The following is a 62,674-nucleotide window of genomic DNA, read 5'->3' as shown; positions in this document are numbered from 1 at the left end:
TCTCAGTTAGGGGCTCAACCCTCTCAGTGCCTCCGCACTTTGCTCCTCGTGTCCCCTTAGCCTCACCCCCTCCTCGCTTTCACTTGATGACCAAGTCCTGTGTCCCTGCCTCTGAAATGCCTGATCAGAATAGATGCTCCTCTTCCTGTCCCCACTGCCACGCCCTGAGTTCAAGCCTCGTGGTCTGGGGCCAGTGCTATTACCTGAGACTCCCCACTGGCCAGGGCGCCCCTGTCTGTCCTCCACAGGGTCCGCCACACGCCACACCAAGGAACTGCACATGTGCCCTCATCAAGCCTGGACTGAAAACCTTGCCATGGCCTCTCCTGGTTAAGCCCAAACACCTGGGGGCCTTGGGATGGTCCTTCCAGCGACCCCAGCCTCCTCGCCCCCCACTCTGGGTCGCTGTGCCGCGGAGCCCCTGCACCCTGAGCGCTCCACCAGCACGGCCCCTTGGACGCCTATGGTTGCCAAGGCCTGGAAGGCCTGCCTCTTCCTGCTCTGGCAAACTCTTGTCCTCTTTTCAGACGCATCTTTAACCATCTCTTCTCTTCCCCGCCCCCAAGCATCAGGCACTCTGGTCTCCGGGCTCTGGCAGCACCCTGTACCTTCCCTCCTACCTTCCTTCACTGGGCTCTTATCTCCCAGGGTTGTAACTACTCACGGCTGAGAGCCGGGCCCGTCAGGGCTCAGATCCTTGAAGGCGAGGCCTGTGTCTGACTGTTTCTGTGAGCCGGGTGCCTGGGACACAGTAGTTGCTTAGTAAGTGTGGAATCAACAGAGGACTTCTTTCTCTTCCAGTGAGCTGCGCCGACTCTCTCTCGTTGCAGAAGCTCCGGGAAACAGGAATGCTGGCGATGAGGTGAGGGAGGGGCAGAGGGCGCCTTCATGGGATTTGGGCCTCAGGACTGCAGGCCCGGGGCCTTAATGATCACCAGTCCAGCTCCATCCATGCTGGCCTCCCGTGCTCAGCTCCTCACCCCAAGAATGGTTACCAGCTGCTGTCAAACACCTCTGAGCTGCCTCCTAGGGGTTTCAAGTCCCAAGGGAGGGCCCCCTGAATGGTGGGCTGTTGGTGTTTCCCTGCAGTCCTGTAGATTGAAGAACTAGAACTTGTGCAGTGAGCTAGAGACACACACTCCATGGCTGCTAGTGTGGGGCTGTCGTGATGGTATTACAGAAGGACTCTCTTCTCACCCATGTGTGTGCTGAGAACTGGTGCGCAGTCTCCCTCGGGGAGCGGACCGTAAAGGTGGGGAGTGTGGTGTGATGAGGGGGAAGGCCAAGGGTAGTGGCAGCAAGGCCAGTTCCCTTCTGGGTGGGTGGGCCCAGGAAGTGACCTGGCCATGTTGCAGGTGGGGCTGGGATGGTATTTGGCTGCCCCTGTCAAAGGGACCAAGTGGCAACTCAGTCTTGAGTTTTAGTTCAAATAAGAAGGTGGAGCCAAATCCTCAAAGGATCTGATTTCTGACCTGCAGGTGACATTCTCTTCAGCAGTTGCTTCCCATCCCCTCTCGCGGACATAGCGCTGGCAGGGCAGGCCTTCACTCCCTCCCTCTCTGGTCATCTCCCCAGGCAGGTGAGCCCTCACCTCTTAGACCCGGCCCACTCCCGCCTTCGACTGCTTGGCCCTCCACGGTGTCCTGGAGCCCCCACAGCTGTCAGCAGACATCGGGGCCTTCTCCGGGCCCCGTCTGCTCCCTCTGAGCCACTGTGCCTGGGCTGTTTCCCCTCCACCTATTACAACATCCGGCCTCCCGGGACAGGCTAGAGGCTGCTCCTCAAGCTCGGCTTCCCCCCCCACACACAACCCGTCTTCCATTTCAAAAGTCCTTGCCTATTCTGCCATTGTTCTTTCAGGGGGCTGTGCCCATGGACGTCGCCTCCTCTTCCGAGCCCCGGGCCCTTGCTGAGTCGGTCTCCCTTTCTTGGGCCCCGGACAGCAAGCCGCAGAGCACACTGTCCCCAGTGGCCATCTGAGCACCTGCCTTTGTAGGTTGCTGTCCCTCTCGTCCCCACCCTGCGTGCTGCTTTCACTCAGGCCCTGAGAGGATCCCAGTTGGCTCCTGCCACGGCTTTTGCGGCCCCACCAGGCTGGGACCTGCTTGGCCCAAATTCCTGGCTTCCCTCCTCTCCTCCTTGGGAGGCCCAGTTCTCCGCTCTGAGAACTGCATTTGGCCCTATTCAATTGAGCTGCTTGTCTTTTTTGTGCGGAGTAGTGGGGGCTCTTTGTGAAGCCTGGGTGCTAATCCCATCCTGATGGTTTGTGTTTCAGACTCCTCCTCCTCCTGGCCCTCAGAGGCTGGTTTCCTCCTCTTTGCAGGCCTGCTTTGGACTCAGTATTCGCCTGGAGTCGCCACACTGTAAGTGACCCCACAGGGACTGCCCCACGGCCCTTCCTTTGGAGGCTGCCCGCCCCCTAGGATGAGAGGTCCCTGAGGAGGAGGTGCCCTGGCGTCCAGCACTCTGCCCATGAGAAGTGGCTCCTTGTCTCTGTAATTCACTTGGTCACAGGTTGGCCTCAGTTCCAAGCCCCGGACTCATGGAGAAAAGCCCCAGGGAAGCTCTGCAGCTGTGAGAAGACAGCAGCCTTGTTTCTTCTTCCCAGCAGGCTCTCCCATTTCACCTCCCGAGCCTCCTCCGGCCTGCCTCCAAGATGCACGCTCCCCTGTCCCCTTCTCCTCTCTGTCCCCTGGGCAGCCCTGTTTGGCTGTGTCCTCTCAGCAGGGCCCAGGTCCAGTGGTCCAGCCTGAGAGCTCTACCTAATTCTGCTTCTGTCTTCCTGGCACTCTAAGGCCACAGGAAGAAGCTGCAGCCCAGCGAAGCTGCAGAAACACCTGCAGGTGACTTGGGTGCCCTGGTTAGGTGTGGGGCCCGCTGGCAGAACGTGACACAGCAGAGCTGGAACCTTGGGGCTTTCTGTGACTTCTGGCACCCCCCTACTTCCGCTGCTTGCATTCATATTACCAACCATTGTACCAACTTGAGTGGGGGCAGGCAGATGCTCATTTTCATGTTTTCATCATTCCTGCCTCTTCCCTCTACACATTCTTTTTTTTTTTTAAGCTGAGCCATCCTGCTACCTGGTGGCAGCTCAGCGGCTGCTCAGCTTGGGCTGGACTCGAACCGCTGTTGCTCAGAGCTCAAACTCTTGAGCGAGCTCTTAACCAACTGAGCCACTCGGCCGGCCCCTCTACACATTCTTTACTGTCCTCAGTGTCTGAGCACGTAGCCAGGACCCGCACTCCAGGCCCTGCCCAGCTCCTGAGTGGGCATCCACGCATCACAGTGCAGCCTAGTCAAGCCAACGTGTAGTCCGGCTGATTTGTTTACTGATTCGGTGGGCAGGGCCTAGAACACTTGTTGCCATCCCATCACCATGGTCACGGGGCTCTAATGGGCAGACAAATGAGCCCGGTACAGAAGATGCATTCAGCCCACTCTTGAGTATCTGCATACTCACTGTGGCCGCTTTGGAGAGGTCAGAAAGCACATGAAGAATCAGGAAAGGTTGCTCATAAGGCTTTACCTGGAGGCCAGAATGCTTCCAACTTGGGCACATCCTTCAGTTCTTTTGCCATGCGTTTTCTCTTGACTCAGTTGAGTTCATGCTGTGTTTGTCTTATATTTTTTTCATTTAATGTTAAGTATGATCCCATGTTCTGAAAGATTCCTCAGAAGACGTCTCACTAAGCTGAGAACGTCGTTCTGGACTGTATCGGATGCTGGGTTCTCCCTGCTGAAGACACCCGACAGACCCTCGGGACTGGCCTGAATACCTTGGACCCAGTGACATCCTGTGATCAGAAACTCTGGCACAGGGGGTCCTCCTGAAGCGGACATGGAGGCAGAGTATATGAGTCTCCCAGCTCAGTGTCAAGTTGGACACTGTGTCCAACAACCTCGAGGGGTCTGAGTGTGCCATTTCGCAGTGTTCAGTCACTCACCCCATAGCCAGAGGTCCCTTTGGGAGGGGCTGGGCAAGCATTCCAGTGTCGTCCTGCCATGGTGCTGCAGTGTGCTTTACTTTGGGGACCGGGCCAACTCCATAGTTTATGGTTCCAGGTCTGGAAACTGGCTCGGGCAGGACCTGGGCATGGCAGCATGACCTGTTTACCGGGATGGCTGCCCTCAGCCTCCTGCTGCCTGTTCTTGCTCTTTTGAGTATCCGTTTGAGGCCGTGCCTTGGTCAGTTGCCCATCCATTGTGGCACCTGGGCGGGGGGGGGCATGTGGTACTGACATCCTCCTCCACTCTGTGGGTCAGGCCTGCTGGTCGGTGGTGTCTCTCATCATGAGCCCCTGGCTTCGGGTCCTTCAGTGCTGCCACTAGAACTCTGCTGCCCTTCCGGGGGGTGTGGGGAGATGCAGTCCCTTTCTCCCCTTTCCAGGCCAGCATGCTGGGCCTGGGTTTGCTGTGACTTATCTCTGTTTGGGGTCCTGACACTCGGCTGCCACCTCTTCCTGGATTTCCCGTGACTCTCCCAGTTGTAGCACTGCTAGTCCCGCAGCAAATCGGGAGGGTTGGTACCCGACCTCCTGGGATGGAGGGCACCTGTGGGGAACGGCGTGTGTAATTATTTGCTCCCTCAGGGGTGAGGTGGGAGCACTAGCTGTTTATGGGAAGGGGTGGGCTGCTGCCGCAGGCTCACTAGTTTTAGAGACATTATCTGGGGTGTCCAGATCTTCCAGGGCCTTTGCCCAGAGGTTTCTGCTCCTTATATCAGGGGTGTAGGATTCCCCGAGTGGGCTTCTGATGTTGGCATGACAAACCTGCCTTGGTTGAACGTTCGGCCACCGTTGAAGTTCAGCCACTCCTGTGGAGTCCTGGGTTTGACCTTTGTCCACTGCCTGAGATGGGCCTCCTTTGTGGGCTATTGAGGACATCTGGGGCTCTCAGTTTTCACTTCTGTAGTCACCCGAAAGTTGTCATCCCCCAGTGAAAACACAAGTGTCACCTCCATTCTTACGCACACATTCTGTGCACACACATCCCGCACGCACACATCCCACACGCACACCTGATTCTTCTCACCTGCCAGGAAATTCCTCTCCACCTGTCACGTCAGTACAGCGAAAAGTCCTAATGTGCAAGTTCGAGCAGATGGGCTGTGGCTTTGTGCCTGGGCCTCTCACCATATTCTATTCGTAAGAAGCACAGCTTCTACCCACACCCAAAGAGACTGTATCAAGCAAGGGTGAGACTCATTTGGGGTCACCTTAAGGTGCATCTGCCACAGCTGTCAGTGAATACTAGCTGTCTACCTTTATTCAAATCTCAATTCGACCAGAAAGATACAGATGAGACTGCATGTCTGGTCTCTCATATCTCTCTTCATCAGCAAGTATTATAGATGCGAAGGAAAGAGGAAATAGATGAAGAATAATTTTCTAAACATCCACTGGAGTCCTTGTTGGCATTGGGCTCAACCTTTCTAGAAACACTAAGGCCATAATTTTGGGAGGGAAAGGGCAAGACCCTGAGCAGCCACGAACACGAGGGAAGTGTCAGGGTGAGATGGAGAGCTGAGTGGCCAGCTGAAGCAGGGGAGCTTGGGCCCGTGGCTGGGGCTGGCCCACCCTGAGGGGCTCATTGTGCTCTGGCCTGGGGAGAGCAGGCAGGGGCAGGTGCTTCCCAGGGGGATGCCAGCCAGGCTTCAGTGTGAGCAGGTACCCTGCTGGGGCCCCAAGAAACAGCAAAGCAGGCACAGCAGCAGTAGCAGCAGAGGATGACCATGCTCTGGGTCCCCTTTGAGGAGGCATGACTCTCCTGGAGAGATACCTTGCTCCTGTATTTGCTGTGTGTCCTTGGTCAAGTGAGTCAGCCTCTCTGAGTTTTAATGTCTGGATTTGTGAAATGGGAATGATAGTAGTATGGAGGTCACAGTGTTGCTGTGAGGACAAATTACTACACTGCCTGGGGCAGAGGAAGCCCCCAATAACAATAGTAATAGTCATGCAGAGAAGATCTCCCATCTGCCTGGCATGACTTTAGGTTATTTCACTGAGGGTAGGGGTGAGTCAGAGGGAAAACCTGGACTGTGACGTCCTTCCCAGCTTCAGCCCCGCACAGACAGTGAATGATCCTTGCCAGGAGTTATGACCTTCACTGCTCCCACCCACTGTTACCTGCCAGCCACACCTGGCCTCTGGGGTCCTCTAACATTCTCAAGCATGCTCAGCACAATGGCTGCCCCCCCTGCCTGGAGCACTCTTCCTGCAGACATCCTCTTGGCTTTCTCCTGCACCTCCTTCAAGTTTCTGTTCCAGTGTCACTTTAGTAGCCACCCCCATAGGAAGTAACCACTCCTCCGATGCATACCTTGCATGCCCACTGCCACTCTGTTTATTCGGTCATGTATTGTCTACAAACTCCGCAAGGGCAGGGACTTAGAATTCCGGACCCGCCAACAGTGCTTGGTAACCACATCTGCGGTACCTCGCCTTCATTGAACGAATGCATAGGAAAGGGGGTCCTTTTAGATGGACGAAGGCGGTTCTCAAAGGGCCTGGATGAAGGAGAATGGCATTTGGGCTTGTGTGCAAGGAAAGAGGATTTTTACGGAGAGATGAGGGAAGTGAAGGGCTCCAGGTGAAAAGCAAAGCACGACCCAGTGCAAAGAGGCAGGCAACTGCTGGCTAAAGACGGTGGTTGCATGTCAAATCCGTAGAGACCCCTGGAAAAGCTCCCTGCATTTGCTCCCTTGAGGAGGATCACGTGCAGGGGCCTCGCTGGGCGCCAGACTCCGCCCCGGAGGCGCAGTGCAGGGCGGGGCGGAAAGTGGGGGCCAAGACACGCAGGCGCAATCGTGCTCAGCGGCGTTCTGGCGTCCCAGCCTCCCTGTCGCGCAGTCTGTCGCTGCGGAGGCGGTGGCGCTTGCGGTTGGGCACTCGGTCCTCCGTGGCGGGTCACCATCGCACCCTTAGCCGCCGCACGGAGGCAGAAATGCCGCCGCTGCCGGGTCGGAGTCAGCTCTGGCTAGGCCTGGTCCTGGGCTCTGTGTGTGCCTCGCTAGGGTCTGCGGTGCCAACCAGCAACGCCCAAGGTGAAGCCTGCGCCCTGTCCCAGATTGTGGGGGCTCCTCCCACCCTCCCAGGTCCCCTGCATTCCTCCCTGTACGCATCCCTCCTTTCCTCCCTTGCTCCCTCTGTGATACTGTTACTTCTTCCTCCTTTCCTCCCTCCCTGCCTTCCTGCCTTCCTGCCTTCCTGCCTTCCTGCCTTCCTGCCTTCCTGCCTTCCTGCCTTCCTTCCTTCCTGCCTTCCTTCCTGCCTTCCTTCCTTCCTTCCTCCCTTCCTTCCTTCCTTCCTTCCTTCCTTCCTTCCTTCCTTCCCTCCCTCCTTCCTTCCCTCCCACCCACAGTACTTTCTTTCCTCTATCCATACTTCTTCCCTTAAATTCTTCTTTCCTTTCCTCTGTCCTCCTCTGCACTCGCCCCGCCTGCTTCTCCCTCTCTCTCCCTTGGTCTCTCCCTTGATCAATTCCTCTGTCCCTCCCTCATGCAGCCTTGAGGCCATGGTCAAACCTAAGCCTGCCACCCAGGACTGGGTTTTCCTCTGAGCACCCTCTCCCACCCTCCCTAGCTTGGCTAGCTGGGCTGTCAAGGTGCAGGGGCCATGCTTGGGCCTCTCAGTACCCTGGAACCTAGCATGGGTGGGGGTGCAGTGTCAGTGCCTGTGACCTCACCGAAGCCCCACCCTCCAGTGCAGATGCTCTGAATGTCCTCCTAATCATCGTGGATGACCTGCGCCCCTCCCTTGGCTGTTATGGGGACAAGCTCATAAGGTCCCCAAACATCGACCAACTGGCATCCCACAGTCTCCTCTTCCAGAATGCCTTTGCCCAGGTATGTCCGGGACCCTGGAGGTGTGGATGGGTGCCTTGTGAACTGAGGGTTGGGGGGGTGCCCTCAGCTGTTGTTCGATGGCACTGATTGTGCCCGGCATCTCTGTTAGAGGGAAGCATCATGTGGAAAACGGCAGTTGAGATAACCCGGTTTGTCCACTGACAAGGAAGTTTGTGCTTTCAAGGTGGCCGTCCTCCTTGGGTTCAGGGTGTGCCCTGCCCTCATGTGCTCAGGATGGTCCTTAGCAGCTTTCTTCCCTGAGGAGAGGGTTGTCTGGTGCTGAGAAGGAAGGGGTGCCGCAGAGTGCCACCCTCAGATCTGCAGACTGACCTAGGACGATCGCCAGGCAGCTTGCCATGGCGGCACCAGCTTCCTGAAGCCCCTCGCTGGGCCAGCCCCAGGACCTTTGCCTGGTCTGTGCCCCCGTGAGACAGTGAGACAGTTTCCTGTAGGAGGAGGACACAGTCTCCTGCTGCTTTGAGGGGCTGAGTCCTTCCCTCCCTCTCCCCTGGGAGACTTACTTGTGTGAGTAGGTGAGGCCCACGTCCCACTGGTTGGCTTGGAGAGCCACATGACTCAGCTGCCAAGCTGTTTGCCCAGGACTCCGGAGGTTGCCTGGTTACGTTCTAGCTCCCAGGCTGTTTTCCTCTGAGGGCATTTCCCTCTGCTTCTGCTCCCTGACAGCAAGCAGTGTGCGCCCCGAGCCGCGTGTCCTTCCTCACCGGGAGGAGACCCGACACCACACGCCTGTACGACTTCAACTCCTACTGGAGGGCCCACGCTGGAAACTTCTCCACCATCCCGCAGTACTTCAAGGAGAATGGCTACGTGACCATGTCGGTTGGAAAAGTCTTTCACCCTGGTACTGCTTGCTGTCCAAAGTCTGGGTTCTTTTTGGTTCTTGCCCGAGTGCGGGGATCTCCTGCTGGGGTTGGGCTGTCTTTGCAGAGGCGTCTTGGGGCTGAGTGGACACCTCGGTATTCACTGCTGCCTTTTACAAAATATTACTTCTCAACCTGGCTTCATGTCCTCGCCCAGAGTGGAAACGGGTAGAAGAAGTTTTTCTTTCTTTCGCCTATCCTCATGGTGCATTTCGGGTCCTTCTGCTCCTGGGGTGCGGGGAAGTGCCCTGGATGGGCAGGTGGCCATGATGGGGGTGAGCCCAGCGCTACTCCTGACCCTATGTACCCCAGGGTCCCTGTCAGTAAAGTTAGGGATTAAGGGTTAGAACTCGCATGTAACCAGCGCTGCTGGTCCTGTCTTGGTGTCCTGTGAGGGTGCTGCTGCCCACGGTCAGTGAACGAGGTCAGCCAAAGGAGTGTAAGCTGGTACCAGAGCCTGTAGGGTGCCGGGCCCCAGCAGTCCTGACCCTCAACACCACCTGAGGATTGGCTCTCCTGAATGCCAAACTGAGAATGCTGAAGCACAGGCAAACCTTAAGACCGTTCCTTGAACTTATGGAAGAATCACGTGATTATTTGACAAAATGTGGGCAGAAAAGGAAAGTATAAACTGAATGTAAATCCCGGGCAATCACGCCAGCCTGAGGAGAGCTGTGTTTTGATGGGCCCCTTGTTCTGGGCATGTAATTTTGCTGATAGCAGATCATTCTGTACATACAACTTTATATCGTGATGTTTTTTAAACAGTGTTTTCCACAGTTACAGTTCGTGCAAAGTCAATTTAGTGACAGCACAGAACGCTAACATTCAGAGGTACTGTGGTCTTTCATCCAAGCTGTTTTCAGGTCTTTGCTGTCACACATACCGTGGGACAAATGTCCCTGGAGGCAGAGGGAACTGACGGGCGGTGGCACCAGGAACCCCGGGCCCCTGGGTTCCAGTCCCAGCTCTGTAAATTCTTAGGTGTGCAGTTGACCTTGGGCAAATCCTTCACCCTCCTGGAGCCTCAGATTCCTTCTCTGGAAAGCTGCAGCCAAAGCTGCCTTGATTTTGCCCCGGGGGAGGGCGGCAGTGCAGGCCATTCAGGAGTGTGTTGAAAACCCGAGCTCCCTGTGGACTGCAGTGCTTATCAGTAGTTGCTGGGACTTGAAGGCTGTCAGTAGCTTTCCCTGTGCTCACTGCTTCCATCGGCAGGCTCAGCAGCCTTCTTCTGCAAGCCAGCGGACCTGTCCAGGTTGAGGGTAACCTAAGGTTGGGCTAAGCCAGGCCCAGTTTTGGAGTGGAATCTGCTGTGTAGGAATCGGGTTGTGCGGCCGAAAGCCCACCATCAGGGGCACTCTCTGCAGTCAGAGCTCCTATCAGGACGCCCCTTGTGTGAGTACAGCTGGAGGGAAGAGACGACCTGGGGGAGAGGAGGAAGTGCAGCGGAGGGGAGATCCTGCTTCAGGAAAGGAGGCCAAAGGAGGCCTGAGGGGTATGGCGTGTCCTCCTTCCTTCTGGTGGTTAGATGTTGGGGTCAGGCTGTAAGCACTGCGTGTTGGCCAGAGAATAGATGCTTTGCCTGCAGTCCTTGTGGAAATACATTTTCAACAGGGTCTCTGTTCTCAAGACCTTGTTCTGTCAGGGAAGCACCTGTAAAGGATGACAGCCACCGCCACTGACTGAGTGCTAGGTACCTGCCGGTCAGTGTGCCAGTGGCTCCTTTAATCCTCCCCTCAGCATCAAGCAAGGAGGGTTTCTATCATCGTCATCATTTCCTGAGGAGGAAATTGAGGCTCACGGAGGTCAAGTAGCTTGCCCAAGGTTGCACGGGTACTAAGGGGCAATGTCGGGGTTCGAACCCAGGTCTCTCAGTGTCCTCTGCTCTCTTGATTGCGCTTACTGTGCCGAAGAGCCCTCCACCGGACGTGTCATTGTGACCGTGATGCTCTTGGTCCTGTGGCTCTGCCTGTGCTACCCTCTCTGCTCCTCCTGGCTAATCCCCGTAGGTAGCACTCCTCTCAGACCCCACGCAGGCCTCGCTGACCCCTAGAAGCTCTGACTGCCGACCCTCAGCGGACACCCATCACCACTGTGTCTGGGGCCTCCCCCCACTTAACACAGCATTTCGACTCTCTAGAGGGCTGGCAGTCCCTCCCTCCTTGGTTTCACATGTACTTATTTTGCCTTCCCAACTAGGCTGTTAAGTGCTGAGCTAGGGGTGGGTTTCTGCTTCATGAATGAGCACTGAACCTGGAGTTCTGAGGCATGGGTTGGAACCCTGATTGTAGAGAAAGACACTGAGGCCCAAAGAGGGGAGATGATATTTCCCCAGTTGTTTACAAAGTGTTAATTAACTTTGGGTGGAAGGGCATGAAGGACCCTTCATGTTGAATGTCAACACTCTCTTTCTCCCCCTCAAGGAATATCTTCTAATCACAGCGATGATTCTCCATATAGCTGGTCTGTTCCACCTTACCATCCCTCCTCTGAAAAGTATGAAAACACCAAGGTAAGGAAGTGAAAGGGGCCCTGTTCTGAAGAGGAACCGCCTTTCCCCAGTTAGCAATTGAAAGTTAACTATTGGGTGGGGTGCACGTTCCTTCAAGCTGGCATCCAGTGAGGTTTGTGGGATCATGCCTTGGCAGAGACAAGTGTTGGGGTCTTTAGCATTAGGTCCAATGGGGTATGCCCAGTTCTAGAAGCTATGCTTAGTGGGTAAGACTCATTCAGTGGCTCCTTGGTGCTCATTCTGGTAAAGGCTGTGTGCTGAGGGTTGTAGGAGATGCTGAGACACGGAGGGAAGAAGTAAGATCTGTGCTGCAGGAGCCTTGACACAGATTGGGAGACAGGCATAGCATCCGTCTGTCTGTCTGTCTCGGGCTGACATGAATACGTTCAGGTGCTGTGACTTTTGAGAAGGGGCTCAACATTTCAGAGCATCATGGGAGAAAGGGAATGTAGGAAGAAACAATGTTGGTGCAGAGGACTGTCATGTATCAATGAAAGTCAAACCCACGTTGACGAAATTCAGAAAAGCAGCTGCAGGACAGACATGACCTGCTCCTAGGATGACTGTAGCGATGTCCTGTGGGGAAAGGTGCGTGTTTGGCAGAGGAGTATTCGGAATTCTTGACAGTGTTGCATTTCAGAATAGAGTGAAAGCTATGGGCTCTGGCCTTTGGCTTGTGGCTCGAGTAGTAACAGGGTGAGCCTGGAAGATGCCGTCTCAATACCGCCAACCCTGAAGCCATGTTGTTACTTTTCAGTGCCCTCATGTAGACATGCCGGGCCGCTGTCCACCCTCCCCACATTTGTCCTCGCAGAGATGGGACTTATGGTAGAAGTCCCCCACGAGTGCTGCAGGTGGGGTGAGCATAGAGGGATCAGGTGCTGGGCTCTTGTGCCCCATGGCGGGGTGGACAAGGCAGCCTGTGGAAAGACACTCTTCTTTGAGACGGAGCAGCACCCGCCTTGGCCCTGGGTCTATGTGATGTAGAAGTCATGGTCACACTGACTTTGGCCTTGTGGCCAGCATGGCCACTTTCGGAAATGACGCCGTAGGCTCCCTTCTGTGCATGGTGTGGCTGACAATGGGAAATGTCATTGGAGGGGCACCTCATCCAGCTGACTGGGGATCCTGTCACTTACAAGCCTTAGTCTGTCTTTGACATTCAAGACCGAATTTTTTTTCTTTTGTTAAACATTTTCCAGATCTATTTCATATGCCATAAAAGTCACCCTTTCAAAGTATACAATTCAGTGATTTTTCAAATATTCAGAGTTGTGCAACCACCCCCAAAACCAGCTTAAGACCGTCATGACCTCACATAATAGCCTTGTACCCGTTCTCATTCACACCCCATTTCCTGTCAACCCCCAGCCTGTGGCAACCACTGATCTGCTTTCTGTCTCTTTGGATTTGCCTATCCTGGACATTTCATATAAATGGAATCATACAGGATATGGCCTTTTGTGTCTGGCTCCTTTCACTTAGCTTACTGTCTTTGAGGCTCATCTATGTTGTAGCCTGTGTCAGAAGGCCATTACTTTAAATAGCCAAATGGTGGTGCACTGTACGTTTGAACACATTCTGTGTCTTCATTCATCAGTTGGTGGAGCTTTGGCTCCTTTCCAGCTTTTGACTCTATGAATGAAGCTGCTGTAAACATTCATATGCAGGGTTTTGTGTGGACTTGAGTTTTCAGTTTTCTTGGGTAGACTTGCTGGGTCAGGTGTTTGTGTGGACTTAGGTTTTTATGTGTTTTTGGTATGTACCCAGGAGTGGAACTGTTGGGTCATATAATAACTCTGTGTTGAACTGTCCGAGGAGCTGCTCGGGTGTTTTTCGAAGCAGCCGCATCATTTTACTTCCCATCAGCAATCGAAGAGGATTTCAGTTTCTCCACATCCTTGCCAGCACTTAGTTTCCATCTTTAAAATCTTAGGCATCCTACTGCATACTAGTGGGTATATCATTGTGGGTTTGATTTGCATTTCCATGGTGACCAAAGATGGTAAGCTTCTTCACGTGTGCTTATCGGCTGTTTGTATATCTTCCTTGGAGAAGTATCTGTTTCAGTCCTTTGCCCATTTTTTCTTTGGCTTATTGTTTTAGTCTTGAGTGGGATACAGATGTTTTTATTTTGATCATTCGTTTACTTGGGATTCCTTTCATTGCGACCTTGAGACAGAGGAATAAGAGCAGGGAGCTAAGTACTGGTGGGTTTCTGCTCCCTGCCTGGACAAAGAAGTAACACTTGTGTGTTTCAGTTCTCCTTCCTGTGTGTGTGTCCCCAATGACTGATACTTACCGGGCTGCCGATGTGCATGCGGAATCCACTGTGGGTGTCGCCTTGCTGATTTCTGTTTCCTGCATTTAAAACGCTGCCTTTCTGTGTTTTTGGTTTTGGAAGACCTGTAAGGGGCCAGACGGAGAACTCCATGCCAACCTGCTTTGCCCTGTGGATGTGGCAGGTGTACCCGAGGGCACGTTGCCTGACAAACAGAGCACCGAGCAAGCCATACGATTGTTGGAGAAGATGAAAACATCTGCCAGTCCTTTCTTCCTGGCCGTTGGGTATCACAAGCCTCACATCCCCTTCAGATACCCCCAGGTGAAGAGCTGGTTGAGGGCTGATCCAATACAGCCATGATGGCTGCGTCGGGTTGGTTGAAGGAGGGACTTGTGCAGTCTGGCATTTGGATATGTGCAGGCGGTGGGTGCCCAGGTGACCAGGCCCAGACAAACACTGGGTGCTGAGGCTTTAGAAGCTTCCCTGGTTTGGTAGCATTTCACCCATGCTGTCGCACAACCCATTGCTGCGGGCGTTAAGCACATGCGGTGTCACTTTGGTGGGACAGGACTGTGCAAGCCTGTGCCTGGTTTCCGCCAGACTTCATCCGTGGGAGTTCTCCGTTTACTGGACCTGTTCGGTCTCCTTTCTCTTTAAGCCCGGTCGGGAGCATGAGCGTGTGCTGAGACCTGTGAGCCCTTCCGGTGACGTGCCGAACGTGAGGGTGGTTTGGGGAAGTGCAGCACCTCCTCGCGCCTTTTCTAGTTGGAGGGAAGGTGGGGATAGGGTTAGGAGGGCATCGCTTTATATGAGGTCAGAGATCTGTCGCTGCTCGGTGCGTGGAAAACAAGCCGCCTGGTTCCACTACCCCTGGCATCTTGTGACAGTGACCTAAGGCCCGACTTGCCGGTGGGGGGAAAGACCTGGGGAGGGTCAGTGAGCCACCGTGCGAGTCCACGTCGCAGCCTTAGAGAAAAGGCCACGTGCCTTTGCCAAAGGACTGACCACCCGGTGGCTCTGTGTGCTTTTCCGTCAAGGAGTTTCAGAGGCTGTACCCCTTGGAGAACATCTCGCTGGCTCCTGATCCCCAAGTCCCTGCTGGCCTGCCTCCTGTGGCCTACAACCCCTGGATGGACATCAGGCAGCGGGAGGACGTCCAAGCTTTAAACCTCAGTGTGCCCTATGGCCCAATCCCTGTGGACTTTCAGGTACCGAGGACTTGTGTGAGTGGAAGGGCGGGGCGCTTACGGCATGGTGTCACTGGTGACGCCACCTTCCTCAGGACACGCTGCTCTGTCCATCATGTCTTATTAAGAACCTTCTCTGTGCAGAGCATACTGCGGAACCCTGGGGTTGGAGGTGGTCTGGTGACATTCGGGACATGGGAAGTGCTGGGGGGATACAGTCTCCCAGTCAGCGTCTCCATTTCCAGAGAACGGGCGAGAGTAATTTGGTGACGCACTGGATGTGGGGACTGGAGAGGGGAAGACCCTGGATGAGCATCACCACCGCACGGGGAAGGAGTTTATTCTAGGAGACGTTCGTTCTCCCGGTATGGGGTGGTGGGCCATTCCTGTGACGCCCAGAACTCTATGGTTGCTGGTCCTTGCAGGTCCCCTCTGTGGGAAGCCTACACTTGCAGCCATCGCTCTCAGGGGTGGCTGGCTGAGCAGGGTGTTGGTGCCGAGGGAGCTGGCGCACCGACCTGGTTCATGCCGTCCAGATGCAATGTCTGGTGTCCCTGTGCCATGCTCTGGGGTGGGCAGCCACGGAGTCGGAATCCTCACAGGGACTCATCAGCCACCCGCTCCCCGGACTGCAGACGACATGCTGACCAAGGCCATTTCCGGAACATTCCACAAGCCGTCCCGCCCTTCTGTGACCACGTGAATAGTCCAATCGGAAGTGTCCAGTGGAAGGATGAAGGCCGTGTTTTCAAAGTGTGCTTCCTGGACCCCCTGCCTCAGAATCGGCACGAGGGCTTGTTAGAAGTGCAGAGTCCTGAACCTATGCAGACTTCGGGAGCTGGAAGCTGGAGGTGGGGCCCGAGAACATGCATTTTAAATAACACACAGGTGACTCAGATGCACACAGGAGTTTGAGAACCCGTGCTATAGGGAACATGGGCAACAGAACATACTGTGCAGGTATCTCTTGCTTTCCAGCCCCTGAGTTCCGTGCACTGCGGGATGTCTGCTCAGCTCCCTCCAGCCCGCTTCAGCCCCTCTGCCTGCCTCTCACAGGGTGGCTCACTTCCTGCTTCAGACATGGAGGTCGTGGTCAGTCTGAGGGAGGGAGACACACGAGAGAGATGTGGGTACACCACCTGGCTGTGCCCCTTGCCAGCTGTGTGTCTGCAGGCACGTGAATCAACGTGTCTGAGCCTGGGAGTCCTCCTGTGTAGGAAGGGAATGGAAGGCTCACCGTAAGAGGTGGACAGGAGGATCAGATGGCACCCAGCAGGTATGTGGTAAATGGTGCCATTAATAATCTCCCTCCCTGGTAGCCGGAATCGTAGGAGCCTGTGTGCTGGGCTGGAGGCCTTGTCCCTAGTCTTGGGAGGAAAGCAGCTGGGACTCGGCCTGTGCCCCACCCCACGGCCCCTCCTTCGCATTTATACTGGTGAGCAAGGCTCCCAGTGCCTATGGACTTCTCTGCGGCCTCCAGAGGTGCCGGCAGGTATCCATTCCGTCTTCAGAAGCCCGCCCTCCCTCGTCCCTGCCTGTTTCTCTAGCCTTCCCCCTCTCTGGTTTGCCCTTCAAGGAGCAACGGGTGCAACGTGGTCTGTTCTGGCTGTGTCCGTGGCCTCACTCTCCATTTATTCTTCGCCCGCGTCTGTGCGCTCCTCTGCCTCCCCAACCCACTAAAAAAATGTCTCACCTGGGTCCGCACAGACCTTTTTGTCCAATGAAATCCATCCTGTGGGTGTGACCTTGCCTACTGCTCTGTCTGTTTGTTTGGTCAGTGTTGACAAGCGCCACCTCTCCTGGGCCCCCTCTACACTAGGCCCCATGGCAGGAACCCTCTCTGCATGTGCCACTTAGGATTGCTGCTCCCCAGAGTCACCCCAGGGCCCTCACTGTCTCCTGTGTGTTCCTCTTCCCCAGCTTGGCGCAGCTGAGCCCTGCTGCACTACCCCTTCAGCCCAGCTGCACCCCTCATTTTCAGACGTGTGTGTCACTTGGCTGCAAGAGCTATTCCCGGGCCATGTCCCGTGGTGACCACAGCCTGATGAGCCCCATGCGACCACAGCCCCACCCCTACTCTTCCTGGCCGCCTCCTTCCCCATCCTATTCTGCCCCTGTACACCATGCTCTGGACTCATGCCAGCAGCTGTAGGAGAACCTAGAGCCACGCTTGGAATCCTCATCTCCGTCCCCTGCCCATCGCCCGCACCCTCTTGCGCTCCTTGGTCGCACTGAATTCCTCTGAAATCCGCATTGGCCTTTTGTTCCTTCTTCACATCTTTCCCGACAAGTGCAGTGGGTGGGGGAGTGATTTGTTCATTCAACAAGTGTCTCTCGAGCCCCTGCCGTGTTCCCAGCGCTGCTCTGGTGGCATTTTGTCTCCAGTCCCTGGAATGTGCTCTGGGCTGTTGCCAGAGGACTCATCACGCTCACCTGCAGCCCCGAGCACATGGACTCGTCACCCTGCACAGCCTCAGTGCCTCCTGGGCGTCCAGCTTGGGGCATCCACTCCTTGGATGGACCCACCATGTCTGGATCATGTGGCCCTGACCTCCCTTTTCAGAATACTACCCCTGAGTTCTGTTGATTGGCGCTCCAGCCACAGCAGCCAGCTCACGGCCCCGAACACACCCTGCTATGGTGACTGCCTCGTGCCACCCACTGCAGCCCCTGCTTAGAGCATCTTACCGCGACTTGACTGACTGCCCACGCCTCTTCTCAAATGCTGACTCCTCTGTGAAGCCTGCCCTGATTTTGCCAGGCTGACTTGAGGGCTCAAGTCTTTCATGTCATCCCTGGGGCCCACCAGACACACGTGCACTTTCTCGTCTCTATGCCTGTGTCCTCACTGGGCGGGTGGCTTGATGAGGATGAGGGCCACATCTGCTTCCTGCTCTAACTGCGGGGGCCAGCATAGGAACAGGGGCATAGCCTTGAATAGGGCACTGCCATCCTGACAGGGGTCTTTGATCCCCAGGAAGACCACAGTTACAGACGGAAGGCTTTATCTAGTGGAAAGTAGAAGGAGGCTGGGGCTAGGCGTACTCCTCCTAGAAGGTTAGATGGATATCTGTCATGTTCACCTCATGGGGACGGTGGGTGGGTCTCATGATTGTCGTGGCCTGGCCATGACCTAAAGAAACCAGTGGGGCCAGCTGATAAGATGGCTGGGTACACGGTGGAAGCTAGGGCTATTCTGATCGTTCAGTGGCCCCCTTATTTCTCAGCCTTGGTGGAGGCGGTCGGGGTTCATTTTTCCTTAATATTTGTGAACAAGGCTGGGAGGGGAGCCACCCCAGAAAGGACTGTGGCTCTTTGACGTCAGCGCTTGGCCTGGCTGCTCCCAACATCTCTCTTGGGTTTAGGGGTCATGGAGGGTGTGCTGCTGTCTCGTCCCCCCACTCCTCTCGCGCCTGCTGGGAGTTTGCCAGAAATGAGCCTCACGTGACAGCCGCGGTCATGAGGTCAAGCAGTCGCCATCTTTTGCTGGGTTAGAAAGTGGGCAGAGGAAAGGCCCACCGACCGCTGTTCTCATGGGTTGGGTTTGTCCCTCAAAAGGATACGTTGATGTCCTGAGCCCCAGCACCTGAGAACGTGACCTCATTTGGAACTAGGGCCCTTGGAGATGTCACAAGTTAAGGTGTGGTCCTACCGGAGTAGGGTGTGCCCTGGCTCTGTCTGACCGGCGTCCTTCTGAGAAGAGGAGATGGAACATAGAGAAGAACTCTATGTGAAGATGGAGGCAGAGATTGAAGTGCCACAGCCACAAGGCAAGAAATGCCAAGGACTGCCGCCACCACCAGAAGCTGGAAGAGGACACACCCTCCCTTCGAACCTTCAGAGAGAGAATGGCCCTGCCGACACTCTGATTTTAGACGCCCGGCCTCCAGATGTGGGAGATGATACATTTCTATCGATTGAAGGTCCCCAGTCTGTCGTTCTCTGTTACAGCAGCCACAGGAAATGCATACAACTGTATGGTATCTTTGGCGTGACCCTCCGCAGAGTTTGGAGGGCCCGCGAGGTCAGTTCCTGGGTGCATGGTCCTCTCCTGGCACCCGTCGGTGTGTGTGGAGGAGACAGAAAGCAACAGTAAGTGGCTCATCCACCCGCTGTGGTCTCTGCCCTATGTGAAAGCTGAACCCATTCAGAAAAGCATCTTCCTTCTGGACCTGCAGATTTCGCTATGACTCTGGGGCGAGGGGATGCAGAAGGTAGGGAAACGAATGTCGAGTTTTGGCTGAGAACGTCAAGGGCATCAGCAGAGGGTGGCGTTCGGACGGGGAGTTCAGGGGAACGCTGTGTCTGTATGCCACGGCAAATTCAATCACTGAACTCTCGTTACCTTTTAAACCTTGCAGCGGAAAATCCGCCAGAGCTACTTTGCCTGTGTTTCGTACTTGGATTCGCAGGTTGGCCAACTTCTGAGTGCTTTGGAGGCTCTTCAGCTGGCCACCAGCACGATCATTGCGTTTACCTCAGATCACGGTAAGCATTTGGAAACACCCTGGGGAGTCGCTCAGAGTCTCTGAGCTTGCCTGTGAAATGCGGTTTTCTAGAGTGCCTTCCACATAGGCGTGCTCTCTTTTGGGAATCAGTGGTGCACTGGGTCTGGGGTTGGGGTGCTTTCATGACCACATTGTGATTCCTGGGACTTGACTCCATGGGTCAAAAGATCAAGTGGGGGGAACATTGTAGCACCCTTTTTTCTTGGTGAACTCAGCAGGAACCGTCCATTTGTGTGGGGAGCCCTGTTAGCCCCTGTGCCTAGCCTGGAGGGTTGGAGGACTTCTCGTTGGTCTTAGGAGGGTCCAGAGCAATCCTGGCCGAACCCAACAAGGCTCTCAGATCTGCCTCCTCCCCTCCACCCCTTCACCCCAGGCCTGCTGTCTGTCCTCTGCCAGGATCCTGGGATTCACAACTCTTACCTCCTCTCAGGGAGTTTCCCACTTTGCCGCAAAATGGAAACCTCTTTTTTTAAAAAAAAAATTATCGTTAATTTGAGAAACTGTAACTGCCAAGAGTAGAGGATACACCACAACGGCCTGGGCCCCATCTTCCTGCTCCCCACCCAGGTGTCTGCTGACGGCCATCTTGCTCTTTTCCTCGTCCCCCTTCACCCACCCCCTGAATTGTTTTGAAGCAAACCCGAGGTGCTTTAGTTTTCTGAATAGTGTCTCTCAAAACATTTGGTTCTTGGCAGGCTAACCCTACGACCTATGACCTTTCCTGTTTATCATACCTAGAACCAGGAAAACAATTCTTTAGTATCATCAAATAGAAAACACAACACTGTTAGGTCACCATGTGCTCATTGTAAAAAGAAAGAAAAGTGTATGGAGCATATCATCAAGGGCCAGGGCGCCCTTCCATTCTATCCCAGCTGCTCACGGCCAAGTGTGGCTGAGAGATGGGGGCTGTCGGCCAGCCTTTGGTTGTGCATATGCCTGTGGCTGTGTTATGTGTGGATGTATGTAACATATAGTCATGGAACAAGGCAGGGTTGACTGTGCTATGTGTGCACTTTTGTTCCCTGTCTTGTGTTTTAAGACTTAACAATGTCAGACAGTTTCTGTGTCACTTCTCACAGACCTATCTTATGCCTTGTAAAGGCCCGTAGTCACTGTACTCGTATTTGGAGGTGTCATGCTTTTCCCCTTTTTCCCTGATGCCCTGCCATCCACTTCCATGCCCACTGTCCTCTTGCACTGCTGACACAGCCGACTGCACCCCATGGGGGCAAGGTCTGCTGGGAAGCTCTCTGTGCCCTGAGGCAGCTGTACACAAAAGGTCCTCCTGAGAGGGCCCTCCCAGGACTTTGTGGATCCGAACTCCAAAAGCCTTTGGAATGCATACATGGCAGCTCTTTGTGGCGTTGGTTACTTAGCATCACAGAAACCTCAGTGTGCAATCTCTGTCCTTTATATATTTGATGCCAAAATAGTGCTTAAATTGAAAACGATTGGACGTTTCCAACTTGGAGCATTCCTGATATCTGTTGCAACAAGGGAGGTTAAGGGTTAAGGTTTAAAGTTCATCAAGGGTTCGGGTTTACTTTTCTTTCTTTTTTTTTTTTTTTTAAAGATTTTTATTGGGAAATTGGGGGGATGGGAACAGTGCTGGGGAATTGGGGGAAGGGGAACAGACAAGTTGCTGTCCTTTTGTTCTTCAGTCTAGTTGTGGAGGACGTTGCTTCACTGGCCCAAGTTGGCACCATCATTGCGCTCTTCCCGGGTGAGGGAGATCAGTTGCTGGCTTCTGGATGGCCGCTCACTGCGGCTGCTGGCCGCTCACGCTGGCTGTTGGCCACTCACGCTGGCTGCTGGCTACATACGGTAGCCCATGGCAACCCACTGCCACAGGGGCTGCAGCCTATGCCCGTCGCCGGCGACTCACGGCAGCCCAGCTCCAGGTTGAGCTGTTGTTCAGCATCTTAGCTGTGGAGGGCAGTCACTGGCCCTCATATGTGGGATCCGAACCGGGGCCCTCTGGCATCCCAAACCAGTTCTTAACCATCGCGCCACTCGGCCGGCCCATCGGGTTTACTTTTCATTAAGGTTCAGGATTTGGAATCAAAGTTATAGTTTTTGGTCTATGGTATGTGTTAAAAATTGGACAAGCTCTCTTTCTCTTTAAATTTGAGTGATTGCTCCACAGTTGCACAGCTCAGTTTTGGGTGGTAGACTGCCAAAAGTGAAACCCTGAGCTGTGAGACTTGAGTCCAGACAGGCGGGCACAGGACAAGGCAGTGCTATCCCTGTGGCTGTCGGGTTCCCTGCGTCGGTGGGCAAGGTGCGTCCGTGGAGATGGGGGGACCTGGTCCCTTGGAGCCCAACGTGGATACGTATTGCCAGTTGCTTGCTGAAAGGAGATATTTTATGTTGGGAATTGAACACGTTTTTCCTTCTAAAGGATTCCTCATTCAAGATACTCATAAATGTCTGACACAAACAAAGCAATCTCTGTGTGAAATCACCCTTTTCGTGGTAATTGTAGAGAAATTTCTTTCTTCTCGGTGATGAGTTTTTGCTTCCCCTGGTTTCTACAACGGGAAATGAAATGGTGTCAAAATGAACATGCTGCGATGTGGTTATTCATTTGGCGTGATTTTGTGCTTTTTCTGAACCAGGGTGGGCTCTAGGCGAACATGGAGAATGGGCTAAATACAGCAATTTTGACGTCACTACGCGCGTGCCCCTGATGTTCTACGTTCCAGGAAGGACGGCCCCGCTTCCCAAGGCAGGCGAGAAGCTTTTCCCTTACATCAACCCTTTGGATTCCGTCTCAGCGTTGACGGAGCCAGGTACACATGATGCTAGAGTGATACTGCTTCACAGTAATAGCTCCTTTCGTTTATAGAGAACCCCTTGTCTGATCACGGCCCGGGGACTGACCCAGTCCACCTTTCTGCCCAGTGTTGGCATTCCTGCCCACGTGTCCTGGGCACTTCCCACACTCTGGGTCACAGAGGAGGGGCAGGGCCAGAGCAGACAAGAGTGGCCCCTGTCCACGGGGAGCCGTGGAAGGCAGGGGGTGGGTGGGTGGGGGAGACAAAGGAGCAGGAGGCAACCCCAGGATGGGGAGGGCTATCATAGAGGTGACAGATGACGGCAGCCTACTCGGGAGGTCAGAGGAAGGGGGTGGCGGACTCGGCTGGAGCCCCCCGTCCCCAGATGAGCAGATCTCTGTTACCTACTCCCTTCTGGCAGGGACTCGTCCATCTGGGAGGAGACATTTGCCTTTTTGGCCGCTCATCGGTGTAGTGAGCCATAGATCTGTAGAATCGTCAGGTGGCCCTGCTTGTGCATTCCCTGACACTGAGGGGCAGGTTTACCTGGACTTCCCCGTGGCAGTCCTCTCAAGCTTTGGAACAGCATAGCGTCCTGTTCCTTAGGCCGAAGTCCCCAGTCCCTCAGCTGTTCCTCCCGAGATTGTGTTAGACCTGTGTTTGTCATGGTCTCTGTCTTCCAAAATACCCCAGTTTGAGAAAGCACTTTCCAGAAATGTCCCTTGGACAGGCCAACCTATCCTGCCTCCAAGGGCGACTTGGGTGTGCTTTTTTGAGTTGTCTCCAGACTGATAAGCACAGTGCAGAGAGCAGGTGTGCACTTCGGATGACATCGACTCATTGTGGAGTGCTTTTACAATGGGCTCTGCTAAAGCAGGGTGTCTGCTTTCTGGACTTGTGCCTTTAATCCATCTTAACATGTACATCCTGCACCTCACATTGATTTCGGTTGAAATTTTTGCTGGTTTTGGGCCATCGTCCTGGCCTTTCTGGATCTTGCCAAGTTTGCTTTCCACTGCCCCGATTGTATTTTCCGCACATTTGACTTTTGTGTGCTACATTCTCTGTCTTCTTTCATTTCGTTGACAAAAAAGTTACGCAGTTTGAAGTCCCAATTATAGCCCTTTCTTTACTTGGAGAATCTGACAGGTTGACAGTTGTTTTTGGAACTGCTGTTGCGAGGTATTTGGCAACGTATAAATTCATATATCTGCACTGGCCTCCAGTTTATTTCCAAATTTAATCTCTAGCATGTATTGCTTCCCTGAATGTTGGGGTTGGCTTTCCAACTGCCTCTCCCACCTGGCCAGTCTCACCTTCCAAAGCTGAACTCTTGACCGTAATTTACCTGAAGGCTTTCCTTTGATACTCGTCTTCATGTCAGGAAATGGCAAAGATTCTCAGGCCAAGACATCGTGGAGGCGTCTCAGCCTCTGTCTTTCTCTTGTATTCTGTATGTGGCATGCAGTGTGTCAGCAAGCCTGTCACTCTCCATTCAGAATGTATCCGTATCATTTCTCACCACTTCACTGCCAGTGCCGTGGACCACACGGCCGGCCACCATTTCTTGCTGGATTACTGCAACAACTTGCTAAGGTTTTCTGGCTGTGCCCTCGACCCCCTAGAGTTTTTCTTCCTCCCAGTAGCCAGTGTGATCCTGTGAAAACCCAAGTCAAGTTGTGTCATAGCCCTGCTCTGGAGCCTCTCATGCTGTCACGCCTCACTGAGCCAACGTCCTTGCAGGCCTGCTATCTTGCACCAAGACTGCATTTGTGTGATTGCTTCCTTGTGACTAGATTCAGGGCAAACATTTTTTTTCTGACACATGCACTACACGTGAGTTTGTGTGCTCCCCTTGTATCTCATCGTGTGTACTTCCTGGCGGCCTGTGCCATTACGAGTGATGCCAAGCTCAGTAGTCACCCAGTTAAGGTCACATCAGCCAGGTATCTTTTTTTAAACTTTCTTTTTAATTCTTATTTGGCTTAGAAATCAAGTGTGTAGTAGATGAAATTGGGAAGAATGGAGCAAACTCTCAGGGATCCAAAGGGGCTCGAATGGTGCTTCAAAGACAAGACACATTTGAACATAAGCCATATCACGTGCAGGATTTAGACTTCAAGGGTGGATCAAGCACGATGAGATATCATTTCACCGCCATTAGGGTGGATATTATCAAAATACACAGGAAACAGCAGCGCTGGTGAGGATATGGAGATGTTGGAAGCCTCAGACACTGTTGGTGGGAATGTAAACTGGTGCAGCCACTGTAGGAAAGGGTTTGGTGGTTCCTGAAAGAGTTAAATGTAGAATTACTGTGTATGTGGAAGTCAGCAGTTCCACTCCTAGGTTTATATCCCACAGAATTGAAACTAGGGATTCAAGCAAAACGTGTACACAGATGTTCAGAGCATTATTCACAGTAGCCAAAAAGGTAGAAGCGACCTAAGCGTCTATGGACAGATGAAGGGATAAACAAAATGTGATAGATACACACAGCGCAATGTTATGCTAAAAATAAATGAAAAGAAAAATAGAAGACAACCTCTGGAGCCCAGATGAGCTGCTTCACTCATGCCCCCGAGTTGGGGCTGGTTCCGTAATGTAACGCATTCTGCTGGGTCTCTTCCTCCTCCAGGTCGGCAAACCATGGACCTCGTGGAACTTGTCTCTCTCTTCCCCACGCTCGCTGGACTTGCGGGCCTGCACATTCCACCTCGTTGCCCCGTTCCCTCATTTCATGTGCAGCTGTGCCGAGAAGGCCAGAGCCTTCTGAAGCATTTTTGGTTCCATGACTCGGAAGAGGACCTGGCCCTCCGTGATAATCCCCGTGAGTCGATTGCCTATAGTCAGTACCCCCGACCTGCAGACTCGCCTCAGTGGAATTCTGACAAGCCGAGCTTAGAAGACATCCAGGTCATGGGCTATTCGATACGCACGATAGACTACAGGTATACCGTGTGGGTTGGCTTCAGTCCCCATGAATTCCTGGCTAACTTTTCTGATGTCCATGCAGGGGAACTCTATTTTGTAGATTCTGACCCTTTGCAGGATCACAACGTGTATAATGACACCCAAGGTGGAGACCTTCTCCGCTCATTGACACCTTGAGTTGTGCCAACCGCCGAGGGCATATATGTAATGCGCTCCCATCCAGCTGGTGAGAGAAGGGGTTAGAGCCGGTCATTTTGTGATTACCCATAATATTGGAAGCAGCCCGAAGGGCACACAACACAACATGCAGTGACGCTTTGGTCTAAGAATGTGTAACAGGCAGACCTTTGATTTGGTCTTTCTTAATTTCCAGTCGGTAATTGCACTGGTGCTGGGCTGAACCTTTCTTTCCTTTTTATCTTTGAATGGAGATATATATATATATTTTTTTTGGGGGGGGAATAGTGTGTTTTTCCAGGACCCATCAGCTCCAAGTCGAGTTGTTTCAATCTAGTTGTGGAGGGGACAGCTCAGCTTCCCATGTGGGGATCGAACTGGCAACCTTGGTGTTGTGAGCAGTGCATTCTAACAAGCTGAGTCAACCAGTTGCCCCTCAATGGTTATATTTTTGAACAGCTTCTCTATTGAATAAGTATAGCGTGCTCAAACTAAAATGGTCAATCCTTTAGATATCAAGACTGTAATATCCATACATAAGACTATACTCAAGAAATACCTTAATTATTTGTGGAGTTTAGTACACTTCAAAGAGTAAGCATAGATCCAATTAGGTCTGATACTGAGTTCCTGGTCCTTCCACTTATAATTTAATAATGTTTCTTAGTCAGCCCAGTGTATTAAAGTACTATGTCAACATGTAATCCAGGTTTCTTTTGAAAGATGTAAAGTTAAATAATAATGCTAGATGCCAAGGCCTTGAATATCTTGTCTTCAATTTTCATTTCTAAGATCAACACATTTCAAAATTCAAAGGTAAAATATACATGAAGTGATTAATGTGTAATTTCTACATCAAATCATAAGTCATGCTCAGTAAGCTAGACGCATGAGATATATGGGAAATTCAGTTCAAATTTTTAGAGATTTCCTGGCCCAAATATAATTTGTTAGTAAACAGTATGACCGTTGAACCCTAAGGCCATCTATTAAAAGGCATTGTTATTTGCAATAGAAAACATTTACAGGCCTACCTGTATCCATTAATTGATGCACTCACAACCTTATTAGTTTTCTCCTTCTTCAGGGCTGGTTGCTTGCCGACATCCATTTATGCAGGAGGCAGGAAATATTCTACCTTTAATTGCCGATTAAAGACAACATTAATTTTATTAAATTCTATGGTATTTTGAGGATTGTAAAAACTTTTCATTAGTATAATATTAGGTCATTTCGAATCCCTCAGAATGTAGTTTTCTATTCCTTAAAAATGAAAGTAACCAGAAAGGTTACTTTCTGACAAGCTTAGCCTATGTCATCTTAAAAAGGATAGAATATGCAGAACTCATATTTAGAACACGTTGAAGCTGATCAACCATCAGGAGTTATCAGAAAAGTCAACCGTTTTTTCAATAAACATCTCATATAGTCCTGTATCAAAGTGAGTATTTTTCAGTGATTCTCACTTTACAGTGATTCTCTCTTTACAAGTATTTCAATGTTTAAGGGGAAATATTTGTGAAACAAAATACAGCATAGTAGCTTAAGTTATTACAGCACATTTATTACATGGCAACCAAAAAGGGCAAGATCTTGTATAAAAAGATTACTTCAAATCAGTCAAATTTCAGAATGTGTTTTCTGTATTCACTAATTAGCCTACAATAGAGGTGTATATAGTAACACGAGGATCTTCTAAGTGATGAAGCGACTTAATATTCTGGCAACACCAGAGGCCCTACTCATATCTCCTGATTCTGAAGTTCGTCGCTCTTGTGGAAGCCTCAACTTTATGTGTGGCTTCCCCTCAGCCTTTTCTTTCTCCTTCTTTCTCCTTTTATGGCTCTTATCACTTCCACTAAGATTTTTACAATCCCATCTGTAAATTCCTCCTGACATATGTTCAGTGTATTTAGCTTTATCTCCTACTCCACAGGTACAGTACATTTTAACACAGGGGTTTATTTCACATTCACTCATTGCTCCTGTTGGGTACAGTACTCACCCTTGATCATTTTTCTGCACGTTATTTCTTGAAGCACAGTTTTAGTATCAAAAATCTTCAAATTCTGGTCTTGCTGAAGTCATATCTGAACTATGCTGGAAGACAGTCAAACGACATGCACTCAGGATGTGCAGCTCCCATTTTGGCAGTGATTCACCTGTGTGACCAAATCCACATCCAGATCTGTGTCTGCATGGCGTGCTTTTGCATGTGGGTCTGTCTCTGCTGGAAGTGCTTCTGGCTTATCTGTTCTATGCAAGGGAATGCTTCTGCTCTCCTACAGTTGTAGTTTTTCCTGTCCTCCCTTTACAAATCTATCGTTTTAGAAGCAAAGAAGGCTGCATTTCAAGTTCAGTGGTGTTCTCTTCCAAATCATCTTATGTTGCTTTTTGCGCTTTTTGACACTGAACCCAATTTGGAGCCGCTTCTTGTTTCCTTTTGCATGTCTCTGACACACACTGGGACAAACAGCCACTTTGTGGTCTTCAGATATCACAGCTGCCCATGTTCCTTATCTTGACTTGACCAAGAGAAAGCACACATGTGTTGCTTCCCATAACCTTTCTCCTAACCCATTGAGTCAGACATCTTTCATGAATGTTTTTCCAGTCCCTTGATTTGTAGTAAGCCCCATTCACTTCAGCAGTTCTTTTGTAAAGTTCATTTGAAACGTGTGACCCCAGCAATTTTGAATGGCCCTAATTCCATTCTCACAAACATGAGGGTGTGACAGAACCACCTGAGGGGCTTGTTGACTCCAGCGTGCTGGGTACTACCTACAGAGGATCTGATTCAGTGCATCTGGGGTGGGGTCTGAGAATTTGCATTTCTTCCAAATCACGCTGCTGCTCTAAAGACCACACTTTGAGAATCACTGCCCCAATGTGCATGCTGTCCAGTAGACACTAGGCATATGTGTCTATTTAACTTTACATTAGTTAATATGAAATATATATTTCAAAAGCAGAATCCCAGTTGCACTTGCTCAATATTTCAAGTGCTCAATAGCCACACATGGTTAGTGGCTACCATATTGAACAGCGCAGATCTAGAAGCTTTCTGTCATGCCAGAAAGTTGGATGGAGCTGCCCTAGGTTAACTCTGAATTTGAGCTGGATCCAGCTAGCTGTTGGCAGGTTCCACCTGTGGGCTGATTCTTTACCCTGTGTTTGCCCGCAGAGACGTGTCTGGAGGTGAGTGAAGTATGGTTGGCATAAGGGTAGCGTAGGGAGTTCACTCTGGCAATCAGCCTCTTCCTCTCCACTCCCATGGCCATGGCCCCAGCCTTTCCAAGTAGTTTACCTGGCCCTCCTTTGCCCTCCCTGGTCCCTCCAAAATCCATGTGTCTTCCTGAAATCCCTCTTTGATCCTGCCCTTTGAGAACACCAATAGTGCCTACGACTAGGTCTACACAGACCTTCACTGAGAAATCAGCGTCTTCCCTGACTCCACAAAGCCCCTTTCCTCGGTTGACCAGTTTCTGTACTGGTCCCAAACTCTCCTTTGCCAATCCCTGCCTGCCCGTCTGCCCCTAGGTTGTCCCCTCCTGCCTTCACCATCCATTCATGACCATTCTTCACAGCCTGCTCCCATGGCCCCACCTCAAGGAGGCTGAGGGTTTGTGACTCTCTAGACTGCATCGTGGGATGAAATGAACATTGCTCAAGACTCTTGCAGTCCCCTTACTTTAAAAAAGGCATTGTTTTCTGGTCACAAAATTGTGTGAATTGTAGAAAAATTGGGACACGGAAATGTACTTAGAGGTGAAGATGTGCCAGTATTTTACCCCAAGATAGTCACTTAATGTCTTGTCTTGTGGGGCGGGAAGTGGGGGTGGTGGTGGTGTGGTGAGTTTTTTATGCTGTTGTGATCATAGATTGTGCTTTCTCATGCAATTTTATATTGTTTTCTTTACTAAGTATTATATATGGTTATTGCAGATTTTTTGCAGAGTCACTTTATACTGGTGGTAGTGTTTTATTGTGTAGTGTTTATCATAATTTCCTTAATCTTCTTTCAATTACTGGGAATTTATGTGTTTTTCAAACGTTCGGTATTGTAAATAATGCTGTGATGAACAACTCTGTGAATAAAATGTTTTTATGTATTTCCAATTATTCCCCTAGGATAGCCTCTTAGTGCCCAATGGTCAAAAGCTTCTCTTTTGCTCCTCTTCCCACTCTGATGCTGCCTTAGGGTAATCACACTGAAAGTGAAGCAAAGAAGCATACAAATTAGAAATCCTAGCACCAAAAAGCAAACCAAACCAAACAAAAGACCACGCCCCTAAGGATAAGATAAGGTGAAAGTGGTATCCTCTTTAACCTTCTGATTCTTTGCTTATTGGTGACCTTGATCATGTTCTGTGGGTATGATTGTTGGGCATCTGTACTTCCAGTGTGTGAATTGCTGTTAAATTTTGGAATTGGGTTTCACTTTGTAAATAATCAAACAAATTGCTCTTTTCCTATGTGATTTTTTTCCCTGTCTTTTTCTCTTAAATATGGAGAGCCCTCCCAATCTGAAGATGGAATAAATTTTCATTTTCCTTTGCTTTTTGTGGTTTGGTTTTATTCTTGGTTTATGCTGTGTCTCTTTCCCATTACCAGAGTAACGTACGCTTGTTGTGGAAAATTTGGAAACTGGTGACGATGAAAAGTCCACCCTCCAGTATTGACATTTGCGCCTTTCTCTCTGCTCTTTTCCTGCCCACATACACATGTACAGATACGGAACATTTTAACCTTTTGTATGCATTCATTTAAACTGTGGTGAAATATATGTAACATAAAATTTATCATCTTAAACCTTAAGTGTGAAGTTCAATGGCATTAAGTACCTTCACAGTATTATACTGTTGTCACCAGTATCCACCCATCGAACTCTTTCCCTCTTGCAAAACTGAAACTCCATTCCCATTAAACACTCACTCCCTCCCCATTCATTCCCTGCCCCTATCGGCTGGTAACCTCCATTCCACTTTCTGTCCCTACGAATTTGATTCCCCTCAGTGCCTCACATAAGTGGAATTGCGCGGTATTTGTCTTTTTGTGTCTAGCTTATCTCACTTAGTATAATATTCTTAAGGTTGATGCATGTTGTAGCATATTGCAGAATTCCCTTCCTTTGAAAAGGCTCAGTCACATTCCACTATGGATAGACCCCACTTTGTTTATCCATTCATCCCTTGATGGACACTTAGGTTGTTTCTACGTTTTGGCTATTGCAGATAATGCGGCTATAGTCAGGGCTGCACAACTATCTGTCTGAGTCTCTGCTGTTCAGTCTTTGGGGTATATCCCCAGCCTACGTTCATGTTTAGTCTCTTAACAATGCTGGGGTGTGTGCTGAGAGATGAGCGAGGAGGCTCTGGAGGAGCCTCCCTCTGGCTACAGAGGGCAAGATTTGTCTGCAAATTGTGACAAGGGGCTGGCTCTTCCCCTCTTGGGCCAACGTCACTGATGCCTGTCAGGTTTCCAAGCCACCGTACGTCACCATGTGAGGGGCTTTGCGTATAAACTCTGAAATGGAGCGTAGTCCCTCCTCCTTGCTCAAGTACAGCCTGCAGGTTGTAGCTCCTTTGAGGAATCTCTTGAATTCGGGCCTGGGATCCAGGGTTGAACTAGAACCCAGCTGCCCCTTGGCCTCTATCCAGTCTGTCTTTTGGCCTTAGGTGTAGCCTGTTGGGCTGAGCCTGCTGTCAGCCTCACCCCTTCCTGCCCCGAAGCACTCGGTGTCCCCTTGGCTGTCCCAGGCATGCCATCCTCTGCACCCGAGAATTTGAAGCTGAGAGGGCTGTCACTAGTCGGTGCCCTCCGCTTGCCCATAGTGTTGCCATGATGGGTAAGAGCCCTCCCTGCTCTCGGGACTTGCCCTGTCCATGCTGCCGGGGCTCCTGCTGGCGTCCCTGTGCATTTGCCCACCTGGTGGGCCAGGGGCCCCTTTCCTCCTCAGTGTCTGCTGAACTACAGGCAGTCTGATGTGGTTGGTGGGGAGCCCTCCCCCAGGGCTTTTCCTTGGGACAGTTTCCTGTCTGTTGTTCCATGTCTCACCCAGGATCGCTGGCAGCCAATGGTGCTAGTCACCGAGAGATGTCCTTGTTTAGCTCTGGATTCCAGACGATGGCCCTTGGCCTCTGATGGGCGCAAGTCTGCACCAGAGAAATAGATGTGACTTGGGTTGGCTGGATGAGGTGCTTGGCCACCACCTGCAGGTGTCCCCACAGGATCCCGTGGCAAAGCCCAGGCAGGAGGGGATGAACCCCACTGCCAGCAGGGAACAAAGGCTCGAGGTCTTGTGTATTTGGCACCTGCTAGGAAGTCAGACTTTGGACATGGACACAGAGGGGCAAAGGCCAGGGGTTAAACACTTTTGCTCTTTCCTGTCTGTCAAAGTCAAGGACCTTGACTTATTGGGTAAGATCATTTGGAGAAGGACCAAGTCTGACATTTATGAAGCTGTTGCCCACATTTATCATTGCTTTGGATGTGTTTTGGAAGGCACTTTTTGCAGGTGATTGATATTTAAAAGCCATTCCTTGCTTAACAGGTTTTATGAATTCATCTCGTTCACAATATTGAAAACGGTACCCTTGTATTTGTGTTGTTTGATTAAATTGCATTAAATTTGTCATCATTGTGTGTGCAATTCTTGCTGCTGTTTCGAGACTGCTTCATGCTGCCTTAAAATAAATGAGGCCATTTAACAGATCTCAGTACTGCGGCACATGTTTGCACCTTTTTGGTACCCAACCTGTTCCCACCCGTGTGAGGAGAGGGCAGGTGTGGTGTGGGTCTTACAAAGCAGTTGAATTCTTGATGGTGGGAGGTGAGTTGCACTTGGGGGTAGAAGCGCTTTTCTGGGCAGTGATATTTCCCCCAGCTTGCCCTGTAGTTAGAGTCGCCCAGAAAGAAGGAAGTGTGGAGCTCAACTGGGTGGGCCTCTTCTGGAAGCCGGATATGCAATTGCAACCACTTCAAGGAAGGCTGACTCATCTTGAAGGAAATGGGTGAGTTCCTGGGGTCCCAACTGGAAAAGTCCCAACTTAGTGTCTTGAGGTCAACATGCTTTAAGGAATTTTGGCTTATCTTTTTCCACATTTCCTTCTGTATGGCTTTGAGTGAAGACATCATGACTTTCCAAAAAGGATTGGAACAGGCTAGGATTAGTTGAATCTAAGCAGGTAAAATATGTCAAATGTATTTATTTGCTGACTTGTTTATTGTGACAAGCACACAGTACGAAGTTTAAAAGGCACACACATATATACAATGAAGAGTCATTTCCTCCTATATCCCATCGCTAGCCACCCTGCTGCCCTTGGAGGCAAGCACTGTTACCAGTTTCTTGTGAATTGCTGAAGCTTGATAAGGATAAATGTAGTCCTAACAGGTGGGCCCTAGAACCAAGTTGCTAGTGAGGGGCGACCCAAGCGTGCAGTGTCAAACATGCAAGTCTTTAGCATTTTGGTCAACAGCTTAGTATAGGGACTTAATGTGACCTAGCAACAGAAAGTGAAAGGAAAATTGGGCTATATAAATGCATATTTGGGAGGAAGGAGGTGGTCACCTGTTCTTCCTACACAGTCAGCCAGCGCCTGGAGAATTGTGTTTAGCCAAGGACCCAGAGCTGTCACAGAAATGTGCACAAACAAACAGAAGACTCAACGTGGCATGTGAGGAACAGCTGAAGGAGGAATATTAAACTTGGGAGAGAAAAGACTTGGGAGCAGGTGTGTGTGTGTGTGTGTGTGTGTGTGTGTGTGGAGGGGGGAGGGCAAGGATGCTGCTATTTTGATATCTCTGCAGAACAATCATAGGCAACAGAGATTGGACATGCTCTCTAATGGCCCCAAGGAAAAAACCAGCACCCAGCAGCAGACACTGTAGGAGACAGATGGCTGGCTGCTCAGTGAAAGTTGGAACTTGAACAGTAGCTCATGGTTGGAAAAGCCTACTCATAGTTATGGTAAGCCCTCTTTCACCAGCAACAGGAAGGCTGGTGGTTCTCAACAGGGGTGGATCTGCCCTCAGGGTACATTTGGCAATGTCTGGAGACATTTCTGGTTGTCACAATTGGGGGCAGTGCTAATGGCATTAGGTAAGGAGAGGCCAGGTGTGAAAGGAAGCATGCACAGGACAGCCCCAAATAGCAATAGTACTGTGGTCAAGAAACCCTGACAGGCAATACTTTTCCAAAGCAGGAATAACTAATAAAACACTTCTGCCTCTGAGACTTTTATGATTTGGGGAATATACACTCAATTATAAAAATAATGTGCTGACTTTATAAAATGTGTGGCCCTTTGTATATAGCCTTGAAAAATACAGAGGGCAAGGAGCTTTCAAATAAAGATGAAGCTTTTAAAACAACAACAACAAAAAGTTTCTATCGTAGTAGTTTATTGGATTTTTCCTTTCTTCCTGTCAAGACAGATTCTCCCGTGTTAGGTACCTCTCTGATAGAAGAGGATTTATATATACTAGGTAATTTCTTTTAAAAAATAATATTGGATTTCTCCCTTATTGCAAAATATTTACATATTCATCACAGAAAAATTGGAAACATATACAAAAGCAAAGACGATAATCTAACACCACTGTTAACTTGGCATAGCCTTTCCTATGCGTAATATATTCAGCAATTGGACCCTATTCTACATTCTTTCTGTTTTCCTACATCCTATTTTACAACATGCTTTTCATGCTTCATGATTTCTAAGGGTTTTACCAACTCCATCTTTCTATGACATGCAAATCTGAAGCATTTGCTTGTGAGCATGTGATGCTATTTCCTGGAGGACCGAACTGGAAACCTCAGAGTTTCCTTCTTCTCCCACAACAGTTTATAAATGTGAATATTTTTACAAAAGTTAATACCAAGACTGCTGCTCTTCCCAGCCTTGACCTTCATGACTTTGCTGGCTGCGGGGCCTTGGAGAGCCCTGCAACTCCATAGGGTGAAGACATCCACCAAAAGACCATGTGGATTTCACCTCCTTCAGTATATCCTGAACCCATCCAGGCCTCTCTCTCTACCTGTACTGTTCCATGCCACCATCTCCTATCACTTGGACACCTGACCACTTCCTAAGTGGTTGCCTGTAGCCCAACTCAGAGTTCTGAAGATGATCTTTGCAAAATGCAAATCTGACCATGTCACTGCCCACCGCCACTCCCAAATATACCGGGGGTGCCAAAAAAAGTATACAAGTGGACACGTTGGTCAATGTTGCTCAATCAGTAGTTCACCGTCATCAGAAGTGTCTGGACGCTGACAGTAACCACTTTGAGCACCTCTTGTGATTGCAGAAGTCAGACGTGACTTGCATTGATGTTTTGTTATCAGTATATATTGAGCATTACAATTTTAATAGTTTTCCTTTTTTAAAATATGTATACGTATTTTGGCACCCTCTGTAGTGTTCAATGGTTTTCCATTGAAATGAGGACAAGCAGAAAACACTTTAACCTGGCCTTTGTGTAAACCCTTCATGAATTGGCCCCTACTGACCTGCCATACCACCTTGTCCTGATTCCTACTCTGTCTTCAGGGCCCACTTGAGCCTCCCGTCCCAAGGACATCATTCCCTAATGCCTTTGACTAGGTCAGGATGCAACATACCCCATTCACGCTCATGTATGTAATTACTTCATTTGTATGTGTCCCCCTCTCCCCCAGCTGTAAGCTCCATGGGGACATAGAGTGTCTGTTTTTGCACCATTTCTCCCAGTGCCTAGCACATGGTAACCCCCACAACAAATGTTAGTGAAATGAATGAGTACTTGTGTGAATATTAACATAACTCTAAAGGATTAAATTGTACAAGGGGAATTTCTAGGTCAAATATGTGTGTAGAGGACATCTGTTATGATTTTGCCCACCTGCATCATAAACGTCTTCCTCTGTTGGGGAAATTCCCCATGCTGTTATTTTGGGTGGGAGGCAGAGCCCACTTGCCATTGTAGATGCACAAAATGCCAGATGGCGATTTTTTCCTGTTGCTCCCTCGTGGCTAGAGACCAGGTATGTGACCTTGACTCAGCTAAGCAGACACCCTTCTTCCTAATTTGTGAAGCGGGAACCATGGTGACTCCATCTTTGCAGTAGGAAGGAATGGTGGTATGGCAGAGCATAAAGGCTCTGTAGCAACAGTGGATGAGTAGTGGCCACCAGTGTCCGGCAGTGGCAATGGCACTGTCAGTGCCAGACTGTTTTTGTGGTGTGATTTCAGCTGTGGTTGTGGCAGTTGCTTGGTGTCTCATGTTCCTACCTGGGTCTGAGTCTGCAGTCTTCCCTGGGACTTTGTGAGTTACTCAATAACCTTTAAAAAAAACAAACCTAAACCCTTTTCTGCTTAAGTTAACTAGAGTCAGTCAAGCAACGAGGGCTCCCGACTAATGTAGGGCATACATAGGACAATCTGGAAGCTGGTGCCAAACTGGCCTCCAAAGAGGCTGCACAAATTGACACTCTCATCAGCAGAGCACCCACCATTGGGCTTTATATCTCTCCTCTAGTACTTCTCTCGCTTTGCAATGACATAGTTCTAAGGAAGGGGAAATTCTTTATTCATTTCTCCATGCTAAGCCTCTCACCCAGGGCCTGGCACATTTTAGGTACTTACATATTTGTTAAATGAATGAAAATAATTTTTAAAAAAGATTTTGAGGAAGACCAAACTGGAATCAGAGGCTCAGAGTTGGGAGGATGCCCATGTCTTTCCTTATTCCCCAAGGGCAGCTGCAGCCCAGAGGAGGGAAGCTACTTAGCCAAGGGTTCACAACTAGCCAAGCAGAAGCAGGCCTCAGACCTAAGTCCTCCAAGTCGGTTCTCTGGCCACCTCCAAGCCCAATTCTCTGTGGTGGCTGCTGCAAAAGTTGCAGCTTGGACAACCTTCCTCTCCTTGGGTCTCCCCTCCCAGGAGGTAGGTTTCAGCTGAAATGATGAGCAAATGAGCCAACTAAAAGCTGTGGAGCTGCCAGAAATCAGCTTGTGAAAGAAAGGCTGGTGACCACCCGTTTGGAAAATTGCCTTTGTGTATGTGTGTGTGTGTGTGTGTGTGTGTGTGTGTGTGTGTGTGTGTGTGTGTGTGTGTGTGTGTGTGTGTGTGTGTGTGTGTGTGTCTAAGGATCAAGCGCTGGCCTCTCTATGGCCATATTTTTCATTTCCCTTTATTCTTGTATTGCTTTCAAATCAAAGGGAAGCTGTGGCAGACAACCTCTTGCCCCGAGCTACATATATGAAAATGAACAAGGTTATGGGAGTGGTGTGTTTTCAATAATGGATCCGTCCGGCCGCCCTTTGTTGAAATTGAAGCAAGAGGGCTGCTAGGTTGGAGAGAAGAGGCAGTGGGTGAGGGTGGGGGTCCTAATTCCGGTGGTTTTGCCTTTCCCACATCCCTCAACTATCCATTTAAGCATAACCAACTGGTAGAAGAATCAGTTCTGTGCCCAACCACCTCTCATTCTATTTAAAGGGTTTTATTTTTGACGTTCCCATCACCACAGCTTGATAGTTAAAGAAAAATAGTCACAAAGCCGAGTCCGTTTTGAAGAGAACATCTGTAAAATTGGGTCAGCAGATATGTTACACGTTGGCAGGCAAGATGAAATACAGCCTTAGTTTGGTCGGAGCTTCACAGCAGCAGGGAAGATCTTTGTTTCCACAAGGCGCACTTGGACTTGTGCGTTCGGGCGGCGATCCTTCCACACAGCCAGGCCCCAGGGCGGTGAGGGAAGCAGCGCTGCCGCATCGCGCTCGCCGGCTCTTCCCAGGTGCTGAGACAGCGTGCCGTTCCCCGGGAGGCCACTGGAGGCCGCTGTGGCACCAAGAACGCGCGGAAGGTGCCCAGCTGGCAGAGGGGGCGTCTCCTAGGAGTAATGACTGTCATACTCACACACCGACTGTTCTAGAATTCTAGTCCAGGATTTAAAAGACACTGTTATGAATTAACAAGAATGAAAGACTCGGCAGATGAAGCGCGGGTCTCAGATCCCCTGGGGTTGTTTTCTAACTGCTTTCGAACTTATTTCCCTCCCCACTCTGGGACTGGGTTTGATTTGCATCCTATGAGATGCAGGCTTTATACATGGTGAAAACGTCCTCCACATATGACACGAGAGGAACAAATGTCGCGGCTGCAGCCTGTAGTATTTATCCCCAAATACTTTAGCAAAACAGGATATTACAGTTTTTTCCATCAACCAGCCCTGGCAGCAGGTGCCAGGCACCAAGTGGGTTGCAGGAAGAGGGCTGCCAGATGAAATGCAGGACACCCAGTTAAATATGAACTTCAGATGAACGATGAATAATTGATTACTAGACGTACATCCCAAATATCTATCACATGGGTCATACTTAACTAAACAACATTTCATTGTTTACCGGAAATTCCAATTTAACTGGGCGTTTTGATTTGCAAACGCAGGCCACCCTACACAGGAGGGGTGACTTGGATCAGGTAGCCTTGAGCTGCCTGGAGGGAACTCGGAGACTCGGGGTGGTTCAGGGCTACAGCCAGTCACAAAGAGTTCTTATCCCAGGTGGGCGGTAATAAGTGCCACATGTTCAGACAGAGAACAAATGGGCTCTCAGACCTGCCTAGTCGTAAGGGGTCTCAGAGGAAGGGGTTTGCTCACTGAGAAGTGGCAACTGGAGGTAATGCTCTACTTTTCTCTTTTTGGTTACCACTCTAGCCCTAACACTTAGGCACACCAGCTTCAGGGGACTTGATTCCCAGCCCCACTGAGTTCACCCAGTGGTCACTGTGCTGGGAGGCCCTGTGCACCCACGCTGCAGAGATAGGCCCTGCCCCTGGCGTGGTCACCACACAGACCCTGTGGCAGGCCTGGGGCTGCAGGTGGGACCAGCAGTAGATTGAACTCTGGGCATCCAGACAAGGGGGTGAAGCCAGCAAGGGGCCTTTGCATTCCATTATAGGTGGTGCACTAGGCATTTTGAACATGAGGCTCCTGAAGTCCCTGCGGTCCCAACATGTTAATGTTCACCTCCTCTGACCTCACAAGGTTCTACCCTCTGGATGGAGGTGTCCAGGACTCAGTGGGGATGTGCAGCCCTGGAATTCCTGTTTTCTGCTTTGGCCAATCAACCAGATTTCCCAGGGAGCCCCCAATCTCTGGTCCCCTCTTTTCAGTCTATGTGGACCTTCAGGGGGCCAGGAAAAATCCCAGAGGGATCTGGAAGAGCCCACACAGACCTGGATTTATCTCATTCTGCCACCTGAGAGCATCTGCCTGTGTGTCTTCTCTTTTTCCAAACTCCATGAGGTTGGGGAGAAGGTGGAACCCTCTTGAAAATGATCCATCTGCACAGCCCAGGCCACCACTGCTGGAGTAGAAGCATTTAAGAGGGAAGAATAGGGATTCTTCTGGAAAAAGGCAGCTAGCTAATAGAATTATACTTTGCTAGTATCAAAGTCTATGGCACTTATTTGGACCATTCCTTCATTGTTTGCCTAGGGCAGTGAGCACCTGGAGATTAGGGATTGTGTTCCCATCTCTGCCCTCCCAGTACTGAGATTCAAGCCCTGACCCTGACCGTGACCCATGGGTCCTTGGTCTCCCCAGCGGACAGACTCTAGAGTCCTGTGAAAGGCCAGCTCTTTGCACGGGAGCTGTGGCCATTGTGAGTGGCAATACACAATCATGGATTTCTTTTTCTTCTTTCTAGTTCCTTCTGTTATAGAACTAGACTTGGGTGACTTTAACCTCAAACCAAACTCACACACTTACGTACATATTTCCTTAGTTCCTTGGGCCGACAGGGTCCCAGACAGGCACGGTACTGGGCCAGACTGTAGCTTAAGGGCCACTTCCAGGTTTCGGGGGGTTCAGTGCTGGGGGAGACTACCTGACAGAAGGGTGGGGATGAGGGTTTACCCTGCAGGTCATCACCTCCAGAGGGAAGACCCTGCTCGGGAACTCACACATGCCCAGTCTAGGGGAGTGTGATTTCCTCAAAGGGCCCTAGGCTGTAAAAATGTCACCTGCCTCATTTCCCTGCACACCCAGTCTTTAGACCCGCCACATCCCTCTCATATTGCCTGGCTTCATTTCCTTCACAGCATCTACCATTTTCTGAACTTGAGTTCTGCTCTTGGTTGCGTGTCATCATACATTCCCAAAGCCACAAGAATACTAGGTCCAGAGAGCAGGAACCTGGTGGTATCTTATTTACTGCTGTATTCTCACAATGTGGAACAGGGCATCACAGGTGTTCCCAAAGTATTTGTTGCAACACTTTTTAATCACTGTTTGGAGCTTGTAAGAGAAACCATGGCAGGTGAGAATGGGCCCTGATTTTGGAGTGTGAATTCTGACTCCACCCCAGACTATCTGTGTGGCCTTAGGCAAGTGCATTAACCTCTCTGAGCCTTAATCTGTCTCTTCATGTGTAAAGGGAATGATGCCTTCTGCCTATCTCACTGGGTTGTTTCTAGGATTTGATCAGACCCTGTGAACAGACTGTCTAAACGCAAAGCATCAGAGTGGTTATGCTACTGCAATATTGCCCAGCATTTGGACAGCACTTGACCTTGGGGGTCAGTGGGGATGCTGACATCAGGACCCTGATCTAATCTCTGGTCCAGATGGCTTTTGGTTCCCTATTCATGGCCTCATCAAAGTGACTTTGGCAGACTATGTACTCACATAGGAGAAACGCTCATCTCTTTTCCCACTGGGAGTTCATAGCCTTGGATTTGCTAGTTTCCAGCATCGTCACTTCCCCAGCTGGCCTGTGTGGCTCTTTTGACAGGACAGCAGGTCAAAGGTGGAGGTGAGGGCGCAGAGGTCCGACCTTGTTTGCTAAAGCATTTCCTCTGTGGAAGGCTCCGGCTGTCTGCCATGGTTTCCTATTCAACCTGCAGCCTAGAGCTCTTTCCTCTTCTTCCTTTTCTCTTGATGTGCTGCAGCTGTGTATGCTGCTGATTGCCCTCACTGCCAGGATGGGGGAGGGCCCAGTTTCTTCAATGGCTGAAAATATACCTTGGCCAGGGCTCATCTTCCAAGAGCTTCCCAGACCAATATCGACAGATTTGTCTCCTGAGGTAGCCGAAGGATTCCTGGCTGGGCCAGGGGTCCCTGCACCAGCTCCCTTTGCAGCTATTAACCTGCTAGGGTTTGCCATCTTGGCTGGGGTTTATCTTGCAAATCCACTTTCCCAAATCCATGGCCTTAGATTCCGTAACAAGAGAAGTTGCAGCATCTGTAAGTACTTTGGCAAATATTTGACGGAGCTCCAGGCTGGTGTGTGGGGATTCCAGAATAACAGGACCAGCTTTGTGACATTTTTTTTTGTTCTTTTCTTTGCTCCTCTAAACGCCACTGGGATGACAGACTTTGAAATAGCTCACTGTGTCTAGAGATGTTCATTCACTCATGTGTTCCTTTTCTCAGTCCATGAACACAGAGTATCATCTACCCTTGGCCAGGTCTATGCTAGACTCAGCCCTGGATGGGCCGTCCGATCTGGACTCTGGGGGTGACACTAAGTTTAAGCTCCAGTCCCTTGGGTGTGGGGCTTTTTTTGGGGGAGGGGTAGTCTTGCAGCCTCTGTCAGAAAACGGAGTAGGCATGAATCACCATTAAGTCTGTGGTGAGGGTAAGCAGGGTGGGGTGGGGCTGGAAGGTACAATTGACTCCAGCTTCAAGGATCTGGTAAGACAGCAGAGGTGGGAAAATGAGGCAGGCACTGCCAGCCTCTGCCAAAGTCATGGTGACGCCTTTCAGAAAGAGATGACAAACAGGTCTCTTCTTGCCTGTCAGGCCCCTTTGACTGCAAAAGGCTGCCTGGAGTGTGCCTTGAGGGAGTTTCTGAGGATGCGACAGGGGCCAGAGGAAAGGTAAGATCAACTCATGATGTCTGTCATGGACTCAGGAAGGGGAATGCTGCGCAAGTGTTTGCCAAATCTTCATAGGTGGACAATGTGCTAGTGAGGAGCTAGAGCTTCTAGTCTAAGCTCTACAGCTAAGTCGTTTTGTGACTTTAGCAAGTCACTTAGTGTATTTTGGGTTGTCAGAAAAGCCATGATGCATTTTTGCAACGAAAAACATAGAAAAAATACGTCATGACTTTTCCGACTATATATATATATATATATATATATAAAATATATATACATACAGTAATTTATATATATATATAATATATATATACAGTAAAACCTTGGATTGCGAGTAATGTGGTTTGCGAGTGTTCCACCAGATGAGCAAACCTTTCTAATACATTTTAACGTGGTAAATGAACGATGTCTTGCAATGCAAGCTGTTTGTTTCTGGAACGAATTATGCTTGCAAACCAAGGTATTACTATATATATATATATATATATATATATATATATATATATATATACATACCACTCACACGGTGGAAAGTTTGAGAACTTTATTGTTCACCCTCATGTGTGTGTATGTAACATATATTTGTATATGAATATATATGTGTGTGTGTATTTGTATGAAAGAGAGGGATTTGTGATTTAAAATTTTGGGGGTTTGCAAGTCTGAAATCTGCAGGGCAGGCTGTCAGGCTGGAGACCCAGGGAATAGTTGATATTTCAATTCAGCTCTGAAGAAGTCTGGATCAGAATCCCTTCCTCTTTGTGGGACCTCAGTCTTCTTCTCTTAGGGCCGTGAACTGATTGGGTAAGGCCCACCCACATAATGAGGGTAACCAAAGCTTACTGATTTAAGTGTTAACCACATCTAAAAAATATCTTTATAGAACATGTAGACTGTTGTTTAACCGAACACCTGGGCATTGTGGCCTAGGCAAGTGGACACATAACATTAACCATCACAGAGGTGGTCTCAGGAAACACCTATAGAGGAATGAAGAAACAATACAGGGAAGGAAAGCAGCCAATAAAGGTTGTGTTGTCCAAGTAAGTTACCACTGTGGACAACAGTAGCTTACTCCTCCTGGAGTTCTCTAGGTACCAAGGAGGACACATGCCTCCAAGTTGTCCTGCCCAAGGGGTGAGGGAGCTGGGTCATTCATACACTAACCCTCATCAATCATTGGTTCAGTGTTGCTTTCAGCATAGAATTAATTCCTTGTCTGTCCTTCAGGGCTGCCATGTGGGCTGGTGGAGCAGACACCAGTGGTCAGAGATAACACTCAGGCAAAGATACTCAGGTACTGGCAGTTGGAAATTGAGCCAGTGTGCATGGGAATGATAAGGGCTAAGGGACATGAGTGGGGCACAGAAAAAGTCTACAAAAACAGAGAGAATAATACAGTCTCCATCTCCCTCATTGAGAATGTGTAACAGTAAAATGAGAAAATAGATATGAGAGTACTAGAAATTTAGTCTTTATAAATGAGGTATAATTAATTATTTAATTAAAAATTTAGACCTTTGCATTAATGTAAATACTCTTTTTCTTGAATATTCCATTTAATCAAGATTGTACTGACAGATGTCATGTCAGGCTAATTTGTATATTTTCCAGTTTCAGTGAGAATGTTATATTTTCCAGGAGGCCTTCGCTGTCCCCTCTGGATAGGTGAGGTTCCATGTTATACACTCTCAAAAAACCCTATTCTTTTCCTTCAGAATATTTCCCAGCTCGCTGAAGGGAACCATACCTTTCTTGTTTACTACTGATGCCCCAACACCTAGCACAGTACCTGAAACGTAACAGGTGCTCAATAATATTTGAGCAAAAAAATGAAGGAGATGTGGCAGAAAACCTTTATTGGAATTTATTTTAAATTGATGAATGCTATAAAATGACTTTATACACTCAACTCATGATCAGAAAGTAGCTTTGGGAACCTGCTTTAACAAAGAGACAATAATGACATTTGTGAACATGGCAATTGTTGATAAATAAATGGGTGCTCTTAAAGTACTTGAGGAAAATTACTTTTTGAGCATTATGCAAAGCTGCTCTTGAAGCTTCTGCCAAAGAGTGACATGGTCATATATCTGATAAAGGGTTCATGTAGAAAAATTATGAAAAAGTAAACAAAAGACTACATCAAACTAAAAAGTTTTTGCACAGCAGAGGAAACCATCAACAAAACAAAAAGACATCCTACTGAATGGGAGAAGATATTTACCAATGATACATCTGATAAGGGGGGTTAATATCCAAAATCTATAAAAAACTCAACACCGAAAAAACAAAACAAAAAAACAATCCAATTAAAAATGAGCAGAGGGCCTGAATATACATTTTCCCAAAAAGGACATACAGATGGTCAATAGACATATGAAAAGATGCTCAACGTCACTAATCATCAGAGAAATGCAAATAAAAACCACAATGAGCTATCACCTCACACCTGTCAGAATGGCCATCACCAATGAATCAACAAACAACAAGTGTTGGCAAGGATGTGGAGAAAATGGAACCTTTGTGCGCTGTTGGTGGGATTGCAAATTAGTGCAGCCACTATGGAAAACAATATGGAGGTTCCTCAAAAAATTAAACATGAAACTACCTTATGAGCCAGCAATTTCACTCCTGGGTATTTATCCAAAGAAATACAAAACACTAATTTGAAAAGACACATGCACCCCTATGTTCAATGCAGCACTATTCACAATAGCTGTATATAATGGAATATTACTGAGCCATAAAAAAGAATAAAATCTTACCATTTGCAACAACATGGATGGACCTAGAGGGTATTTTGCTAAGTGAAATAAATCAGACTGAGAAAGACAAATACCATGATCCCACTTACACATTGAATCTAAAGAACAAAATAAACATACAAAAAACCCAGAAACGGACTCACAGATAACAGAGAACAAATATTTTGATGGTTGGCAGATGGGAGGCAGGTTGGGGGGCAGGGCGAAAAAGGTGAAGGGATGAAGAAGTACAAATTGGTAGTTACGAAAGAGTCATGGTGATGTAAAGTTCAGTATGGGAAATATAGTCAATAATATTGTAATAACTATATATAGTGCCAGGTGGGTACTAGACTAATAGGGTGGAATCACTTCATAATTTATGTAAATGTCTAACCACTGTGCTGTACACCTGAAACTAATGTAAAATAATATTGAATGTCAACTATAATTACAAAATAGTCATGGAGATATACAGTAAAGCATAGGGAATATAGTCAATAATATTGCAATAATTATGTACAGTGTCAGATGGGTAATAGGCTTATTGGGGTTATCACTTTGTGAGGTATATAAATGTCTAATCACTGTGTTGTTTTGTACACATGAAACTAATAAAAAAGAAAATATATGAATAATTCATACAACTCCATAGCAAAGCAACAAATAACCTGATTAAAAATGGGCAAAGGACCTGAACAGACATTTTACCAAAGACATACAAATGGCCAATAGACATATGTAAAGATGCTCAACATCACTAATCATCAGAGAAATGCAAATCAAAACCACAATGAGATACTGCCTCATTCCTGTTAGAATGACTATCATCAAAAAGATGAGATAATGAATGCTGGTGAAGCTATGAAGAAAAGGAAACCCTTTTATACTGCTGGTGGGCATGTAAATTGGTACAGCCACTACAGAAAACAGTATGGAATTTCCTCAAAAAATTAAAAATAGAATTACCATATGATCCAGCAATCCTACTTCTGACTATATGTCAGAAGGAAGTGAAATCACTACCTCAAAGAGATATCCACATTGTCATGTGCACTGCAGCATTTTTCACAATAGCCAAAGTATAAAAACAACCTAAGTGTTTGCCAATGGAGGAATGGATAAAGAAGAAGTAATATATAATATATTCGGTTGTTGGAAAAATCACGATGTATTTTTTCTGTTTTTTGTTGCAAAAATGTGTCATGACTCTTCCGACAACCCAATATATAATGTTATGTATATGAACAATTGAATATTACTCAGTCTTTAAAAAGAAGGAAATCCTATTATTTAGGACAACATGGGTGAATCTGGAGGGCATTATTATTATGCTAAGTGAAATAAGCCGGACAGAAAAAGACAAATACTGCATGATCTCACTTATATGTAGAAGTAAAAAAAAAAAAAAGAAAAGGCCGAACTCATAATAACGGAATGAAATGGTGGTTACTAGAGGCTAGAGCATGGGGGAAAAGGGAAGAGTGAAAAAAAAGAAAAAAGAAAGTAAAATGGTTTTTCCAGGAGCTGAGGGGCAGCGTCATGGGGAGCTATTATTTAATAGGTACAGAGTTTCAGTTTTGCAATATGAAAAGTGTTCTGGAGATGAATATGGTGATGATGGTTGCACAATAATATGAATGTACTTAATATTACTGAATGGTACATTTAAAAATAGTTAAGATAAGTTTTATATTATATGTATTTTACCACAATAAAAAATGGAATAAATAAATAATAAATAAATAAATAAACAAATAAATAAATAAATAAATAAATAAATAAGGCTCCCCAGGGGGAAATGTTTATTTTAAAATTGAAAAAAAATATATACTTTTTTTATTATGAAAATGGAACCAAGGATGGGAAAAATAAGATGAGTTGCACAAAGTTATGTGAATCCATTTTTGAAAACTTGGTTCCAATTAGAACAATAGATGCTGCCTTAGGTTACAACTGCAAATGATGTTAAAATGTTGGAAAACAAAAACAAATGAGACCCTCTTGTTTTTGTCAGTTAAGGTCCAAAGAAGTTCCCAAATTGAAATGTCTTCTTGTAAGTGAAGTCCAAAGCTTAGAATTCTTAACTCCAAAGAAATTGAATTCCAAAATTTATTTTAATTTTGTATTCTGCTCAGTCTCAGCCATCGGTGACCTCGATGTCTGAGTAGAGTGGGGCTTTCTTCAGCAGATGCTGCCTGGACTGCCTTCCCCTGGAATGAGTACTACAACTTTGAAGTTGTATTAGCCTTTCTTGTGCCCTGCTTTTTAAGAGTCCCATGGTGGTGGCCATGTTGGTCTACTATTTTTCCACTGCTCAGGCTCAGCGCACATCTTTAATCTGCCACACTATGGAAAGGAGTTTGGTCTTTATCCCTAGTGCAATAGCTTCAAAGAGATGTTTTAAAAAGAAGGGTGACATGATGACTAGATACGAATTTTAAATAGATCCCATTGACTGCAGAGTGAAGCATAGCTGATGGGGAGTTGAGATAGGTGGAAGTTAGGAGACTCTGAATAGACTAGGCTAGAGTTGGTGACAGGATGGTGGCAGTGGTGACAGAGAGAAGTGGAGGGAAGGCTTTAAAGATGTTAGGAGGTAAAATCAGCAGTATTGATTTGATGTGAAGGATGAGAGAAAGTTCTTTTTTTATTCATGCAATACCTATGCAGTGCTTTTCCTTTCTCTCTCCTTCTCCCCCTCCCTTCTCTCTCTCTCTCTCTCTCTCTCTCTCTCTCTCTCTATCTTTCTAATACTGTTCTTATATCATGGGAAATGCCAAGAGGTGTCTGCTCTCAGGGAACTCATACCAGTGATAGAACTTGTGCACAGTTTCAAATAACTATGTGATAATATTAATAACAGTGTCTTCCATGTGTTGACTCGTCCTTGCTCTGCCAGACACTTTACACATGTAGTCCTTTTGTCTTTGCATGCATATTCATTATATATTTCAGTGATCATCCCACACCATGTAGCCATTTATAACTCCGATGGAGGCCCTGGAAAGTTGGCATGTGGGAAGGAGTCTAGCCCAGCACCCAGAATCTGCAATCATCCATGGTTTTACACTTTTCTATCCATCAGTGCCCACAGAAAAGCTCTAATTAAGGGTCTGGAAGTGCCCATTAAACTTCCCGGTGATATTTCTTTCTGTGAGGGATCTGTGTTAGAGTTCTCTGAACTCGAATTCTATGGTTACAAGTAGTTTATAGGTGTCCATCATCACCTCCAACTTTCCACTCTTCCCAAGTGAGAGACCAGGGCCCTGAAAAAGCCCTTATACAGGGCATGACTGTGATTCACTGGGCAGTAGGAGAGGGCTCCATTTCCCTTCTTTATCCCAAGAACATCCTGCAGATATTTCAGTGCTTGAAAAAAGAATGAGGGTTCATTCCCACAAAGTCTTTGTGGATTTGAGACCATTGTTCTGGGCCTCCTAGCAATAATGGACTCCTTCTATGGGGTCTGGACCCCAAGGGGCCCAGCTGCTGAGAGCTCTGGTCATCCCGTCTTTCCCCCAGCCTCCTCTCAACGCCACTTTCTCCCCTCTTCTCTCAATGCCCTGAAACTTTGATATTTAGAAAGTAAGTCTTTGAAATGAGGTTTGGTAACAAGCAGCCTGAGGTAGAATCAACCCAGTGACCTCAAGGGGAAAGAATTTTTCCTAAATGGCTTTTTTTTCTTGTAGGTTTTCAAAGGAACCGGTACTGTACTTTTCATTTCACACATCACAAATTTACATCTTCAAAAGCTGGAAAGCGTCAACACCTCCAGAAAACACAGTGTAAAATATGTGGACACCTGCTCACCTGGAGCAGTAATCACAGAGAGAATTGTAATCTCCTGGGTTAGGCTATCATTAGGCTTTAGTGCCTACGGCCTGACTTCAGGCCACCTTCAACCTTCTTAGCGTCATATAACATAAAGGCCCAGCCAGCACGTTCCCTGAATTAGGCTGCTAGTAAAATCAGAAACTTGTTTCCACAGAGAGTCAACAATGAAGCCATTGTGTTTCACTGGAGTGAGACAGGCTCGCAGCAGCTCTGCTTCCCACTGTGGTGCAACACCTTCAATGGAGCCGTCCTCTCCAGCCCGGGCCCACTGAGATGGGAGTCAGCATTCCGCAGGTATTTCCTGAGGGCCCCTCTCATAGTTCCCTCTCAACGTGTGCATTCATGGCCAGGTCATTTATCCTGCCTGCCATCTTGGGCTGATGAAAATGTTACTTTGACTTATGGCTTGAGCACTTCCTCAGAAAGTTGGGGACCCCAAGTGAGTCCCACTCCTAACTTTCTTCATGGAAAGGTTTTCATTGTTTATCGTCTGTGAAATTTGGATAGCAGCCAATGCTGAAGCCGAGAGGAAGCCTTTCTCTGTGGGATTTTGCCTGCATCTGCCACCATGATAAATACGTGATGTTATTATCAGTATATTTGACTTTATATAAATGCTTTCTTTGTCTGAGAGGACATCTGTGTAGTTTGCAAGCTCGTACATTGTCCTTTGCTGTTAATTGGCAATCATGTTTTCATTTAATTATTATGAGATTAATATAACCTATTTTTGAACCCTAATACATCACAGGGTAAAGAAAACCCAGACATGTTTGGATTGAGAAAAACTAGCCTTCCACCAGGCCTCACTTCTAATTTCTAGAAGATAAGCCAGTTATACTAAAACTTAGCAATACAGAAAAGACAACCTTATCTGTGGGGTGAGGAATTGGTAGCAAATAATAGGAGAATTATTTTACTTTGAGGGCAGCTGCCTTTTTGGATTGTAACTGAGAGAAGAGGTAAAATCCTTCCTGAGAATCTTTAGGAATAATAGAAATGGTCAGGCTTTGTATGGTTTAGGCATTGCAACTTAGGGGATGCAATGATGCTGTCTGGGTACCTAGCTGCCATCTAGGGGTGATGGTTAGTGATGGGCAGGGTTCCTCAAGAAGAGCTCCTTGGTTGGGTCACCACATTCTAGATAAGTGTTTGTTTTTGGTTTTTTTTAAACTTACTATTGCTGATAGATTGAAAAGGATGCAACCCAGAAACAGCCAAATGGAAGTGATGTACAGGGAGAGGTATTGTGTGGGGATGGAGCAGCACGGAGCTGCCATGCCCGCTCCAGGCACACCACTCTCCCAGCACCTCCATGTGTTCACCAACCATGAAACTACTGAAATGAGTTTTTTTTTTGGTGTTTTTAAAAAGATTTTATTGGGGAAGGGAACAGTGTTGAGGAATTGGGGAAGGGGAACATTGTGTTTTTCCAGGACCCATCAGCTCCAAGTCAAGTTGTTGTCCTTCAATCTTAGTTGCAGTGGGGTGCAGCCCACCATGCCATGCAGAAGTCGAACCAGCAACCCTAATGCTCAGAGTTTGCACTCTAACCAACTGAGCCACCCAGCCGGCCCCAGAAATGGTTTTTAACCTTTTTTGATTCATGGACTGCTTTGGGAATCTGAAAGAACCTGTGGTTTACTTCATAACCCTACATGCTCAAATGTATATATACACACATTAATACATATGTATGGAGTTCATTGAACTCCTGAAGACCTGTCCTCGTAGACCATGGGTCCCAGGTTAAAAATTCCAGTTCTGCAGTTTGATTCTCAGTCTTGAACTGTGACAGCATGCCAGAAGTGAAGATAGACTCATGCTAACTGAAATACTGGACAGTGGTGTATATAGAAAAAGTCAAAGAATCTATAACGGGGCTTCCCTCTTTCTAGTATCCACAGTGCTTTTGTGTCTCCTCAGTATCCAGAGACCTGGGAAGCAGAATCATTCAGTAAAATATTGCTTGGTGACGTGGGTAGACTGGGGCGGGCTTTTTCACTCCAGCACTAATGGAGCTCTGTAATCTGTCCCTGTCCCTGTCCCAGAAGAAGGATCATTTCCTTAGTGACCCTAGAACTAGGACTTTTCTCCTTTAGATAATGCTGGATAGAAATGACAACTTGTACCTCTTTGAACTTGGTTTCCCATGCTGGTCAGCCCCCTTGGTGGACTCATTCTTTCTTTAGACAGTACGCATTTTCTGGAGTCCTGGAGCCATGTCTGTCTCCTCCAGTTATAGGCTGCCCACAGTCTTAGCTTATAGCCCACAGGTATGAAGGGTCTGTGAAAGCAAGGGATGGATCTAATCTCTGGTTTTCACTTCTCCAAGCTGTCCTAGGAGCTCACAAGAAAACTGGAAGGAGCCCCTGGAATTTTAATGTGGTTTGTGGCAGTCATGTTTCCTTTGTGTCTACCCCAACCCTGCACTAGAGTTGCACTTGAGACAGGAGAGAACAGCAGCTTTATGTGGTCAGGGAGGCTGTTTTTCACCATTTGCCTCAAATGACTGATTCAGGGAGTATACATGCATTTTGTAATGTTTTGTGTTCATACTGCAGATTATATTTCCAGCCACATTACTGGAAATTCATCTGTGCAATGTGCCCTATTGGCTTCCATATTTGAAGATCCAAGGTGATCTGCAGAATGGAATAGTTGAGTGCCAACTTTGGGGGTGTCCACGACCTATTGAAAATTGCTATTTAGGGATTCGCTAATATTCAGAAACATTCACATTGAGTCATGTAACCTGAGATGGTAGAAGGACATCTTCTTCCCAAGCCCATAGGAAGGCTGTTGGTCATTACTAAATCCTAGTGGGGCAGGGTTTTTTTGGAATGCAAAGGCACCTGGATGAATTTGCATAGTAGTGAAGGAACCCGCAGATCAGGCTTTTATTCAGCAGTAGGTGAGTTGGACATCTGGAAAGATCAGTATCTTAGAACAGTTCTCACCTCCCTGTGAAAAGTTTGACAGTTGAGCTGAGGCCAAATATTTCTCACAATAAGAGCAAAATGTTGCAAACTAATGACTGGTCCTGGAGAGAGATGAGTGTCCGTGGCACAGAGCACTCATCCCTGGGGGACTGCCTTGTATTTTCATTCTTTAGACTAGCCTTACACCTCATAAATCTGTCAGTCATTTCAAATAAAATTTGTTTGTGTTGGGCAAATCATTTCCAGCATTTTATATGAACTATCTGGCAAGCTGGTAGGACAATGAAGACTGTATTCCACATTGAAAGAAGAGGAAATCAGGTTTTTGTCTTAACTGATCATTTCTTTGCTACTTCTAATGCTACACACCTATTAAAAAGCTAGTATCACATTTCCTTCAGTTTGGAGAATTTAAGTTGAATCTTCTCATTTGGGTTGCCATCTGGTGTGCTACTAACAGTCTCAGAGAGTAAGAGGCCATCTGTTAATACTTTTTCCAGGAAGCTTTTTATAGAGCAGTGAAGTGGCAACTCTCAAAAACACATTGTAATGACTTACGAGATCTTGGGTATATGTACAAGTTGAGGCTGATATTTCATTTCTACCAACGGTACTTTCTTCCATTGAGGAGGAATCAATAAATATGACATATTTGCATGCGAAAATGCTTATCTCTGACATGTGGGGAGCCATAAGGTTAACAAGTTATTGATCTTATAGTATTTCAAAAGGAAGATTGTAAATGCAAACTGAGAAGTAATAACAATGATGATGATGTTGATAGCCATTTACTGAACACTTGCAGTCTTCCGGCCACTGTGCCAAGTGCTTTATATCCATTGTCTTATTTTCTCCTTACAACCAAACAGTTGCTGTTACTATGCAACTTACAGATGAAAAAAGAATTGATGCTCAGAGACTGACCATGCCACAGAGCTCATAGTAGCCAAGACTGGAACCCAATTTTCTTTTCTTATTTTTTTCAGACTCCAAAGCCTGTACTATTAATTATGAGCTATTCTTGCTGAAAGTTAGAACAGTCTCCTTTTTGTAAACAGCTGGAGACCAGTAACTAGATTTTCTATTACTAGAAATAAAGGTTTAGATAAGTTTGATTCAGGACAGCTGATGGTTTGGATTTATAACAGTATGGGTCAGCATGGGTTAGGCTTTGATATAGTTACAAATAACCCCCCAAATCTCAGTAGCTTAGCACAAAAACATATTTATTGCCCATGCTACATGCCTGACAGTTCAAGGGAACTCTGTCCATTATGATCACTCACACTGCTGGAACCTCCATCCTTATGCAGACTTCTGTGATCACAATGACACCAGCCCCTCCTTACCTTCTTGTACATTTCCTTGGCCAAAGCAAGGACTTGGTCAACCCAAATGGGAAGATACAAGTTAAGTTCTCCAAACGTGTTGAGGAATTTCAATCATACCATGTGTGTGCCTAGAAGGAGGAGAACTAGAATATTTAGAACTAGCTCTAGTTACCACCAAAGCAACCTATAGAAGTTGATTGAAAGCCTCCTGATTTCTGGCCCTTGGCATTTCTCAATTTGAGATTATGATAAACAGTCCTAAAACATACCTTCACATTGACTGGGTCATGATGTATTTCCATTGTTTTTTTTGTTTGTTTGTTTGTTTGATTTTTTCGTTCTGATGTCATTAATTGTTATTTAGGGATCACAACTTTGTCTGAATTGGCCTCCTTTCCATTCAGTGTTTGATTTCTTTTTTGAACCTATATTCTATAAACGTTGGAAGATACTGCTATACACAATTCATCCCAGTATCTTTCTTCATTCAATGGGAGTTTACTCCAAAGACAATTTCAAATCATATAATTGAATTTTCTTTATTATCATGGTCTTTCAGTTTCAATTATGGTTGAAATTTTTTGCTTTTAGTAGATTCCCAGTGTGCTCAAAATGGACTTTCTTTTTGCATTTGAGGTAAGTCAATGGTGGAGGATTTACGTCATGACAAAGTTTAAAAGGCAACTTGAAGAGTGGTTTGGACAAGGCCATTACTCAGGTGTCCCTTTGTCTTCATCAGGCCATAGGGGTGAGACGTACACAGGGACCAAGTCAGCTTGCCCTTGTTCCACAGTATGACTTTTGGAGGATTGGCAAACTGAGCAGTAATATTTAAAAATATCTATTTTATTTTGTTATGTTTTTCTTTAATATTTACTGTTTATTTCTTTAATAAACATTTTATTGAGGTCTGATTGATATACAAAAAGCTGTACTTATTTCATATGAACAATTTGATGAATTTGGAGACAGGCATACATCCATAAAGCCATCACCACAAGCTATGCTATAAACATATCATTACCTCGAAAAGTTATCTACCACCCTCTTTATTTATTATTATTTTTTATGATAAGAGCACTTAACATAAGATTTACCCTCCTGGAAAATTACTAAGTATACAATACAGTATTGTTACCTATAAGTATGATGCTAGATGGTAGATCTCTAAGACTTATTTGTCTTATACAACTGAAACTTGGTACCCTTTGACTAATATCTTGCAGTTTCCTCCTACCCCCAGCCTCTGGCAACCACCATTCTACCCTCTGCTTCTTTGAGTTTGACTATTTTAGATTCCTCATTATAAGTGGGATCATGTAGTATTTCTCCTTCTGTAGCTGGATTATTTCACTTAGCATAATGTCCTTCAGGTTCATCCCTGTTGTCACAAGTGGCAGGATTTTCTTCTTTTTAAAGGTGGAATAATATTCCATTGTATGTGTATACCACTGTTATGCGCTGAAGGTCTGTGTATTCATAAAATTCAGACGTTGAAATCTTAACACCCAATGTGATGGTATTAGGAGTTGGAGCCTTTGGGAAATAATCAGTTTATGAGGGTGGTGCCCTCATGAATGGGATTGGTGCCCTTATATAAGGGAATGCAGTGAGCTCTCTTTCTGCCATGAGGATAGAGTGAGAAGTTGACTGAAACCTGAAAGAAATCTCTCACCAGACTCCAACCATGTTGGAATCCTGGTCTTGGATTTCTAACCTCCAGAAGTGTGAGAAATATTGGGTTGTCGGAAAAGTCATGACATATTGTTTCTGTGTTTTTCATTGCAAAAGTTTGTCATGACTTTTCTGACAACCCAATAAATTGTTGTTTAAGCCACCCTGTCTATGGTGCATTGTCATAGCATCCCAAACTGACTAAGACAATCACATTTTTCTTTATCCATTCATCGAATGATGGACATTTAGGTTGCTTCCATTCTTGGCTATTGTGAATAATGCTGCAATAAACATGGGAGTACAGATATCTCTTTGAGATCCTGATTTTAATTCCTTTGGATATATACCTAAAAATGGGAAAGTGGGATCATATGGTAGTTCTATTTAATTTATTGAGGAGCCTCCATACTATTTTCCATAGTGGCTGCACCAACTTACGTTCCCACCAACAAAGGAACGCGGATTCCTTTTTCTCCACGTCCTCACCAACACATGTTATTTGTTGACTTTTTGATAATAGTCATTCTGACTGGTGTGAGGGGTATCTTATTGTGGTTCTGATTTGCATTTCCCAGATGATTAGTGCTGTTGAGTACCTTTTCATGTATCTGTTGACGATTTGTATGTCTTCTTTGGAGAAATGTCTATTTAAGTCCTCTGCCCAGTTTTTAATCAAATTATTAGTTTTTTTTCTTTTTTCTTTTTTCTTTGCTATTGAGTTTTAAGAGTTTCTTATATATTGTGGATATTAACTCTTTATCAGATATATGGCCTGCAAATATTTTCTTTCACTCTGTAGGTTGTCTTTTCATTCTGTCGATTGTTTCTTTTGTGAGTAGAAACTTTTTAGTTTGATGTAGTCCACGTGTTTATTTTATTTTATTTTTTGCATGTGCTTTTGGTGTCATATCCAAGAAATCATTGCTGAGATTTTAATGTTAAGAAGTTCTTTCTCTATGTTTTTTTCTAGGAGTTTTATAGTTTCAGGTCTTACATTTAAGTCCTTAAGCCATTTCGAGTTTACCTCTGTGTATGGTATAAGATAAGTATCTAATTTCATTCTTTTGTATGTGGATATCCAGTTATCTCAACATCATTTATTGAAGAGATTGTCATTTCCCTGGTGTGTATTCTTAGCACCCTGTAAAGGATCAGTTGACTGTATATGTGTGGGTTTATCCGGGCTCTGTATTCTGTCTCATTGGTTTATATGTCTATTTTTATGCCAGTTATCATACTGCTTTGATTACTGTAGTTTGTAATATATTATGAAATCAGAAAATATGATGTCTCCAGCTTTGTTCTTCTTGCTCAAAATTATTTTGGCTGTGTGGAATCTTTTGTGGTTCCATTATTGAATTTTAGGATTTTTTTTTCTATATCTGTAAAAAATGCCATTGGGATTTTTATAGGGATTGCATCAGCTCTGTGTATTGCTTTGGGTAGTATGGCCATTTTAACAATATTAATTCTTCTAATCCATGAACATGAGACACCTTTCCATTTATTTGTGTCTGCTTTAATTTCTGTCATCAGTGTTTTATAGTTTTCAGTATACAAGTCTTTCACTTCTTTGGTTAAATGTATTCCTAAGTGGTTTATTATTTTTTGGTGATAACAATAAGACATGTTCATTGCTGAAATTTAGGAAAATATAGTAAAAATGATAAAAAAGAAAATCACTAATAATTACTAATGATTCATTAAAATAATCACTTTTAACATTTTGAAAAACAACTTAGGCTTTATTGGTGTGCTCTGCACTCTTGCCTTCCTAATAAATCAGTCCCCTTTTCTGTGCAATAGCAGTAACTGTACTATTTCTTTAAGGCACTTATTGAAATCTGTAGTTATATGTTTTTTTGTGTATTTCAAAATTGAATACATCTGCTGTATAAGAGTGCAAATGGCACGAGGACAAGTTTGTGTTCTTGTTCACTATTGTATCACCAGAGCCTACTAGAGTGCTTGCCACATAATTGGTGCTTGATATATATTTATTGAGTGAATAAATGAATAAATTATACATATATACATAAGATTCAATTAAATCATATACTTGAATTTTCTTTTATTAAAATATCACAGTATTTCAATTTCAATTATGTTTTTAATGGTTTTGCTCTTATCAGGTTCCCAGTATATTCAAAATAGACATTCTTATTTCATTTAAAGTAAACCAAATGGTGGAAAATGGCAGAGGTATTTACATTATGTATATATATATATATATATATGTGTATATTATATATATAGAGAGATAGATATAGATGATATAGATATAGCTATATAGATATAGATAATTTAAGTTGGGATTATATTTTAATAGCATGCTTCTTATTACTTTACCCTGCATTATATTTTACTTAAATACATATTGTATTTCATAAGTAGTTTTTATAATTCTGAAATTTTTGTATGATAATTTTTGAAGGCTGTGGGTATTTTATCTTATAGATAAATGGACCAGGATTTATTTAACCATTTTTTAGTGTTGCCTATTTATATTGTTTTCAATATTTTGCTCCTACTAGCACCACTGTATATTATGCATACTTTCTTGGGAACACTTCTGATCTGTCCTTGGGATAATTGAAAGTTCTGGATCAAAATGAATAAATTTCATTATGACTCTTTGTTAAATTGTCAAATTGCACTTCAGAAAAGTTGTACTAATTTATATCATCATCCACTGTACATTATGGGAGTGTCCTTATCTCTGCATCCTCATCAACCTCACATATTATAATTATTTTTACTTTTCCCCAATTTTATAGATGAAAATATTTTTTATTTGCATGTCTTTGTTTACTAATAAAGTCATACAATCTTTCTCTCCTTTTCTTCCCTCCTTCCTTCCCTGTCTCCTTCCCTCCTTTTCTCTCTCTCCCCTCCCCATTCTTTTGCCATTTGTAGTTTTTCTTTCATTACTATGCTGTCCATGACTCATCTTTTTTTTTCTCTGTTGGAGTTGTTTTTCCTGCTTATTTGTAAGAGCACTTTATTTTTTTAATTTAGTTTTTATTTCTGAATGTAAAAGTGACGTAAAAGTTGTAAAAAGACTTTACAAATATAAAAAATAATAAAAAGAAAATGCTTCCCCTTGTAAATCACATTATTCAGAGATGATATACATTAACAGTTTCCCAGCAATTTTTTTGGTGTAAAAATATGTATTTTTAAAGATTTTTATTAAAATATAGCTAACATACAATGTTATATTAGTTTCAGCATGGTACAGTGTCAGATGGTGAAAGCTCTTTACATATTAATGGTATTGATCCTTGTGTGTCACATATATTACAATCTTTTTCCAGATTTGTCATTTCTCTTTTTTTATTTATGGTCTTGTTGAAATAAATAAATTAAAAACTTTTATGTAATCAAAACTAGCAATTTTTTCCTTTATAGCTTCTTCCTACTTGTGCTTAAAGAATTATTTCATTTCCCTGGGATTGAATATTCATTTTAATGATGTCTAGTTTATTTTCCCCCAATGGTTAAACAGTCCACACTTCACTATTTAATGCATAGGCTATTTATAATGGTGTAGAGGAGGAAAAATATTTTTTCTTCTACCTTTCTAGGTTCTTGGCTAGGACCACCTGTAATAAAAGACGTTAACAGGAGAAAACAATTAATTATATACATATGCACATGTGGGAGCCCCATGAAGATATTAGACTCAAAAGGTAGGCAGACCATTGAGTTTTATATGCCATCCTGAGATATGGAAAGGGATACAGGACTGGGGCTTCAAAGGAGGGGAGGCAACTCCCAGCAAGGTGAAAAGTGAAAGAGTTTGGTAAACAAATGTTTTCTCTGCCATACAGATAAGTCTTTCAGATGAAAAAGTGATCTCTGGTCATTGCTCTCTTCCTCGAACAGGCCCTCTTTCTAATGCAAATTCCCCTTACAAAAGGGTAGCATCTACTCTGTTTTCAGAGCTCCTCCTGTGTCTGCAATTTCTCAAAATAAGCCTTATGCCAAAAAGGCATATTTTGGGTTGGTATATTCTGCTACTCGTCAATGGCAAATGTACTTTATTTTATTTCATATTTAACCAATTGTAGCAGCTGTGTCCAAACTCCTTACTAGCTTGGATTTCAAACCCCTCTTACTAAAATAGAAGTTTATTCCTAGGATTCTAAAGGTTTTATTTGTGAATGGGATTTTCTTTTAAAATTATATTTTCTAACTTGTTATTGCTGACATAAAGAATACTACAAATCTTGTATATTTATTTTGTAACCACCTAGCTGAATTTTCTTAGTAGTTCTTATAGTTGATTCCCTTGCATTTCTAAGTAGATAGAATGTAATAACATCTGCAAATATGATAATTTTGTCTACTACTTCCCAATATTACCTTTAAATTTCTTGCTTTGGCATACATATATCTATGAATAATTATGCACTATTGGGCTCATACCGAACATACAATTTACATATATAGCTCCATATAATATACTCATTGTATGAGCACTCCCTCACTGGCACCCTATTACTTTAAGAAAACCCTAAGTTTAATATTTGTATAAAATTGCATTGTGTGAGATATAGTATAATTAAAAAAAATTTGGGGGGGTCTTTAAATTTATTTAGTTTTTAATTTTGAAATAATTTCAGATTTACAATAATTTGTGAAACAGTACAAAGAATTCTCATATACCCTTCGTGCAGCTTCTTCCTCAAATGGTAACATCCTACATAATCATGGTACAGGTATCAAAACCAGAAAATTAACATTGATGCGATACCATTAACTAATTTATAGACCTTATACAGATTATATCAATTGTTCTACTACTGTCTTTTTTTTTTTGGTCCAGGATCTAATCCAGGACCACATGTGGCATTTAGTTGTCGTGTCTCTTTTGTCTTCTATGACGCAGGACAGTTCCTTAGTCTTTATTTTTACTGATTCTGAAAATTTTGAAGGGAATTGGCCACTTATTTTGCAGAATGTTGTTCAATTTGATTTTGTCTCAAATTTCCTTGATTAGATACAGAGTTTGCTTTTTAGGCAAGAACATCACAGAAGTGATGTTGTGCCCTTTTTAGGGCATCATATCAGGAGGTTCTTGATGTCAATATGTCCCAATACTGATGATGTGAACTTTGATCATTGTTTGCAAGGTTTCTTCAATGTAAAGTTACTATTTTGCCCTTAGTACTTATAAATATCTTGTAGTAAGATATTTTGACACTATGTAAATATTCTGTTTCTCATCATACTTTTATCCACTAATTTTAGCATCCACTGATGATTTTTTTTGAAATAATTACTACTATGATATTTGCTAAATGGTGATTTTCTATGTCCATCATTCCTTTTCTGTTTATGAATTGAAAAATATTTCCTTTCTCCCTCATTTATTTATTGAATCATGTATTTATATCAGTACAGACTTACGTACATATACTTATTTTATAGTTTGGGTTATACTCCAATACTACTTTATTTTGTTGCTCAAATCATTTCAACTTTAATCAGAGCGCTCTTTCAGTTTTGATTTCTGAATCTCTTTGGCATGTCTCCATTCTTTAATTCTTTGAGCATTTCCTACTTTCTGGCACTACAAAATGCTCTAGGTTCATCTTGTACGTTTGCTGCACTAGTCCATTTCTCCAAGGAGGGTTGTATTTAGAAATCAAGATCTGGGTACTAGGTATGCTCATTTCTACTGGGGTCATTCCTTCTATGTCATCTCAGTGGATAGAGCTAGGAAGTATATGTGTGCATACACAAACACACACATATACGCATTCACATGCATATTGTATGTCCTGATAAGGACATGTCTTTTTCATCATTAGAAACTCGTGTGGATTTTAACAAACGCCTTCCTGATATGTATCAAGATGGTTATATGGCTTTGATTCTGATGTGATGATTACTATTCACAAATTTTCTAATAATCTAACACTTATTTGTGCCTAAAATAAAACCTACCTAGTCATAGTAAACTAGTCTTACTATAATATTATTTTTTTTAAAAAAAGATTTTATTTGGGAATCGGGGAAGGGGAACAGAGTTGGGGAATTGGGAAAGGGGAACAGACAAGTTGCTGTCCTTTTGTTCTTCAGTCTTGTTGTGGAGGATGTTGCTTCACTGCCCCATGTTGGTATTGTGATCATTGCGTTCTTCCTGGGTGAGGCAGTCACTCGCCGGCCATTGGACAGCTGCTCACGGCGGCTTATGGCACCTCACGCCCGCTGATGGCCATTCATGGTAGCTCACGGCAGCCCAGCTCCAGGTTGAGCTGTTGTTCACCATCTTAGCTGTAGAGGGCACAGCGTCACTGGCCCGCAAGTGAGATCCAAACCAGGGCCCTGCTGCTCAAAGCTGGCGTCCCAAGCCAACTCCTAACCAACGTGCCACTCGGCCGGCCCACTGTAGATAATACTCTAATAAATGTTCTTCAGGAATTGATTTGCTAATATTTTATTTAGAATTTATACTTTTACATTCATAAATTAGATAGATTTTTAGTTCTAATTTTTGGTGATTTGTCAGGTTCAGATATCAAAGTTAAGGTGGCTGTACTAGTTTCTGTGGCTACTGTAACAAGTTATCACAAACTGAGTGGCTTAAAACAACAAAATTTTTTTCTCTCACAGTTCAGGAGGCCATAATTCTGAAATGAAGGTGTAGGCCTTGTTGGTCCCTTTTAGAGGCTCTGAGGGAGAATCTTTTCTATGCCTCTCTCCTAATTTGTGGTGGTTGTCAGCAGTCCTTGGCATTTCTTGACTTGTACATGCATCACTTCAATCTCTGCCTTCATCTTCACATGACTTTCCCCTGTGAGTCTCTCTGTGTCCTCTCCTCTTCTTATAAGGACACCGATCATTGGATTTAGGACTCACCCTAAATCTGGAGTGATTTCATCTTGATATCCTTAACTAATTACAACTGCAAAGACTCTCTTTCCAAATAAGGTCACAATCTGAGTTTCCAGGTGGACATGAATTTGGGGAAGTGTACTACTGTTGTTACAACAGTCGCTCCGTAAAATTAAGTGGATAAAAAATTGTATCTTATTTCATTGCAATTTGGAATCAGGGTTCCTTTTAATCATGGTAGCCTAAAACCTCAGTGTGCAGCCTTTATGCACTGCATTTCTCACTTTAAATCATTAATGCTTTTAGGTATGGTGTTCTAGTCTTTGGTATTCCTTTATTGTTTAGGCTATTTAGTGCCTCAACCATCTTTATTGTTTTTCCCTTGGTTAATTGTGTTTTTTTCATATATAAATCTATAAATCCAATGTAATCATATAACTGTAAAGTGTTTACATGTTAATCTAGGCAGCAGGGTATGTGTATGATATAGATACATATGGTTATAAATATTGGCATCTGGCAATAAGCTGACATCTGGTGTATAGTACTTTTTATTAATTAATTTATGTTCATAACTGTTTCATGCATACTACATAAATATCATTCTTATATTTATTTTAAAAATTAACCATACATTTGTGATAGCTTTAGTAAGGATTAAACTACTCTAATCAGCTCTCATCATATTAAAGAGTTTCTGTTTTCACCATATGCCATAGAAAGGCAGCCCCAACTTTCAGTCCTGATACCATCCCCTGAGGGGCTATTTGAACTCGTAAGATGAGTTGAATTTCAACGGGCATTGAAGTCTTCTGCCAGACCCAGGGATGACCTGAAGAATGCCAACAAGATCAAAGAGCGAGGGTTTGGCAAGCTCTTCAAGGAGCATGTGTGACAGACTGGAGGTGGGAGGGATAGTCAGTGGATGGAGGCCAACTTGCAGGAGGCCATTCTGTGAAGAGTTCGCAGTAGGGGAGTGCAAGCCTCTTGCAGAGACCACTTGAATGTCCCAAATCTTTTCTGCCTTTGGTTTGGTTTATATCCAGCGTCATCTGCAATGCCAGCGATACCCATCCCCCACCCTCCAGAGGATTGTGTCCCAGTTTGTAGCCTTGAGCTATGAACAGGGAAATATTACAGAAATCCATGACTCTTGGTGGCTCATCTGGCCAGGAAGGGTATTTAATCCAACTTCATCCAAACCTCTGTAAACAAAAAGGTATCTGTCAAGATGGAGAAACTGAGTCATGTACTTTCTTTGAACATTCCTCCTCCACTTTTTATATAAAAAGTGTTTGATGAGTAAATACTTTTTTGATTTCTTCCACAGTACCTAGCACAAAGCTGAGCACCCATTAATAACTGGCCACCATTTTCTTTAGCACCCCAACCTATCTGTGGCTCACCTGAGCTATCCCACTTAATCCTCACAATAAAGCACATGAGACCAACCTCAGAAGCTACTGTGAGGATTAAGTGATATAATCCACATAAACCAGTTACCATAGTGAGTAGCTGCTATGAGGCTAATTTTATAGATGAGGAAATGGAGGCCCAGAAAGGTTAACAACTTGCCCAAAGTCCCAAGTTAGTAAATAATAGAACTGGGATTCTAGCCCATCCCATGCTTTCCCCACTGTCCTATGCTGGAGGCGGGTGAGTTAGCCAGCATGGAATAAAGAGTCTCTTTACAGGCTGTCTATCCCTGGAGCACATTAAGCTGGTTATTTGACGGCACTCTTTTGCTAATTCACTTGGTACTTGCTTAAAACCAGTAAAAATGGTTATGGTAAAGTTTTCAAGTTTCCAGAGGAAAAGATTGTTTAAATTTGGCACAGTGGAACAAGCAGGGAGAGGAAAAGTAATGGAGAAAAAAGGAGGCAGAGGCCTTCATCGTATTGCCCTGTGCCCGGTTTTGAAATTAGACATTCCAAAGTCTTCCATCAGGGTGGTTTGGTGTGTCCATCTAGGCGGTTTTCCACTGCTTGGAAAAGACACAAAAGCTTTTGTTCATCATGAAAAAATTTTCTCATTCCCACCTACAGTAATTGCCAAGAAGGAGATCTGTTACAGTCACTCCAAAGGAAAATGTTTGGTTTTTTTGCCTAATGCCACATAGTAGAATTCAGGACCAACCTGTGATGTCACAAAGGCAGCAAGCAGCCTTCTGTGTGGGTCACTAGTGCTGGGGTTTAAGAGTTTCCTTTTCAATTATTTATCTCTGGGGAGTGTCCGGGGTACTTCAGCTTCCCTAAAGAATTATCTTGGGCCGGCCGAGTGGCGCGATGGTTAAGAACTCGCTTGGGACGCCAGAGG

The 62,674-nt window shown here is 46.0% G+C and overlaps 1 protein-coding gene across 1 annotated transcript; it reads left to right on the top strand.

Annotated features, from left to right (window-relative positions):
* Positions 1–6,801: 6,801 nt before the first annotated feature.
* On the top strand, positions 6,802–25,407 carry IDS (iduronate 2-sulfatase). Its single transcript, XM_019654167.1, has 9 exons — positions 6,802–7,045; positions 7,710–7,846; positions 8,531–8,708; positions 11,151–11,239; positions 13,644–13,844; positions 14,561–14,731; positions 19,072–19,198; positions 21,840–22,013; positions 24,637–25,407. Exons 1-9 carry the CDS (start codon positions 6,946–6,948, stop codon positions 25,107–25,109), a joined length of 1,650 nt encoding a protein of 549 aa, XP_019509712.1. The 5' UTR covers positions 6,802–6,945; the 3' UTR covers positions 25,110–25,407.
* The last annotated feature ends 37,267 nt before the right edge of the window (positions 25,408–62,674 follow it).

This window comes from Hipposideros armiger, unplaced genomic scaffold, assembly GCF_001890085.2.
Source record: "Hipposideros armiger isolate ML-2016 unplaced genomic scaffold, ASM189008v1 scaffold_214, whole genome shotgun sequence".
NCBI lineage: Eukaryota > Metazoa > Chordata > Mammalia > Chiroptera > Hipposideridae > Hipposideros > Hipposideros armiger.
This window is presented reverse-complemented; position numbering and strand designations above follow the sequence as displayed.

What these genes read in the sequence shown, in the direction of transcription:
- IDS (XM_019654167.1), top strand. Translation starts at nt 6,946, where the DNA reads ATGCCGCCGCTGCCGGGTCGGAGTCAGCTCTGGCTAGGCCTGGTCCTG. An exon ending in TCCAGAATGCCTTTGCCCAG is followed by an intron (nt 7,847 to 8,530) that starts GTATGTCCGGGA and finishes GCTCCCTGACAG; the next exon opens with CAAGCAGTGTGCGCCCCGAG. An exon ending in TGCGTTTACCTCAGATCACG is followed by an intron (nt 19,199 to 21,839) that starts GTAAGCATTTGG and finishes TTTCTGAACCAG; the next exon opens with GGTGGGCTCTAGGCGAACAT.